Below are 72,089 nucleotides of genomic sequence, written 5' to 3'. Positions count from 1 at the left end.
AAGAGGAAAACGCAGCAATTCAGAGAAAGATGGAAACATAGAGAGGGGATGAATGAAGCCACACCAGATGAAGAAGTAACATGAGTTTAACTGTTTTGTTCTATGGAAAACAATATGTTCCATATGTTGACCCAAAGTGACTCTGAGTAATGCTTATAGAATCTGTGGAACGTTTAAGCAAATCATGAACGAACAAAAAAAATCAATAATGACAAAAGAATGGAATTATTTAAAGGAAGAAAAAATTGATTTTTTTATAGCCCCTTCTGCATAGCCTGTTCAAGCAGGAATGTTGCGCCTTTATTCCGCCTCGCGTAAAAGGTGCAAACACTGTTGTCCCGCCTATATGCTGGCAACAGCGGTAGCCACAGAGCAAAAAAAGAGCTGGCATAGCGGGACAAATGCTAACGCTGTTGAGTCACATGTCACGCCTCTGGTCCTGGAACGCCGGCATGCTATCTATCTATTTAAACTCACACACTGGGCCAGCACTTTCGGGCTTTGTTCAGTTCAGTGTAAACAAGCAAAGAATACATAATAAGGGGTCTTCTTCAATGTAGTGGGATCGTTGTGTGAAAGGGATTACTGTTGTTCAGAGAATGTATATAAAGATGGATGTAGCCTCCGTGACATCGCCCTGAAGGTTTCTGAAGAGCGGTTTTGCTTGACTCTGCCTAACTGCTGGCTAATCTAAAAACTGTTTCTGGAACTGAGGTGGGCTGAATGAAGCCTGGTAGCTTAAACATGCCCACTTAGCACAAAACTACCAAACTAGCTCAAGCTAAGAAGCTAAGCTATATGCTACTCTGCGTTGTTGGCCTACCTTACTTGAGGTAAGTTAAGATGAAACTATACAACAAAACTTGAAATAATGATTCATCTGATATTGACATTACAACACAAGCTTAAAAATGCTTAAATGATTTTTAAACATATAATTGTGGTATTTTGTCGAGCTTGCAGAAATGTTGACATGAATCTGTGTAAGATTAAATACAATTTTAGCCAGTTAATTCATTTCAATTTAGATTTTCACAGAACTTTCAGTTAGTTTATTTGCCTGTCACTTAATTATACTTTTAAAGAGTGAATGTCAATAAGCTAACTTGTATGTGATGGCAGCTATTTAGTGTTCTTACCAAAAAGGTTTTATTGATACTGGCTTGGACAGGTATAATTATTGTTTTTTAGGCTTTTAAGGAACTATACCAAACTAGAAATTTAGATTAGATTTATATTCTCATTGCAGATGCATGAGTGCATAATTCTTCACATCACTATTTCACATTGTGCGCATATTTATGGTTTTGACACTGATCAAAGTCCATGGTGGACTGACTGTTGCGAGAGAAAGGTACTGTTATATTTGTTACAAGATGTTTTGTTTCTTTCAGTACGTTTGCCTTTGTGATGCCCTCACTACACCTTCCTGCTACACACAGCATAAACTGTAAGTACCAGTATTGGCTACTTGACAGCTGATACGACATTGTCTGTCTTCAAAGGACAAAAAAAAAAAAAAAATCAAAACTCAGTGACCCTCGTCCATATTTTTAGGTATTGCTCCCTTGTTTCATTTCATCCAACTTGACATAAAAAACTAAACCACCCTTTATTTTTCATTACCATATATATTCCTTCCATATTCATATTGTGGAACGTTGGTGACACCTACGTCTGGCGCAAAGCTCCAGAGACCTGAGGAAGCAGCCTCAGCATGCTGGATGTCTGTGTCTGTTGGGTTCCCACTGCCTGTGAGGTAGAACAGCGTCAAGCTGGTCACCATGGAGGACCTACACCATCTTCACCTCCAGCACCCTCCATGTTTTTCTTCTATGACCCGAAGGTGAACTGTATCTTCTTACAGTTAGCAGTGTTACTGCTTTTGAATCAGGCCTAAACACATCTTTGTCCGTCATGGCCGTTGACTTAAAAATAATAACATCTGTAGCCATAACACTGTTGCCACCTCTGATCTTCCTCATCCCCACAATCCCACTATTTATCCTCTTCCCCCTGCCACCCCCTGCCTATGATGGGCATAGCTGTTACCACCAGTGGCACCAGCAGGATTATATTTCATAGTACACACAACAACCGCCTGTCCGCTTGCAGGCTACCTTTAGGTTTCACACACACACACACACACACACACACACACACACACACACATACATATGTCTATTCATCGAACAATTGAGTGAGCGAGAGAGAGAGAGAGATTGATTGGTGTATTTTAAGGTTAAAGTTATGACACACCATCAACTCTGATTAGCTGACTGCATGCATGTCATAACAGGCTACACTACACTGTTATATACTATATTGAATATACCAGAGAAAAACGTGCAGTGAAAGTCGACATGAAGCAACAGATTCCCTCATTCAGCATCATCATCATCATCATCATCTTTAGAACATGTTGTGTAACTAACTACTAAAGACAGTAATAACAATACACAACATGAAGACCAAGCCAAGCTGCTACAATATACGATGAAAATGAAACAGTATTCCTGCCTGTTTGAAGTTCGTACTGCATCTGAACGTTACATCAAACTCATCAATTCCAGTATCATGTTGGACGTTCACCAGTGCTCCACATCTGCAGTGTCAACACTGGGCATCAAAGCTTTATCTCCTGCTCTCCTGTTCAATCTAGACTCGTAACATTAGTGAGTGGATGCAGCCAAAAATAAGACAGGATTGCCTGTTGCCACCATTTTATTTTCAAGATAGGATGAATAGGATAGGATGATGAAAATTTACGCTTAGTGCGTACAGGATTACAGCTGCCGGTGCCACTGATTACCACTTGTACAGGCACAGTCTGTTGCTTTTATTTGACTAGATATGTTTACTTTTACATGTTATATAGTTGTGATATTGTCCACCTTTTTGTTTCTTATGTCCTTTTATTTAAAACATTCTCTCAGAGTGAATTGGTAACTTCTGGTTCACAAATCAATACATGCTGTTTATATTTGCAAAACTTTTGTCTTTAATACCGACTGAAAATGTTATATTTCACATTCAAATCGGACCATCAATTGAAAGGTCAAACAAATTATACAGTGCAGATAAAAGATAAAGCATTAATGCTCAACCCTTTCGCAGAGGAATAAAAATCTAGTTTAAGTAGAGAGTAAAAATACTCCCACACAACGTTTCAGTCTTCTGACCTTTCTCAAGACAGTGTTTGAAATGTCTTCAGAGAGGTCAGAAGACAACAAAACGTTGACGGATAATTATGCGGAGTCTATTTCTGTGAGGGCGGGAGTATTTTCACTTGATACCTGAAGATAACTAAGGAGCCGAGCACCCAACACCAGAGCCTGAGGGCGGTTTGGAGAGTGCCTTTTGTTTGCTGCTCTGATACAAGACTAGTTTAAACAGAGAAGAATATGTGCACATCCAAACCAGTGGGTCAGGTGCTGGATAAAAGGGACTTAAAATGAAAAACAAAGAATTACCTGCACACCGAACGGATCCCCAAAAAGATAATAGTCTCAACATCTCATGTGAGTAGAGAATGTGAGAATGTGTGTGTGTGTGTGTGTGTGAAATGTATTTAATCTGATCCATTTTATATAACAAAATCGATTATCACCACAGAAGCAACAGTTTAACAAATTAAGCTCAAATCTTTCATTCATGAAAACATCAATATTAAAGGTTACAAATGTATAAGTTGTTTTGTATGATTTTGGTTCCCTGGGAATAAATGAAAAGATGATAGAATAATAGAACCTGTGAATGAGAACTCTTGGAGAAAGAGAAAGTGTTGGGCACAGCGGTGTTCTACAGGCATGCCCTTCCCTAATAAAAGGAACTTAATAAATTTCACATTATTGCAGAGTAGCTGGCTGATATTCAGTGGTTTGTATGTATAAGTTCTATAGATATACCACTTTGTATTTGAATGTGGTTTTAAATTTAACAGTGTGCTAGCAAGACAACTGGAGTATAAATGTACAGTTAAAATTATTGTTGATATTAAAAGAAATGTTTAACTTTATCTCAACGTTCACTGCTGCTATCTTCAGCCGGTGCGTCAATAAGTTCACCTTAACAACGACATCAAAGAGCAAGCTGCGCCCTAATGAACTATTTTGTAATGTATTGTAATGAATGTATATGCAATGTATTGTAATGTACATTAATACATTATGATTATGATTAAACCAGTACCTGGTTTGATTATTTGTAAGGTATGAAAAAAGGTGTGTGTAGCCTGGAGTCAGTCAGTGTTGAAGTGAAGTCTTCACTGTCTTGTATTTTCATGTTGAACTGCTCCAGTGTGTCCTGATCACCTGGAGGAAAACTTTTCACAGACAAATAGATATGTAAAGTAATATATCAGTTCTTTTACTTCCAACACAGACTTTTTTAGATACAAACAATGAAAATTTAAATTTGAATTACTTTGGTGTTCAACAGGTCATAATTGAATTACTGGTAGACATCACAGTCCTCATATTCTATCTGTTGCTTTGTCTTTTCTTCTGTATTACACTTATTTTTCATGTGACAGTCAAATGCAGTTTTTTTCCAACAACTCCTCCAACCTGAGCAACCATACATCACTCTCCTGTGTCATATTCATCCATCCACCACCACCTCCTCCCGACCCAGACCTTGTCTCACTTTTCCCTCTGCTCATTTCATAATAACTGCGACTACTAGATGTTGCCTAGCAACAAAACAAAACTATGAGTTATAGTAATCTGACCAGTGGGCTTGTCTTTTGCAGGAGGACGGTTGTTTTTTTCATGCCATATTCACTTATGAAACATACAATTTACATAAATTTAGCACATTCTTTTGTTGTTCGTGTTAATAACAACAATGTAAAACAAATTCAATGCAACTTACTTCTGGAGTATAATAATCTTAAAACATTTAAATTTTTTTTTTTTTTTTTTAGCGTTAGCATCGTTAGCATAGTCAGCTTGGGTTAGCCTTCGAGCAAGACGTAATTCTCATATTTGTCAAAATTCTCAATACCTCAAAAACTGGAGGACAGACTTGTTGGACATTCTGTTAGTACAATTAACTGCACAGTCAGCTATATTATTTGTCCAATATTTGCATGAAAAAAACCTCTGAAATGCACCGACACTGCAAACAAGGCCAAGAGGTCCTATTTCATGACTCAGTTTAGCCGAGGTCACTCCTAGAATATTAGCAGCTGGCCACCAAGTGGGTAGCCAACCGTGACGGCACCCACCTGTCACTCAAAGAGGCTACACCCTCAATTATACATAACTTTAAGCCTTAATCAAATCTAATCAGGTGAGTTATATAGAAATTCACCCCCCTTACAGTTGTCATGAAGGAGGAAATTAGCTATAGAGACCAAAAGTGTTTTTGTACCAGGCTGTAAACATGTTTATTTCTGCTGTAAAGTTGGACATTTTAATATGGGATTCTATGGGGATTTTCAAAGCCTCAAGGAACTGCAGTTTTTGGCACTTGTGCGTTGGCTTCATTTTTCAGCCCTGGAGGTTGCCGCTTGCTGTTGATACTTTCGGTGCAAACTTGCCAATGACACTAAAGAGGAATCCACGGCTAAAGGCAATGTTCTTTTAATTAAAATGATTTGCTTTTATCCTGTTCATAACATTGTCATGTTTTTGTGTCATACTTCCTGACACTTTGTGATCACAGTTAACTTTATCACAAGGAAAAAATGTTTTCATTGGAATCAAGATGAGTTCAGTAACAGGAACGTGAGTAATTACCATGGGAACTCAACTATATAGTACAAAGTAGTTTAACAAACCTCTACTATGTATCGTATTATACAGTAAACGTGTGCATTGATCAACCTGATCACATTCTTCATGTTTGTACATTGAGTGATACAAACTGGTAGACTGAAAATGAATAAGCGATGTTCAGTCTGTCTGTGTTTCCATTCTTGGCTGAGTTTTGTTGTATGAGCAAAATTTATGGATTCTGATAATTTGTGCATTTTCTCATGAAATAAACACTACTGGGCAAAAGTTTTAGAAGATCCCAAATTTTCCAGTTTTTATTGAAATTTTAGCAGTTCAAGTCCATAACTAAATAACCCTCAATATTTATCATTCATAACAAAGATACACAGTAAACTGACCAAGGTAAAAATTGTGTAATTTACATAGAGAACCGGGCAGGATCCTTATTATTTATTATACCTCTGTGCCGGCGACGGACATAATGTTTTGTTGGATTTTGGTGGTGAAAGGTCGAAGGTCAAAGTCTGTGTGACCTCACAAAACACTTTTTAGCCATGACTCAAGACTTCACACAGCAATTATCACAACATTTCACACAAATGGGTCAAATTTTATTTGACTCTGGATGAACAGGGATGTAAGCTGAAAATCCAGATGCAGACAACCACGAGGAAGTGATTAGAGTTTTTCCGAGGCTTTTTATGCTTTGCGTAGTGCCCTGACACCACATTAGACATTAGACTTACATTATATTAATATCAATAACAACTAGAACAATTGAGGTGTTCTTAAACTTTTGACTGGTAGTGTTTCTTTGTTTGTTTGTCAGCAGGATTATGCAAGAAGTACTGAACAGATTTGCACCAAACCTGGTGGAGGGATGGGTCATGGGCCATTGAAGAAGCCATAACATTTTGGTGCTGATCCAGTTTGAGGGGTGTATGGAGGAATTCACTTTCCTTAACACTGTGAGACGGAGCATTTTTCAACACTTTCCTGAATTTGTCAGGATATACTATTTGAATTTTGATGTAAAAAAAATTCTTGTTATTTATGGTGTTGAAATCTGGGACTTTGTACAGTTCGGTGCAGATCCAGATAAAAATATGTAAAACAAATCCAGCAGCTTTTTTTTTATTTAAAAAAAATGGACAAACGTGTGTGTGTGTGTGTGTGTGTGTGTGTGTGTGTGTGTGTGTGTGTGCGTGCGTGCGCATGTGCGCCCGCATGCATGTGTGTAATTGAATGAAAATACATTAATAATTAGCATGTGTAACGGTTTGGTAGCTCCTAGATGACTTTGACTACATAATGATGTGTTTGGTTGGTTTGATTGTGAGAGTGAGAGAGCAGTAGTTTGTGTTTAATGACAAGAGCATAGGTGTGTGTGTGTGTGTGTGTGTGTGTGTGTGTGTGTGTGTGTTGGGGTGTGCAGTGATGGCTGAATTTACTTTTGATGTACCAGCAGAAGGACAGAGCACACACATGTCTGTACTCACACTCACCTCAGTCTTCACATTCATTTTGTTTCTGAATGTTTCGTTTTCAGGCAGATTGTGTGAAAACTGGCTTTTATTTTGAATTGAAAATTACAGGTCTTTTACTTCATTGTTCCCCAGAGAGTGGGTGAAATTGACTTGTCACAACATGTTACTTTAGTTCCAACCATCTATCACTCCGTCTTGCTCTGCTTCAGTCTGCTTGTCCCTGATGTAGTTATACCACAGTATACTGACAATTGATGAAATGTGTGATTTGGCTCTCTTCTTTTATGTATATGGGGCACCAGCATGCCAGGGCAGAAAAAGACAGGCCTTTCTTTGCAAATGCAATTGCTGTTTGGTGGTGATGACATATGTGCACAGAGATGCAAAGAGCCACAAGTCCATTTTTGGCTCTTGTACCTGGTTGCTACTTTCCTGGCTACAGCTGATTCCCTTTTTGCCAAGGTCTGTGAGGTGGCAGATCATTTTGGTATTAAATCAGTCCCAAACCATAGTAAATGAATCACAGATCCACTGCGGATACTTGGAACGGTCTATATGCTCCTCTGCTGCTCTAATTAGCTCTCAACCTTCCCGCTAGTACATCTTCATAGGCTCAAATTGCTCCGAGAGGGCCTGTCATTGGTCCCTGCGGTTTCCAGCAGGGAGGGACACAAACGCAGATATGCACCCACACAATTAACATTACACACATACAAGCAACTGTAGAACTGAGTCAGTAATGTGCAGAGTGAGTACACAGTACAGTAGCACAGATTGTACAAGCCCTCTCACATATGAGGAGGAAGATGCTTATATTTTGTATTAAATATCTTGGCTGTTAAAAATGACTGTTAGTAGATAGTTTATGTTTATGGCGTGCCACAACTGTTTCACTCGAGTTTTCTGTTGACATAAACAAATTAGTCACAGGTGCTGTCACGCCTGATTTTTAATCTGATTTTTCACCTGATTTTATTATAGTATATGGCAGAAAAAAAAAATCTGAAATTTTGAGAATAAAGCCATAATATTGCAGGAATAAAGTCATAATATTACAAGAAAAAGTCATAATATTACAGTTACAAAGTCCTAATTTTAAAAGAATAAAGTCATAATATGAGAATAATGTCCTTATTTTAGGTTCTGTGTTGATTAAAATATCAGAAGCTTTAAAATGAGGAAAGTGGAGCATCCTGTGAAGTTCTACTTTAGCAGAGGTTTCACAGATGTGGAGATACTTCATCTTTTGGCTCATCATCATCATCATCATCAGCATCAGGACACTGAAAAGCTTGTGAAGAAACTGAGTTTATTCTATTGTTAGACAGTCAAACAGCAGCTGCCAGAAGCAGCTCTGGCTGACACTGACTGTCCTTTCACCAGGTTTATTGGTTCATGTAATATTCTTTTTCTCTTTCCAAAGTTTCCTTTTTTAATTCTTGTAATATTACAACTTTTTTGTTGGAATATTATAACATTATTTTATTATTAATTATTATATTAATTAATTATTATATATAATTATTATATTCCTCATTGTGGTCCTAATACTTGTAATAGCATGATTCTCCAAACAAACAAAAGAAGTACATTGAAAGAATATCCTCTTGACTGAACTGAGGACTGCTCTGTAATTGCCTACTAAAAATATACTACTTGAGTAGAGAACGTCAGTGAATGCTGCTTATAAGGATCATGCGAAAAGAAGCTCAAGGACATCCGGCTCAAATACACTTACATATTGTAGTGACCGAAGGGAGTTGTCGCTATGACTACTGAAATTTCCAAGCACAAGGACTTATAGGAGTGTTCATGTTTATGTTTTCATGTTTGTTTTATTAATGCTGTGTTCAGGTTTGATGTTATTCATGTTTGATTGCGGATGTGTGAGGTGGTTGTTCTGTGTTTTTGTGGCTATGACTGTTTTGGGTTGTAGTTACCAGTGGGCCACCATAACTGAGGCTCCTGTGGTGATTGATGACCTCCAGCGAATGTTTGTGATCTGCACTCAGCTCTCTATATCCTGTAGTCTCGCGGTGTATTATGGCACAGGACTTGCTTAAAGAAACTAAGATCTCTGCCTCGTAGTATTCTTCCATGCAAGCTTGCCACAATACAAAATGTGTAGCTCTCATTTAAGCAAAACTGTTTTTTTATTATTTGATCCAGTTTTATGGATTAGGTTTGTCAATGATGAATTGATATTCAGATAAACACAATTCTGCCTCAAAGTGGCTCTCAATCAAAACAATAAAAGATGGCATTGACTGATGTCATGAAATAGTGTGGGATCATGGGAGTTGTCTTCACCACCATTACTGTAAGCTCCTCCTGGTTCAGATTCCTTCAGTGTCAGTGGTTCAGGAAATCAAACAGACCCGGTTTCTAACTGTTAAAAACACTGACTAAAGCAGTTTGACATTTAAAGTCAGTGTTTGAGTGACGCTGTACGGAGGACAGAGACTCAGGGAAGAGCTGGAGCTGAGATTGATGCTAACCTTTGTTCTGATTGTTTCTCTGATAACTTATGAAGCAGACGTTCAGCAGGTTTTTACCAGCAGCTGAATTATCCACAGAGGTGTCCTCCTCTCCATAACAAACACACCAGGGGATTAAAACCAGTAGAAACACCCAGAAAGCAGTTTACCTTTAAAGATCAGAGATTCACTGACGCTCTTCAGTGACACAGGACAGGACGTCTCCAGCAGCTGGGAGCTGAGCTGTCTAACATTTCCTCCACTGAAAACCACCAAGGTGTAAAAAGTCTATGTGACTTAAAACTAGATAATGTCAATGTTGAGCTTCTGTCAGACAAACACACTGACATATGACCACAGAGAATATGATGTCACTGACAAGGGACCAATGAAACGGAGCGTTACCATGATTAAAATCACAGATTTTTCTGGTTTGAGAATTGATGGAAACATTTGTGATAATGTAAGAACACAACTCAACAACATATAGAACATAGCTGTAGTTGTTTTTAGACATTTTAATGTAGAAAGGTTATAGATTATAACTTTAATTGGAATTAATAATTTAATCAATGATAAATATATTGATTGACAATGCAGAAGACGAGAGGCTGAACAAATTATAAATCAATCACACCTCATTTTCAAAGGAAGAAATAAGTCTGCAGCAGTTGTGAAAATCCCACGGAGTTGTTGTTGAGCAGCTGTCAGGTTCACCCAGTGATGTCTTCAGCAGAAGCAGTGAGCAGCTGTTCACTTAACACAGGTCAATACTTTGGACTTTGTCTGGATAATCACTGAATATCGGCAGTCAGGAGTGGAAGCTCCACAGCAAGTCATAGTTTTGTTTTGTTTAATTCATAAGTAACATAGTATCCCTCAATCTGTTCTTTAACTTCCTAATTTAGTCTGATTTTGCAGCAAACATAGGTCATGTCAGGGAAAAAAACACTGTATTTCATAAATTACTGTGGAACTGACTATTTATTGTTAACGTGGGAGACCACTGATTAAAATTGTCATCCCTAGCTTTGGGAAACAAGAATGTAAAACAGATTTCATTACGAATGAAAACATTTGGTGTCAGCCCACTGCCAACTAACCTCAGCTCATGACCAGATGTTGACTGAAGGAAGGAGCTGAGCACTGAGAGGATGACGGGACGTGGGCATTGGAGACTGTCAGCATCATGATAATGATTATTTCTCTCCAATCAAATTCAACCAAATTCATAGAAATCCCACAGATTATATTCTGCCCTCTTACTTTATCCCCTGAAAAGTGAGTAACTGCAGCAGCACAGATCATTACAGTCAAAGCTCTTAAAACTGTTTCTTAATGTACTCCCAAACATTTTTATTTTTATTTTTTTTATCATCCCATGATGATTTAACGTTTTAAACTGGAGCTTTGGACCAGATTTAATTTTAATAAAAGATCAATATCGCACCCATGTATCATCATGATGCAAAACATTACTACCATATTGCCATAAGTGAACATGTTCTACACAGAGGAACGGTTTCTCCCATGGACAGTGAGTGGTGACTACATCAAAGAGCTTATTTGTAATCCATCAGCGTCCCTTTAAGGAACACTACATCTGCATCATCACAAAGATAAGCCCATGTAATGAAATGGAAGTCAGTGAAGACATGAACAGCATCTGTCTGGATTATCAGGCTGCTGGAGGTTTGCTGATTCACTGATGCCAAATATCTGCTGCTCTTTGGTGCCCTGTATGTGTGAACATGGAAGGAAGTGTGACAGCTCTGTGTGTGTGAGTAAGACAGAGAGAGAGACTGAATCTTTAAAAGGGTGCTTCTGTCTTTGTCTTTGTTTTTCTGTTCATTGTGTGCGTGCATGTGTGTGTGTGTGTGTGTGTCTATGTGTGTGTGTACATGTGTAAAATAACTGCAGGCTGTGATCAGAGATAACCTTCTTGGTGTCCTCTCACTGACTCTATCAAACACACTTCCAATCTGTGTGTGTGTGTGTGTCTGTGTGTGTGTGTGTCCAGATGCTGAAACCAGATGCTTTCCTTCAGACTGCAGGCGCCTTAGATAGTGACAGGGAGCGAACAAACACAAGGTTATCGCACACAGACTCACCGACACACACACATCTCAGGTAGATTTCCCGCTCCCATTTTGTGCTCTATGATATATCATTGCTCTAATCAGCACTCTACTAATGGCCATGTCCTTTACTTTCAGGTATTTAAAGCTGAAATGAAACCGAAGCTGCAAAACTTATGAATGTGTTATCACAACATCCTGTTTTCATACTTGTGCAGTATAGAATGACTGTAATGGCCCAGGAACATGTTCAATACTGATGTGCTACTGCATGTTCTGGATGTCATATGTGCTGTAACGTGTATGTGCTATGACAGAACCTCCACCTCTGCTGAGCCACAACAAGTCAAAATGTTTCACCTTTTTTTTTTTTTCCAAATGAAATGAGTGTGTGTTCATTCAGATTAAGGACTTTCGTTTGGCAACCAGCACAGCAGTAAAGTCTCTATCATTATCAAACATGAACAAATACCTTGAATGACACCAAGTCCTACTTGCAAACATTGTAACACTTATTACTTATTAAGGTCCTAACTTTTCAGTATTATATTCTTACCCATAATCAACAGTTCCAATGAGGCTAGAGCTCCTGACAGCATGAAGTACAAAGATAGAAATGATGCCATTTCACTACTCACAACCTCCATACATCCCACAGTAATCTCAGCCTAGTTTCAGCTCTCTGGCTGGACCAGCACTACATCCACGAATGTCTGTGACTGAGTGAGTGAGTGATAGAGTTGAGTGACTGATCAAGTTACACTATTAGTTGTTAGAGTGTTGAACTTTTCCCATTCACCATTGCTCTTTCAAAATGATTTGGTGTGAACACTTTCTATTACATCATCAGGTTTATAGTCGTATTTATCTATGTTATGTATCTGTCTTTTGTGAGAGGGTGAAAAGGAAAGTACAGAAGACATTAATGATGTAATATAAATATAATCAGAATTAAAATGTAATAAAAATAAAATAATTTTAAAATAATACAAATGATAATAATAATTTATATGCTATACTGTCAATGTAATAATATAAAATGAATTAAATAAATAAAATAAATGAATGAATCTTGCTACGCTAATATTCATATTATAAAATGTAATAGAATATAATATTAAATAATGTAGAACGATATGATGATAGTGAGGCGGTGGTGACAGAATAGTATGTATTATTTATGTAATATAAAAATAAAATTCTAAACATGTTTTATTATAATAATATAATATACATTATTAGATTATGTAACAATTATAATTTAACAATGTGAAGTCATGTAACAAAGGGTGTTGAGGTCAGGTCAGTCTGCCATGGAGGTGAACAACCCCCCCCCCCAGTTTCAGTGGACAGAAACCCTTTATTTCATAACAGGGCTTGTATTGCTGAGCTGCAGTAAGGGTATTATCTCATTTCCTGTTGCTGGTGTTTCTGTTGTTTACAAGATATTGAGATCTGCTAGTTTCTTTAGCTTAGCAGTTACCGATGACTTCTCTCTCTCCCTCCCTCTCTCCTGCTCTCTCTGCTCGCTGTGTCCTATGTTTAGTTATTCCTTTGCCTCCTTTAGTAATAATGGTACATGTAATAAACATACAGTAGTTAAGGTAAGTTAAGATCATGGAGATGAAGAACAGTGAATTGGAAGTGTGGCTCAGTCTGAGTGACTCCCTGTAACAAGAGGCGTAGCCCTCAGTCCAACAAAGTTGTGAAAATAGTAAATCAGTAGAAATGTACATTATGCTTAACTGGCATGCTCATTATACGACAGGCACTGGGAGTTTGTCACCTCCTGTCTATATAGCCCCGACTCTGCTTAATCATATTTAGTCCTGCTGGGGACAAAATTTATCCTCCCCCTCAAAAGTGATAATGGCAGCAGCAGCTCGGGTCACATTGGTGAGGGCACACTGAATGGCCGGTAAAGACTGATGGATTTTTTGACTGGTCCACTGATGTGGCGGCCAGTGCTCCTGATGGCCAGTAGGACTATGGAACAGTCTATAGTGTAAACAACAATAAAGTCAGAAATGGACTTTCACTGTCAGCACTCGCGATCCTCTGACAATAGCTTATTTATTTTTATGCTGACAGCATAATGTGCAGTTGCATTTTCAGATTATTATCTATTAAGTAGTTAAGTTTGTAAATAAATGTTTTGGCACGCCTGGCCCAGTCATTCTTTCCATGGTACTGAAAGGGGGATTTAATTCTGGCAAGTCCAGTTAGCATTTTGTTTCGTTGTGTATGATCACATCAAGCATGAGACCTCATGAAGAAAGGGCAAGGCACATGGTCAGACTAGGAAAGAAATCCTGTCTGGGAGTTATGTGGGAGCACAGTCCAGCCTTGTACTAGGTTTATACCTTGTCTTGTTAAATGGCTGTGCAGCCTCACACATCTAACAACACAAGTACACACAAACAATCCTTGCAAATATAACCTCATACTTGCTGTCATGTGAAGAGACACTCTCTCACTCTCTCTCTCTCTTTCTCTGTCTCACACGCACACACGCACACACACACACACACACAAACACACACACACATACACACACACACACACACACACACACACACATTCAGACACACATTCAGACACACAGTGAGCCTGTAAAGTGATGGTTTCATAAATAAATTATGTTCCTCAGTAATGGAACAGTGTGGTGTTGTGGGAACAAGGTTGACGCTGCCATGACAACCTCAAGGGTCTTGTGAGGTCATCTGTAGCTGTTGGTTTGAGGCCGTCACACACTCACCTATCTCTCCAGAAAGGATGAGTATATGTGAGTCAGTGCTGGGATTTGTGGGTGCAGTATTTCTATATGCATATACGGTGGTTATTCAGACCCCTTCACTTTCTGCATTTAGTTTATTGTGTTGTAGATTTAAGTTTAAATAATGATGAAATGATAAAAACTACCGTTTTGCCCATCAAGCTAAATCCAGTAACCCACAATGAGAAGTGAAAACACATCTTCACAAATTTGTGTAAATTTATTAAAAATCAAAAATTTAAATCTTTCATTTACAACAGTATTAAGTCGATTCAATACTATCACAATATTTGGATGCAGATTGTATTGTGATTTTTAAGTATTGCGATTCCGTGTTATGACTTATTGCAATTTTTGTTACCTTTTCTAAACACGTGGAAAAACTTGAATCATACACTTTCAGAGACTATGGATATTATGAGTCATATTTCCAAAATCAATGCACGTCATGTGTCAGGCTTTTTACATTTTTATTTCAGCAGCATTATTGTTATAAACCACTTGGCTCTGTCTTAAAGCCATGCAAACAAAACAACATCAGTCAAGTAAAATAAACTACTATTACAATAAAGTTAAATAAACAACTGTTATAATAAAGTAAAGTGAATCAAAATGGAACAATTGGTGCTTTTATTCTGAAGTAGCTGAGAACCTGAAGCTTCCGGTCGACGGACAGCCGCATAGTAACAGTTAGCAGTTAGCTGTTAAACAGGTAGCAGTCAGCAGCCCCGTTAAACATGGAGGAAACTGGAAACCTCCAGCTGCTGTGTGAACAAGGATAACTGTTACCTGCTAGCTGTTATTACTTTATAGCTCAATGTAAATATCGATTCAGGAATCAGTGTGGTGATAAAAAAAAATTGTTAAAAATAAATAAATAAAGAATGGCGATACTTAATTCAAATGATTTTTTTTTCTCCCACCCTCAGTATTCAGACCCTTAATTCAGCACTTTGTACAAAACTTTGGCAGTAATTACAGTGTCCCGTCTTCTTGGGTATGTCTCTACAAGCTTTGCACAGCTGGATTTGTGCAGTTTATCTCATTTTCTTTGGCAGATCCTCTCATGCTTTGTCAAATTGGATGGGAAGTGTCTGCAAACTGCCTTCCTCAGGTCTCTGCACAGATGGCCCATGGGGTTTAAGCAGCGGTTCTCAAACTTTCAAGGACAGTCCACCAATCATGTGGCAGCAGTACAGTGCATAACATCCTGCAGATACAGGTCAGGAGCTTCAGTTAATGTTCACATCAAACATCAGAGTGGGGAAAAAATGTGATCTGACATGATCATTGGTGCCAGACAGGCTTGTTTGAGTATTTTTGAAACTGATGATTTTCATTCTCGAGAGTTTTTACTCAGAATGGAGTCAAAAACAAAGACCATCCAGTGAGCATCATGCTCTGTGGATGGAAATGCCTTGTTGAAGAGAGGCGCTAACAGAAAGGCTATGGTCACTCAGATAACCACTCTTTAGAACACATCCAGCCTTGAAGCAGATGAGCTACAACAGCCGAAGACCACTTCAGGTTCCACTTGCTGTCACAAAGACCAGAAACCTGAGGCTGCAGTGGGCACAGACTCAGCAACACTGGACAGTTGAAGACCTGGTCTGATGGATCTGGATTTATGCTGAGGCGGAAGATGGTCGGTTCAGAGTTTGTCAGAAGTCACCTCAAACTGGTTTCATCGACATGACAGGGAGTTCAGCAAACTTCAGGCTCAAATCTGGAGACATTATGTGATGTAATCAAGTTGACATGTAGCAAAGTCTCAAAGGACAGTGTCCAACAGCTGTGGTGTTCCCAATGAAGTACTTGGTGAGTGTATAGTCTCACCAGTCTAGCAAGGATTTAAGGATCTACCATTCGTTCCTTGTGTCTATTATGCTTGAATAGTACTGACTGTCCGGTTGATGCTTTAATAATAACCCTTAAATATTTTCACTAAACAGCCTGATTGTTCTTGCTGTAATTAACCAACGTCATCCAGGTACTCTGACCAGCTTCATTACATTGTTATTTCACTAGTGTTATGAATATAATTATAACTCAATTTACTGTACACACTGATGATTTTAGTAGATTTATTTTGATCATTTAAATTATTTATTAACCTTTTTAAAATGTATGGTTCATGAGACTGATATTAATGGAAATAATCTGAATACCACAATTGCAAGGGTCAGGACACAGGGAACATGGTAACCAAGGTAACAAAATAAAATGACCACAGCAAATAAAACATACATATACTCTTCTCTACTACCGAAATTAATTAATTAATTAATTAAAAAGAGACAGAATGTAAGCAACAGACAAATACTAAACTGCATGTCTGCAGACACAGTTTTAGTTTCATGACAAAATATGGCAACATACAAATACAATCAATCAATCGACAGAGATTAAACATTCACAAAGTGAATGTGGAAGATACTTACATGCTTTTATATAAAAGAAAAACAATGATACATGTTCAAACAATGTCAAAATTATAAAAAAAAATAATTAGAACATCACTTTTTATTCTAGCCCTCTGTTACGCTTTTTTTACACAACCATTTATTTTGTCTGTGTCTCATTAAAACCATTAAAGATTTTAATCTGTGAAGAGATTTGCTCAAATCTCAAACCAGTGTACTGCATCAACCTTTCATTAGTGATCTGTTAGTTTGGGTGTGGAGCACACACTGAACATCAGCCGTTCAAATCAAACAGAAAATCGTTGCTCTCTGATTACACATTTTACTGTTTTATTATTTTTAGCAGGCAAGTATCAACAAAGTAAAGTATCACTACGTACGTGGATGCACAGTACAAAGTGGATGCTATTACATTCCCCTCGTGGGCAGCAACAGAAGAAGAAGAAGAAGAAGCAGATTTTCCCTCATCAAGAATGTTTCAGTGCATTATCTCCAGAAGACGAGTGCAGAACGGTGGCTCTTAAAAGAAATCCTTGCTCCGCGATCCTAAGAGACTGACGCTAAGTGAGAAAAATATTTCGCAATTAAACTTCAAAGTAGTGCAGTGGAGATGTCAGCGTGGGCCCAGATGAGTTCAAGTGTTTTACAACCTCGATTTCTCCTTGAACATAGTTTACATTAGTCTATTTTTCTATTAGTCTTTTTGTTATGATCATATCCACTGGTAACGTGGTTTGCTGTGTTGCTTTTATTTTCCCCCTGTTATATATTTTTACTTTTATTGGTATAATCAAAATGCCTTCAGACATATCCCAGTGTATGTCTTCTTCTCACTGCAGCTGTAGTCTTAGTTTTATCTACAAAATAGACCTCTATATATCACTGCATGTACGTTGACCAGAGTAACTGTTGACAAGAACCTTGGCTGTGGTTCTTCAGTTGTGACTCTTGTAGATGGCCCACATTAAACTCTCTGTAAACCCTCATTAAGGAGTTTATGAAGCTCATGCTCCAGCTCTTCTCATTCCCAGTCTTCATGATCATCCTGGAACACTTGGTGGTTTCCCTGATTAATTAAAACTCCCCTGTGGAGTTCCTTTGCAAACAAACAAAATCTCTGTTTACATGCACCAAAATCTATTGTATGTATCCTTGAGATCTAGCAAACATGTGAATGTGTTTCCTTCTTCATAAAGCATGTGCAAAGCTGGTTTTTGAGTTCTGCACTGTTTGTATACATGTTTATTAGCTTGCAGTCTTTTTCTTCTTCACCGGCTTTCTTGGTGCATTAGTGTGTTTCTTGTCACCTGTTGATCACTGGAATTAATTCACAGCTCACTGAGCATGTTGTCAATACCACTAGATTCTCCTGGTGTTAATTATAGTCTCCAGAGATGCACTCAGTCTGGAGCCTGTGCTCAGCTGTAGCTATCAGCTATTAGTTGCTGGTCCCTAGTTTTATTTTTATTTTTACTCTCACTCTGACCTTCTCACCTCAGACATGACTTCAGAGACACAGACTTAAAGGCCATCACTTTAAACTTCGCTACACCCATGACCTTCCTCCTCCCAAAACCAATCTTACTGTAAACATGGCTGTTTTTGTGAGTACGCCCCTCCCTTACCTGATTTTTTTCATCATTTTTGATCTTTGCACTTAAATCAGAAATTTTACTAACTTTTCACTTTTTTCCACTTATTCAACAATTACCTTACATAACATCTCTCTCTCTCTCTCTCTCTCTCTCTCTCTCTCTCTCTTTCTCTTTTTTTTTTCTTTTTACTTGCTCACATTATGGGCATATTTTCTCACATGAAATATTGTAGCTGCCGGGTGCAGCAGGTGCAGTCTCGCTCTCTAACAGACCTGTTGCATTATTTAAAAGATTTTTGGAGCTGTTAAAATCTCAAATACCATGTGAGTCCGAATGCAGCAGAAGCTACAGCCAGTTGATTTCTCATACGAAGGGACGATAGTCATCAAAGGGTTAAACGGCATCATTGTGATTCTCTGTTGTATTTGATTAAGAGTGTGTTTGGTCTGAACCTCCTATTATGTAAACAGTGTTTTGCTTTTTCATAACCATCACTATCTTTGATTTTGTGTAGGGTGTGTTCTTGTTTGTTTTCCCTCTCCTTTGATTGATCATTAACCCTCAAGCCAATCAGGAGAGAAAATCAGACTTTTTTAACCACCATGTGTATATGCATATGAAGTATCCCACATCACTAAGTGTTCTCTAGAATCAAGCTGAACTCAAAACAGGATGTTCACATATCTCGGTGATACACTGAGTTAGATGACTGAGTAAAAAATAAACAAAAGATCTTTGAAGAAACTCAGCAAAATGATGAGAAAAAGTAAAAGTAATATAAAGCCAAACCTTAAGAACAGATAAAGCAATTAAAATAAATTAATCCAAAGTCATTTGCTTATACAGTAGATTTTCATTTCCCTATGACATTTAAGCCACAATATGTCAGTATTTTATCAGGCAGAAAAACAGAGAAATGTTTCAACATTACAATCCCATCAGGTAAACATATCACTTTTAAAACACTTTTTTTTTTAAATATTACACACTGTAAAAGTACTCAGTTAGATACAGCTAGTTAGATCGTTATCACCCAGATTGAGTTATGGCCTTTATTTTCTCAGCCCCACCCTTAGAAAAATTATTTTGGTTTATGGTGTCAATCTTTTTTTGACCGATTGCTCATTTATAAGAGAAATGTTTATCTCTGTCCGCTGGGGTAGTAGACCAAACTCGGTGCTGATAAAAACAAAATTCAAAAAGTTAAATAGGACTCAAAATTTGAGAGGGTGGACCCACCAAAACGTATCACCTTGTTGAGTGTTAATTATTGGGCTGATTGCCATCATATTTTGTGTGAAGCATTCGCACATCATTTCTAGTTATGGTTCCAAGTTCCATATCTCCAGTCTGTTCCAGCTCACGCAGATTGAGCAACAGTATAAGATGGCAGAGAGGCTACGCTCACGTTCAAAAATCAATATGACACTTCATTTTTTTGGTCCCAGAGCACGTGTACCAAATTTGGTGAAATTCTGACCACCCAGTTTTGAGGTACACATTTCAGGTATTTGTGGTGCCCCCTATGGGAAGGGCTCAAAACTGTTTGATAGGCCTATTCCCAAACCTGGCCTGAAGATATCTATCAAGACAAATGGTTAATGAGTTATGGCAATAATCACAAAGCCCCGCCTATTGTGAGGTTAATTTAGTCAGTGGTTTCCATGTGTTTTGACCGATCTTTCTCATTCAGAGCAGAAATGTGTATCTCAGTCCCTCAAGGCTTTATACTTAGTTTGGTGTTGATAAAATAAATATCCAAAAAGTTTCCAAAATTTTACAAATTAGCAAAAAAAAAATCCATTATGATGGTTTTTTAAGGTCCAAGGTCACTGTCTTTGTAGAACACATTGAGCTGGACGTGTGTGTGTCAAATTTCAAGTCGATCAGATCTATGGTGTGATCGACATGGAGCTTTTCAAGATTGATCTTTTGACCGTTTATGACAGCGCCACCATCTGGCTGATTCATGTCTCAGTGCATATTATTTTCAGTTTCATGTTGCTGGCTCTGTCCAGCTGCAATTTGTGCTGCTGCAGAAGACAAATGATAATAATATTAGTACTACTAGTACTACTAGTACTACCGATAATGATAATAATGATACTAATGAAACAGATCAAACACCATAAGGTTGTGCCCCTTCAGGGTTAGATCCCTGATGATATAACGCCAACAGTCAGCACTTTCCAACAACTCCTGTTTGTCCATGTGACTCACTTTAATCCATAAACTAACCTGTAAAGTTAGAAAAGCTGTATCGATTTATCCATCGATTCTCATTAGCATTTTTATGCTAGTGGTGTGTAGAGCCAATCAGAGTGTCTGATTCAGAGGCTTGGCCCGCCTTGGCTGTATACCCAGACTAAATGGGAGCAGTGCTGTTTTAGGAACTCAAAGTGATGGGAAGTCGTTCTGAGTTTATTGTCGTGACAGAAAACAGACAGAAGGATGTGACCAGTCACGTATTTAGTGCAGCGGAGACTCTGGAGCTGATTTATAAAGCAGAAGAAAAAAGAAAATGTTCATGAATACTGCAACTTTCTGTGCTGAAGTTTTGTTTTGTTTTTATGGTTTTCAGCTTTTATCCATAAAATAAGGAAATAGTGAAGGTCCGATTTTTGTTATTTCCTGTTTTATGGGCTGCTTTCCTCTATTACAGTTTACAGAAGTCTTTATTTAGTGACATATGTAATTAGCTGTGGTTGTGCTGATTCTGAATGTGTGTAGCACGTGGGGAAATTAAAAAAAAAATACAACTTTATAATGCAAAAGTCAAAGGTATGAAAAAACTGAGAAATCAACAGAAGAGAAGACTTCACCGTACGGACTGCTACTAAATCGTAGGCAAAAACCAGGTCGGGTTATGAAAGACGTGGAAGAACAAGGTGGGCTGCCGTTTGAAACTGAAACAACTCATTATTCCAAATATACTTTCAGCATTGTGGAAAAACCCACTGATCAGCAAGCAGGTACTATGGCAGGATGACCAGATGGATAGATAGATAGTTGGAAGACGAAGAGGAGATGAAGTAGGAGGGGGTGTGGAAGCAATTCCTTGCACACCTCTCAGTCATAAATATGGAAAAGGAACAGCGCGGCTCAGCCAGCCCTCCTACGAGCAGAATGTTATCCTGCTTCCTTGGCAGTGTGAAAAAACCTCTAGTTAAAAGAGATGCAAAACACTGAAAAAGGAATGAATGGATGTACTTACAGAGAGAAATAAGCATTTAACAATTAAGATGGATACACTGACACACTGACTGACCTCTTTGCTGGTAAGTTGCGCTGCTTGAATTTTGGTAAGCTGTGTTTGAAATTTTCCCAAAACGAAGTATTCGGCAGTCGATGCTGAAGAGACATGATGATAGACTGAACCTTCACACAAATGAGCACAATGAGAGAGAGGGATGTAATCTAAATGTTTGACTCACGCAGCACCCGAACTCACCAGTGACGTTCTTCCTACGATGATGGAAATCAAATATTGTTTAGAGGCTTCGTCCCAACACTGTTGCAGAAGTTCCCACAAATGTTGACAGAAACCTGCAGGTTTTCTTTGCATTCACTCTCTGCCCAGTTCATCCCAGAGGAGCTCCATGGGCTTTAATGTGCTGCAGTGACAGCCTCCTCTCCCCTGCTTTCAGGCTGTCCACCAGATGTCAGAACCTGGCTGCGGGGATTTGCTCCCATTCAGCCACAAGAGCATTAGTGAGGTCAGCCACTAATGTCTGGCAACGCGGGCTGACTCACAGTCCGTGTTCCAGTTCGTGCCACATGTGTTGATGGGGGTTAAGGTCACGGCTCCGTGCAGAGCAAGTGAAGTTCTGCCACACCGAACTGGGAAAATACTTGATTTATGAACCTGGCTTTGTGCACGGGGGCACCGTGATGTTGAAACAAACACTTTCATTTGAAATGTGTGAGCATTCATTTACCCTAATTCAAATTCATTGTTGGAACTACTTCTATATATTATGTACAGACTGGGAAGTTTGACATGGAGCAGGTTAGGTTGTTGAGTAATGATGCATGATGAAATGGCAGCTAATAGACAGATGGACTTACATTTGGGCGGCAGTGTAGGCGAAGTGGAAGGTTTCATATGTTAAAGAGGTGGAGAGGTGACATGGTGACATGTGTCTCATTATCACTGCAACACTGCCAAACAAGACTCTTTGGATCTGCCCCCCCCCCCCTCTCCTTTTCCTCCCCTCCTGTCCTCCTCCTCCCCTCATCCTCCCCTCCTTCCTCTCCTTTTCCTCCTCTCATTCTCTTCCTCTCTTCCTCCTCTCTGTCATTTTCACTATGAGCGTCCATTGTTTTTTGTGATAATCGTCACCTTTGTGAAAAATAAAAGTCTGAACAGCATTTCAGAATCTAAAGATACTCAATTTACAATGTCATAAGAAAAAAAATATCGTAAAATTTTATGATTAATCAATTTTCAAAATTGTTGTTGGGATTGTTCTGTGAATAAATTAGATTAGTAGAAGTGTTATAATCAAATATCTCTACCTTCATCTTGATAACTGACTGATGATTATTCACTGCTTTAGTTTTGCAGACTTACATGAACGCCTGTGATTAGATTCAACATTAGTTGCATAAGAGGCCAGAGACGGTCGGATCACGGTGAACTGGAAACTCTTAGGTGCGAATGTGAGTGCGAGCGTGAGTGTGAATGTGAGTGTGTTTGCATGTGTGTGTCGTGTGAGTCGTGAGACAGACTTGAAGTCTATCTGGATTGAGTTTCTGCCCTTTTTAACCACAGTGGATGTTGGGACAGTCTCTGAAACTACAAATGGAAATATGTTGTAAAATGCGAGAATCTGTAGAACAAAAAAACCTGAACTCATGTGTTTAAATCCTCACTTGTGTAACATATTCACACACGTCAGCTCAACACAAAAACAAAAATTTGAACTTTTTCACTCTCATGAAATTATCAACACGCCTGTTCAGAATGCTAAGTCTCACACGTTTACATAAATACAATGAGAGCTGCGTAATTCAGTATTTACTCATATTTATCTCATATTTTACTTGAGTCCATTTTCCAGCTCAACTACAACTCTCATATTAGTTGTGCACAGATTTGTGGCTCTGTGATGTGGGGGAGCACATGTGCGAACTCACGGTGAGACGTTGTGATTGTTGTGGAAAATGAACAGGAAAATAAATAAATAGGAGTAAAATGTTGGATTACAAGTTCGCAGCCTTTAATTGTATTTATGTAAATATCAATCTCACATTCAGAACAGGGATGCGAATATTTTCTGTGGGTGAAGATTTCAACATACAAGTTTAAAAGCTGTCATGTTTTTTTTTTCTTACATGTGTGAATAGTTTATACAAGTGAAAACTTAAACATGCGACTTCAGCTTTTGGTCCAACATATGTACCTTCATACAGACGACCCCTCAGACAGGGAATCAGTATCTTTAGAGCCTTCATCTATTTGTCCCTGCGTGTTGCCGTACAGGTCTATAATGACCCTGTCCAGTCTGCAGGTCTGATAAGGATACATGTATTTCTATAAGGGGCTCAAACGCCCTTTTGTAAGCAAAATAATGATACAAAACGCATCAGCTTACTCTGCAGATGAATGACTGTTTATCCTCAGAGCTGATTTGCTCACATGCAGTATAAAGGTTTTTTTTTTTTTTTACCGGATTTTCGTCTCGTAAAAAGTCGGCATGAATCAAAGTTGAAAACTCGGATAATGACTGTGAATTTCTGAGGGTTTCTTTGCCTCCCACTGGCAGGGGGAGAAATATGCAGTGTAAATACACTTTTAAAAATAGGCCAATCTGATGTGAGGAACACCTCCTCTGCAGGTTAAAATAGTCTAGTTTACAATATTTCATTATGTATTTCAGCATCATTTCTTTGCACATAAGAAATGTTATTTATCGCAGGACACAGTCTCTGTCTATAACACTAACTCTACCTTTCTGTCCTTGTGGTCTAGTCTGCTGGCCATTGTAACTTTAGGTCTGTCTCAAACATGACCATCATGATCAGAGGTGTGGTGCTGCTTGTAGTTCTATAGTGCAGCTATGACACTGACTCTGTCATGTTTCTGTGTAAATGCATCACAGAGGAGTGAATGATGGTGAAAGGATGTTTTCTGTCTTTTCATCTTTACTATAGTTAACCATTTCATTCAGCTGAGCAGCTCAGAGACTGTCGGCAGCCATCTTTTAAGGTGGAATGTTTTCTTGCTTGTTATTCAATGCATGATTGACGTTTGGAAATCAATCTATACACCTTAAATGTCAATATGACAACCTTGACCATTTCATTAGTTTTTATTAGCTCTCTAGGACATATGCCTACCTGCAGTTGTATGTTATTGTATAAAGTATTTTTATAATATATCTTATTTTATTCAGTATTATATTTCCCCCCTTGTGCTGCTATTCTTTTGTGCTGCTGTGTCCATTTGAATTTCCTCTGCTGGGATCAATAAAGGTACATCTTTTCTTATCCTTAATGCTTTAGTAAAAATGTGGATATACTGTATTTCCACCTGATTATCTGAACTGCTGATCATTTATTTCATCACTTGAAGAATAAAAGTAGTGGAGCGTCGTCTCGGTGCGCTCCGGCAGCACTACACCTATAATCATGATCAGACATTAGGAGTTGATCGATTATTGGCCTGGTTGATTACTGATTACTTTCGGCCTCTTCTTGCTGGAGCAATGTTTAATTCAAATTGTTGTAGAGAGTTGCTCATACACCAGGGGTTGGCAGATAAGTTTGGCTTTGATTTTCCTAATCAAATAGATGGTGCGCCAGAACATAATCAATAGCTAATTTAATAAATTGATTGATAAAAGTGCAGCTGGAGTTTACGTTGTTACTGTTCACATACGGCGCTTTGGTCCACACTGACATGTTAAATGTTTGACTGATTTACTGATGAACTGGCCGTATTTTCGTATGTCTATCAAAAAAGCAACAGAGCCTTTGGAACTTCCTGTCATAACTTTTCAGAATAAAAGCTCATAATCACTTGAAATAAAGCATTGTTGTAAGAAAAAAAGAACTTCCTTGCACTTTTATTTTTGCAAAAGAGGAAGTGATTCGGTGTGTAACGGTGTGTAGAGATCTATTCAACATGAATGGATAATAATAATAATAATAAGCTTCTTCAGGTGGGGGGAGATTGTCTATTTGGACATTACAGCTAAATGTGGGACTGTCAGTCCGATATTGTAGTATTTAAAAAAAACTTTTTGTAGCAGTATGTTGTGTTGATATATCGGCTCCAAATATCTGTTGTCAGTCTCCTTGATTACTAATAATTGATATTGGAAAAAACCATATTGGTCAACCCCTATGGAACATGAGCTGGTTTTATTGACTGTGGTTTAGCCGCTGGTTTTATTGGAGTCTCAGATTCCCGTGGTTCTGTAATCTTTAAAGTAGAAATATGTTTCATTTCAAATGACTCAGATTTGAGCCCCACTCACTTGCATGGGCTCTCACATGCACATTAACTGTATTTAGAATTTATTTCACTATCCCTTTCGTTGGGATGCAACAACGCTTTGTGGCTTGTGTGAAGGAGGCAGCTTTTCCCTGCGAAGAGTGGTTATTGGGTAAATAGTTGTTTATTCATCGTCATGGAGTAGATTTGGTTGTTGACATGCATTAGTGAGTAAATACGAATCCTTCTCTGCACTCTAAAAGCTCTTCTACTGATTAGTGAGAAAGTAGGGGAGAGCTATAGAAGAGAAGGGGGGGTGAGGGGGAGCGATTTGTTTATCAAACACTTTCCTCCCTCAAATCTGATTAGCTCAATGTCACATTGAAGAGTTGGACCTCTCTAGTCTCTGCTGTGTGTGTGTGTGTGTGCGTGTGCGTGCGTGCATGTGTGTGTGTGTGTGTCTTCTTACATGCAAGCGTTTTGACTTTGCTTGTGAGTTTTTATTTGATCACTATAAAAACATTAGTTGCTGTATCTCTCTCAATCTGATTTTCTGTTTTGTGTTCAGTGTCTCTCCCTGTTCGCCGGTATACTCCATCCAAAGTGCCTGTCAGATGGTTGGATAACTTTTACCCTTTTCACACCAAAGTTAGCAGGTATAACCTGGTTTTTCAAATGCTGGTAAACCCAGCGGGGGGGTGGGGGTCGGTCTGTGTCCGACAACTTCTGTAACTTTCACAAACCATCACCTGACATTCATACTCCCTTCATGCCGTGATTTGCCATCTGTGTGGAGGTGAGAAAGGACTGACCTTCTCTCTCCAGCTCTCTTTTCATTAGTTTCACTTTTTAAGTCCAACACTGTGAAGGTTTTTAATTGATATCACATCTCCTTCGTCTCTATGACGACTGCAGATCTGTCATAGACACTTATGATGTCCGCCGTGGTCGGACGGAGATACATGGTGAGTCTTAGGGCTCGTCACAGTTCAGAGGTGGACACGATCTCCATCTACTCGTATGTATTTAACCTTGACACGGACAAGTGCTCTCAGACTCAAACACCATAGAAATTCATGAAAAAATCAAATATTCATACACGTTTATTTGAGACCTTACAAACAGGTAACAGGACGCAGGCCACTTCTGAAGACAGGAAAAACGGACAGATTTTTTTTTTTTTATCTCAGGACACATTTCAACCTCCTTACCTCCTTTCACAGTTCCTGTCCTCCACCTATTTTGGGAATGGGAGAAAGAAAATTCAAGATTCAAAGATTTGTCACAACACACAGGCCATGTTTTATTGAATTTGCCTTGGCCAAGAAAATTCCTCGCAACTGACAGGGTTAGGTTTTGTTGCTAGGCGACATCTAGTGGTCGTAGTAATGATGACGGGAGCAAAGGGGAAAGTGCGGTGACGTAGTATAAAGAGAGACAAAGTCCACGTCAGGAGGAGGTTGAGGTGGATGGATGAATATGACACAGGAGAGCGGTGTTTGATTCCCATGTGAAAGTATCTGTTTACATTGTAACCATGACAACAAAGACCGTGTAATCTTGAGGAAGTACTTATTTTAACACAAATCACGATCTTTTCCGAAACCTAACCAAGCCATGAGAGGGTTGATGGTTGTTCAGGTTGGAGGAGTGAAAGGAGCTGAAATAATTATGTAAATTTGTTTTTTTTTTTTATATTATTTTTGTTTACTGACCTTCTACTTTCAAACGTCACTGCCAAAATGCGACTGCATGGCACCTTGTTGTCCTCTGTTACGATTACAAAGTGGTGTCCTTCTGATATGTCTTTGAATCAAACACCTGTGGAGGCTTAAGAGGTGGCTGTTAAAAGTTGGCAGGTCAGTCTGAACTCATGCCATTTGAACATGTGAGCTGTGATTCACATCTCACATGAATAGTGAACCAGTTTCCCTGCGAAGAAGAATAATAGAGGCAGCAAAAGACCATAGAAAAGCTGTCAGCACAAATGCTTATAATGACCTATAGTTAACATTTCCTGCCTAGAGATTTCCTGCAGTTGTGCAAATACTGCAAGCTGTCGACTAAAGACAACATACTGTACTGTGTACTGTGTACTCTGGGCAGAAGCCATATCATGTTGTTACATCTCAATGAAAATTTTGACTGCAGTATGAATTGTGTGTTCTACCAATAGTCCACGTCGGTTTCTTTTAACCATGCAGGTGACCTTTCATGGTTGGTCTTTGTTCAACCAATAGGGCGCCTTGCCAAGCCAAGAGACTCATGATAAAGCCCGAAGAGCCCTAAGATTATTATGTCCCACCTGTGCTAGTAACATTACCTTAAAGAAAGAAGAAAAGAAATTCACATTTTTCAAGACCAAAAAACCAAAAAGGATCAGCTGTAGCTGAGCGAGAACCTCTTTCATACAGTGTCTGGACCAGATCTGATTTTTACTGTCGACACCGTGCAGCATGTTTCCTGAAAAAGCCTCGCCTGCTCACACTTACAGGAAATCGGTTAATGCGATTTTTTTTTTTTTTTTTTTTTACAGTTGATGCTCGTATCCGGGCCTGGTCAGTTACTGTTTCTGATTTTTCTACACTTCCTTGTTTTTCTGTCCTTAGCTCTGGATGCACAGACGGGAATGACACGAGTCGTCAGCAGACCGGTGCCATTCAACTGCTAGACCACACTCGACGAGTCGGTAGGTTCAACCCAGACCCTCCGGTTGTCTGTCCATCTGGCGTCTCCTGTGTTTGTCTATGTGCCTCTAGTTATTCCCAGTGAAGTCGAGCTGTCTATCCTCTTCGTTTTTGTTGAACTTGTTCTCTCTGCTTCTCTCTTTAAATCTCTCATTAAAGAGTGAGAAGATTAGCACCAATTTGCCTTGATTAGGCCATTCTTCTCACAGTTGGAAAAAAAAAAACTCAGACAAAAAAAAAAAAAACCACGCTCTGCAATTTGAACACGTGCAGCAGGCAAGTGATTGCGATCAATAAAAAAAAAAAAAAAAAAACTAGATGGAAAAAAAATGGGAAAAACTGAACAAGTGAAGGAATGAATTGCCAATTTCTGTTCCTGTCAAGTGCTTTTGGAAGGCAGCTCTTGAGGAAAAGTTGTTTCCGCTGAAGGACTCTTGACGGCATTGTGTGTGTGTGTGTGTGTGTGTGTGTGTGTGTGAGATAGAGAGAGAAAGAGAGAGAGAGAGAGAGAAGGGATGCATTCAACAGAGCCTGATTATCAGACATTTTTCTTTTGTTTCCACAATGGGAAGTGTAGGATTACACATAGTACTATTTTGTACGACGCATGATGCTGTTTGTTTTGTTTCTGCCAAAAAAAACCCCAAAAAAACAACTGTGAAGTGCCAAGGTCATTGTGGTTCCAGGTGCTGTTACATGTCTGTCAGAAATCTTTTGAATGTAAAATGATTTGTATAAGTGACATTCAGGGCAACAATGACTATTCACTGATTTGTGTCATGTGATAGTGCTGTCACATTTTTCTTCAAGAGATTAAACACAGCAGCTCTTTGCCTCAGTGCTGAAAGTTCAGGGAAACAAACTCCTTTTTACATATATAACAAGCTATATCAAGTCGAATCGAGTTCAGAGTGTTAGTATATGTAATAAAATAATGGTTACTACATTACAGTGCTAAGTCTCCATTTTAATTTGAGTAGGTTTATGTAAATATAGAATTAACTGTGTGGGAGCTAACCGCCCTTTAAATACACACTGGACAAATTGCAAGGGTTCAACTGTAATTGGACACTTAACTGCTGAACGTGTTTTGGGCAGCTGTGTTGTTTCAATGTTAGTTCATGTAGAAAAGATTGAGGGGAAGTTGTCAATACAAGGACTAAAGAAGAGACCATGTAAGTGAATAAAGAGGCTCAGAAAAGTGAGAGAGATCAAGAAAAGTTGGTTTTCCCAAAATCAGTGGCCGAGCGCAATCTGCCGGCACATCGAGTCAGGGATGCTCTCCGGGATCCAGGGGAACATGTTTCCCGTGACCATGACCTCAGAGCATTCACCACAGACGCAAACCTCTAATAAACCTGAAAAACAGAAAGTCCATGACAGTGGCATCATCCACAGCTGTGGTCAGTGCCACTGAGACTGTTCTCTTATAGCAAAGTGTCTCATCAGTAATCACTGTCAACCCAACTTTAATCCCAGTTCTAACCTGAATCATAAACACAATTCCAAAGTCTAAATTATACAAACACATAAAGACTGTGAGCTAAAAGTCAGATAGATTTGCTCTAAGAGCGGGAAGACGCTGACACAGTCACACACTATTGGCAGAGAGGGGCCAGTGTGGGTTATGACAGAACTTACAAAAGTCAGGCCTTTAAAGAGAATCAGCAAAATGTATGTCTCTGTATAAATGAATATATATAAAAATGTTTTACAAATTTTCACAGAGAGAAAGAAGCATATCAATTTAGATTATGTTTTTTTTTTGCCATTAATATATTATCTCTCTCAGTGTGGGTATCCAGATGTTTAATAGTACTCTGTGACTCGTGAACAAAACCCGTCATGAAATCTTCGCTGTCTCTCTTGTCAAATGTCGACGACCTGCTCACGGTGGAAACGAGTTCAGATACTTCAGTGGATGGCGAGTCCTCAAGTGAGTTTTTAAACCCTGAAATGTCAGCACCTTTTAAAGTAATGGATGAGTCATCAGTGATAATCAACAACAAATCAACTGCCCCACATATTTAATAGTTTTGTGCCTTTTAAACTTTAATTTAATGAAATGTCTGCTACCCCCCCACCACCACCACCACCACCGCCACCATGATGTGGTTTGCTGCTAATACGTATGTTCAGTATGAGCTCAAAGAAGCTCTGTGTCCATGCTAACTCAGTCCACGACCCTAATCCTTAAGTACAGATCATCACTCCTTCTTTTTATGAGAGCTGTAATGAAATACCACTACAAATACTACAACCTTCAGTAGCTGTTGTTAAAAGTCAGTCATGTTCTCTGGAGGTATTTTGAATCACAGATTAGCTTGGTCTTCCACCCAGGTCTCTGGGGATTCTGCCACATATGCGAACGGTCCATTTTAGCCTGGAAGGGATATGTTTTATGGTAATAATAGAATATTCAAAGATACATGCACACAGTGATCTACAGGAAAGTAATGAGAGTTTCAAACAGATGAGCAGGTGAAATTATTCAAGTTTATTTCTGGCCTGAAACCAAAGAAAATATAGAACAGCCATGAAGTTTCTCTTTGTTATTTATTCATTTATTTATTTTTGTTCCTTTTTCTCCTTTTTTTTTAAAAAACAAAACAAAACGAAACAAAGCAGTTTGTCTTTTAATATGAACAACAGCCACAAAGTGCAAGCATCCTCCTTTTATCAGTTAAGATGGGCAACACTGCCACTGTATCAAATAAGAGCTGAACTACATCCATGTCAGCTAATCACAGGTCCGAGGAGATGAGCAACAATTTATACTTCACCCACACCTGTCAAAGGTAGACAAAGCCAGTAATCTGTGCATGCGTGTGTGTGTGTGTGTGTGTGTGTGTGTGTGTGTGTGTGTCTGTGTGTGTGTTTTAGCCCAGTATCCCATAGCTCACTATTCCTGTCCAGTGCCATCATTTCTTGTTCATTTCCCTTCATGTAGTAAGGTAGAGAGTAAGGGTGTGGAGGTGTGATGGATATGTGTGTCAGAAATTCAACCTTAATACATCTGTGTCCTCTCACAGGTCTGCAATTAACATTTCTCTTACCCATAATCCCGAGGCAAGAGTTAAACATAAATTTCTTAAACATTCCTCACCAATCGCTCATCTTTCCCCAAACTCAACCGTAGAAACTTTCCTCTCGTAACGAATGAGCCCGTAGGTCGTCTGTGCAGCGGGTTACTATGACCCATAGTTACTAGGCGACATCTAGTGACCTAGAGCGACGAAGTCCACGTCAGGAGGAGGTTGTGGTGGACGGATGAATGTGCCACAGGAGAGCCGTGTTCGATTCCCATGTGAGAGTAGCAGTTTATATTGTTTTTATTATCCATGAGCGTTTAACAAAGTTAACTCTGTTGTTATTATCGTAACCATGACAACAAAGCTTGTCTAATGTTGCGGAACTATTTATTTTAACCCAAATCACGATTTTTTTCCTGAACCTAACCAAGTAGTTTTATCCTTACAGAAAAGCCACATTAACACCACACGTACAAAAATCACATGTTGCCTCCATGTGATTTAAAACATGTTAACTTATACAACAGCCGTGTTAATATTCAGTACAACAACCTCGAGTGGGATATTGCTTAAATGTGAAATGTGTGGAACACATGTCCTGGCACGTGGGAAACATTTTCGGGGTGTAACGTGTGAAGCCCATACTTAACATCAAACTTAAATTTACATGTGAAATCACAACATAACATGGGACTTTTCACTTCACTTGTGACTGGTCTTTTTCACACATAAGATTGGCATTCCCATGTAGACATGTAGTCAATTTTATGAAGGTTCATGTGAGCCTAAGTGAAACTTATGATAAGACACATATGAAATAGAAATGTGAAATTCATGTACAGGGCAGTATGGTGGTGCGGTGGTTAGCACTGTCGCCTCACAGCAAGAAGGGTCTGGGTATAACCATGGCGATGAACGTAAGTACGTCGATCTTGATAGTGTATGTGTGTTTATCATTGTAACCATGACAACCTAGGTCCGGTACGCCTGCTGCTGTAGGGGAGCTATAGGTTGTAACAGAGGGTTGAAAAAAGTGACCAGTTTGGTTGTTCAGGTTGGAGGACTGGTTGTATTCTAATCCTGGCTGGTTAGGCTGGAGAAGTCTGCTGCTAGCTGGCATCAAAGACCCACTTCACATTAAGGATATCATTTCTCGGTGTATGTGTTGCATTGTACAAATCCATAAAGGTTTTAGAAATAAAGCTGATAGAATTCCCACATTCTTCTCACATCCCTTGCATTATTCATCAAACTTCTCCAACTAAATGACAAAATAGGGAAAGATGTGGAGTGCTCTATTTGGTTTTGGTTGTGCTTTGACACTATTACTATTATTAACATTACTATTAATACCCCCGGCACGAAACCACTGTCAGAATCCATCGCATGTCCTCTTTCACCACTGAAAATCCTCAGAAAGATCTCCACACTCCTCCCCTGACTGAGGAATTCTTACCTACTTCATATCTTGAGTTCTTTCAAATGTTTTCTAATGTTTTTCATGTGTTGCACTGCACAAAATTTCAATTCCCAATATTGTATTTATTTATTTTGCTCTCTCTTGGCCTTAGACAGCTCAGTTGTGTAATACGGTACTTTTGGCCCATTTTGTCCATTGTGTGCGCTGCTCTCCATTTACTGCCTCAGTATGAGGGTAATGCTGTTTACAGGATTGTGTAATCTCCTCACAATAATCCCATTCACGAATCAGGTGCTTGTTGCAGTGCTGTGGTGAGAGCTGCAGGAATCAAAGGTTATTTTGATTTGATTTGATGTAGTCTTTTCCAACAGGTGAAATCTTGTTAGGTATCTTGTTTGTTCACTGTTCTGCCATGAACTATTATCCATACGCATCTTAAGTGGCATCTATAGTAGACAGTATGATTGTATTGCTCCCCATGTGCTTAAACATAGGTTATGTGTGTGTTTTTTTTCACAGAAGGATTAAATGTTTCATTTTTTTTTATTTGACAATAGATAAGATATACAGCTTCAGCCGTCTCCTCATCCTCCACTTCACTCCTTTTGTCCGTCCCTCCTCTCTTGAGCATGTTATCTACTTGTTTTTTTTTCCCTTATCTTTTGACGCAGTGAGACACACTTACACAGAAAGACACACATACACGCAATGTACAATCAGTCTTTTGTCTTGCCACATGAAAGCTGCTACCTGAACAGGAAGGAGGAGGTACGGTGACAACAGGCAAAAGACAGGGAGGAAAATAGGAAGCTGAGCTAAGGAGTGAAACTGATGAAGAAATTTTACCTTTATAAAAAAAAACAAAAAAACCTTAAGATCTACTATCATCTAATGTGTCTGGGAAGTAAAACATTAAAGATATTAAAAGGAGAGGGAGAAGAAAGTGAGAGATGGAAGGCAGGGGGAGAAAGAGGAGAATGAAGGACTGAGAAGAGGCTGGGAACTTGAAATCAATGGACTCATTGTTAACAAGAGTCGACCCCCCAAACACCCCCTACACACACACACACACACACACACAATCACACACACCTACGCTAGACCTTCAACCGCCCTCCATACGTCACTCCAACTGCTACGAGTATCTGTTTCTGTGTTGGGTTCTGAATCTATCAACCACCTTGGATTTCAGTTAGAAACGCCAAACAGATGCTTGTGGGAAGTTCTGCCCAGGGCACACTGAGTTCACTTCTCCAAAGCTCTTCATAAAAAGCTCATTACTGAAATGTAGGGGTGAAGTCAGGTCATTTGGGACATTGGGTTAAATGGGACATTTAAGGTTTTGCATCTTGGGCTCTTTAGATATAAAAGCCGATAAGGGTATAAAACCAAAAATGCTTGTATGTTGCATCTTATTAGCTGTTTGACTTTTAATCAAAACATTTTGACGTTAAACTATGATTTTTATGGGAAAGGGTTTTGAGCATAGATTTTACATAGCGCTGGACGAAGCCTCCGTGACGTCAACCACAGGTTTCTGAAGAGCGGTTTTGGAGCTCAGAGTGAGCTGCTCCACCGTCGCCATCTTGCAGGCACCTGACTCGGCTGAACGGGGCGGGTGTGGAGCTGAGACTTTGGAGCACGCCAGTGAAACCAGTGAGTTATTTTAACATGGTAGTCTATGGGGATTGACTCACTTTTGGAGCCAGACTTTAGTCGTCATTTGAAAAACTTTCCGTGTTGGCTTTATCATTCAGCCTCGGAGGAAGAAGCAGAAATCCATAACAAGTTATAAAAGTAATACTGAAAGTAGGCTTCTGCTTTTTAGGTGGTTTCCTCGGTAATTTATAAAGAAGTGCCCCAAATTACTATTTCACCCTCGTTGAATCATATTGGCTCTTCATTAGTATATTGAGAGTTATCTGTGTTTAAAAGAGATTTTTTAATACACCCAATATTTGAAATACAAATTTGAAAAGTTTTTCTACTCACAATGCAAATTTCCATCCTATACTGTTGAGTGAAGTCTGGCCGTTGGTCACATCACTTCTCCAGTCTCTACCATTAAAGCATTGCAGTGGAAGTGGCTACAATTAGATAATGTAATTAAAGAGTGTCAGTCAAACCTCAAATGATCCAAAACCATGAGGAAAACACAATGGAATTAAGGCATTTCTCTTTCATGTATTTCATTTAAATTTCTGAATGGGTCCAGACAGATGGGATTTTGTCTCTTCAGTGGAGTCGAAGTCATTTAAGTCACATGCATCATTAATGTCAAGATTCAGTTACTAAGCTTTTTCCCATTGCACTTGGTTAGATTTTGCTTTTATCTGTGCACAGAATTTTCCACCTCAGACAGATGTAAAAAAACGGTTTTGTGCTATTTCTAACATTCAAATTGCATAAAAACTGATTGTGCTTATATCACAATTTCAAACATAAAAACAGTCCAGTGATTTATTTTGTGTGATTTACATATGTTAAAGAAAATAAATGAATAGAATAAAATTACCTGCTAAATATTTGCACTTTGCTCTTAATTTGAGTAAAAAAAATTTAAGTAAGCAGAAATTACAATGATCATGTTCATTTCACATATCCTCTTACATTGATGATACTTTCCTCGTTGTTAATGCACCACAACTAAATGAATATACAAGAAACAGTGTTATTAAAAGAGACGGGCTTGTTATTCTCTCCTCTCTCCATTTAAAACCTATAATGTGTAGGATTTAAACATTTTTGTCTCTGGCGACTCCTAGTGGTGGTATCAAAAAAAAAAAAAAGCCTAAGAATGTGAGGTCACTGTAATGAACGGGGTAGTGATTGACTGTTAGAGATCGCGCTGACGCACCTATCGGCACACACCTGCACCTGGAGACGGTGTTTCGCTCTCGTGTCAAGAGCCGCTGTCGCTGTTCGCGCTGAGGTTTATCGGATTGTTATTTTCTGTTATTGTTTATTATCAACAGCCAGAGGTGTTTTTTTTTTACAGTCGTTCCACCTGGATCTGACTTAGCCTACAAGCTCTCACAGAGACCAGTGTGGTGTTTGACTGGACTGGACGGTTGAGATTTATTAGGCTGCATTATAATTCTTAATTCGTTATAAATGAGGGTGATTTTAGATGTCGCTTACTGTTTACAGCCTATAGGTGACTATTTACAAAATCAAGGTCTAGTTTCTACTCTCCAAATAAAGTTTGTGAAGTGGCTGCGTCATGAGTGGACATGCTGACAGATGTGCCATATACCATCAGACCCCCCCCTCGCTCACGTCCTGAGAAAGTCAAAAACCCCTTGAACATTAAATATTCTTCTGCTCAGATATCTTGTTTTTTTATTCTAATACCTTCTAGGCTTTAGAAAACATCAGAAACATATTTAGGAAAAGTCATGGAGTGAGAGATCTGTAGTTTTCATTTAAACAAAGTTATTTACATAATAAAAACTCAAACAGTCTGTAAGACTGTCTTGGCTGTGCTAGAGTTTACTATCAGGCTTTTAATTTGAAAACAGTAAGCACCATTAATTGTGTTGATAAAAGATGTGAATGGGACCTTTAATGGTATTTTGTGACAGAGAATTGTAGTCTACGATAATAATTTTTGTATTTTTTGTTTTGAAATTGCTCTGAAATGTAATCTAAGGTACAGCAGCAGTACAAAAGTCACTCACATGTGAACTTCAGAAGTCTGCAGATGACCTGTGTCTGACCTGGACACACCAGCCAACACTGATCAATATATGTGAAAACCCTGCGATGTGTCCATCTGTGTTGGTTTGTCCTTGAACTTGACACCGCACCCCCCAACCTCTTCCCAGGGTGTTGCTTCTGGCTGGCCGTGTTCTCACCCTGACCCCCCACTCACAAGTACATACATGGATCAGTGGTGTTTCTGTTGCAAAAAAAAAAAAGAAAAGAGGATGATGAAATTATATCTGCCTCGCCAAGGCACCCCACCCCCCCCCTTACATGTCCTCTCACCATTGTCTTTTCTTTTCTTTCCTTTTACATCTCACGTTTCCTCTCTGTCTCTTTTATTTTGTTATTTTCTGGTGGTTTACGCTTCCCTACCTCACTTCTCCATCTGCAGATCCTCGTGTCAGTGTGTTGCTCCCTCACGGACAAGGCCATCCCTGCAACCCTTTTTTTTCTTTCTTTTTTGTTATCCCTCTCTCTTTTTTAATCTGAGAGGAGAGAGGGGGATTAGGTGGGAGAAGGGGAAAGGTAGGAAACAGAGAGAGCGAGAGAGAGAGATTATCCCAGCAGATTTGCACTTGTGAACTCACTGAAACTCAGGTCAGATAATGTGGGAGTTATATGAACAGAACGAGAGAAAGAATGAGGAAGAGCAGTAAGACAAACAGCAGTGGGAGAGGGAGAGGGGGTGGGGGGGTATTAACAAAGAAAGAAATGGATGGATTATTTCAGATGAGCACTGTAAGTTTGACTTGATTATTCCGCTGAAACGAGAACAGCTGGGACAGATGGACAGAGAAACTAAGGTAGGCCACAGACTGAAAGCTAATACAGTATACAAGTTACTTCCTTTCAACAATCCATACTTCCTGAAGGAATCTAGAGATCAAAGCATTAGCGTTTACATATGATGTCTCATCTACTAAATCTGATTAAAAAGTCAGCACAAGCTGCTCTGGAGCTGAGTTACAGTTGTCAATTCATGTAATGTGGAAATCTGCGACTTCTTTACTTCCGACTTAGAGAACTTTTTAATGCAGGCAGATCTGGGCCTTAAGGTGCTAGATGTGAGTCTGAGTACGATTCTCTCAGAAACAACATGTCAAGACCAACCAGTCCTCCATCCTGAACATCCATCAGCCCTCTTCTACCACCCAGAGGCGTGCCTCCTGAAATACCGCCCCCCACCGCGGCAGGTGTACCCGACCTCGATTGTCATGGTTACAATAAAAAACATGATGTCTGTACCGACAGCAGCGTACCTACCTTTGTCGCCAAGGTTACTGTAATAACGATCATGGCTTGGTTGGGTTTAGGAAAAGATTGTCCTCCTGTACAAAACGAGCCCACAGTTCGTCTATACAGCTGGTTGCTAACCCATAGTTAGGTTTTGTTGCTAGGCGACATCTAGTGGTCGTAGTAATGATGACAGGAGCAAAGGGGAAAGTGCGGTGACGTAGTATAAAGAGAGACAAAGTCCACGTCAGGAGGAGGCTGTGGTGGATGGATGAATATGACACAGGAGAGAGGTGTTTGATTCCAGTGTGAAACCATTAGATATTTTTGTAACCATGACAACAAAGATCCTGTAATGTTGTATTTAGTACTTATTTTAACCCAAATCACCATCTTATCCTGAACCTAACCAAGCCATGAATATTATTATAGTAACCATGGTGACGAAGGTAGGTACAGTCTGCGTGTTTATTATTGTAACCATGATAACAGAGGCCCGGTACACCTGCCGCCGTAAGGGCGCTATTTCAGGAGACACTGCTACGAGTCGTATGAGAGGGTTGAAAGGAAATGTGGTTGGTTAGGTTGGAGGAGCTGTTGGTACCGGCTCCTCTATAGGCTCTTCAATAGGAGAACAATAAAGCTGTGCTGTGTGTGTGTGTGTGTGTGTGTGTGTGTGTGTGTGTGTGTGTATGAGTGGTGAATTACTTTGAAAAACCACAGTAAAGGTATTAGAGACTCAAATGTTTTTCTCTTTGTGTAACTAAAGCCGCATTTCGACGTACCTTTTAGTTCCAGGTACTTTTCTTTAGAACTAAAAGGTTCCTGTGGCCCATTGTTGTCTACGTTTCCACCGTGACCTAAAGTCCTCGGAAGATTATGCAAAATTATTACTTGACATTACATTATTCACAGCACCTTGAGTCCATAACATGAATGAAAATTGCGTCCGCATCATTTTATTTTCAAATACAGGACGATCCCGTATTATACGGCACGAGTGGCAACCCTAGCCACTCTGGTTGTTGTGGTCCTTTATTTTTTGGAGAATCACTCAACCCCTCCATGCCCTGATCTCTATCTCTCTCTCTCTCTCTCTCTCTCTCTCTCTCACTCACACACTCACACAAACATACATGCATATTGACAATGAACCAGTCTTTTGGATTGGCTAAACACATCAGCACGTACCTGTTTTTTGCACGTACATATTAAATCCAGCTGTGAACTGACCACTTGCGATCAGATAACTGAAGATGAATGCAAACGCAGGTGTGAACAGGGCCAACATTACAGAAGTCCTGATGGCTCATTTTAAGCTTTCTTAGTACGGGCTGTGTGCAGAAGTAATCAAGTTTGTTATAAGTTTCAGATCATGTACTGTAACATTCACTGATGACATTGATTGGCAAATATTTATCTAAGGAATGTGAAGAATTTTGTCTTTATGTTCCTCTTATTCTTGTTTGAAAATTACAGGTGTCACATTAAAGTCATTTCTGTCATGTCATGTTAGAAATAATATATTTGTTGAATTTCAGCAACAGTCAAAACTTTAAAAAAATAAATATAAAGAGAACCTTTTAATTTGCAAAATATAAATGTAAAGAACTTGGAAAACCTGCAGTAGATTTGGATGGGCTTATTCCCAGTTGTTCAGAGGTGGACACGGGCTCTGGCACAGAAGCTGAGCGATGTGCTGCAGCAGGAAAAAAAGTGTTTCAGCCACTTATCAGTGTCAGTGTATCAAGTGTATGGTTCATTATAAATATTTTCTCAACTGTTCAGCTCCTGTATTGTTACACACAAACACATTTCTGTTGGATATTGGCCATATTTTGTAGTTGACTTTTGGGGCTGAAAATGGTCAAAGACATTGAATATTAGCAGCTGGTAGCTTTTGCTATTGGCAGCTTCAGCCTGAAACATCACGTCAGACTGTAGTGTATCTGTTATAGTGTGTGTGTGTGTGTGTATGTGAGTGTGTGTGCAGATGTTCCCAACAAGGAATAAGGGACAAGCATCGCCCAAAGGCCCCTGAGATGGATAGTGCGAGTGTGTGTGCGAGTGTGTGTGCGAGTGCACATGTGCGTATATTCCCTTCAGCTGTTTTAAGGGTGACCTCGATGAGACAGCTCTGCCTGTTACAGACATACACACACACACACACACACACACACACACACACAGACATGCACACCCTCCAGGCTGTTGCAAGTGACAGTATCATTGTGAGAGAGCTGACAAAAATTAAATGATTATCAGTCATCTGGTGACAACGCTGTGGAGGATCTACTTAAAATGATTGTGCCGATGGAGCATTCCGACAGCGCAGGGGCAGAGTCCTTGCCCACCTCTGCAGGTTCCACCTGGGGATCAGTTCCTGGTAGAGGCGCTTCTGGCTCCGTTGTGTGTTCCGATCTGCACACTTGGCCGTGGTTGTGGTTCCTGCACAGGGGGAGTTGGGATCTCGGGCCACAGTGTAAACCGACCGTGCACTTAATTGTTCTGACGGAGCTTGTTGCTGGCAGGTGAAAAAGTGGCACCATGTGTTGGAGGGGTAACACAGCTGTCTGCTGCTGCCCCAGGCCTACAGAAGAGTTTACACTTAGAAAATGCCGCAGTGTAGGAAAATTGGTCTAAATTGGTAATTGGTAAATTTAATTTATTAATTTTCACTTTTTAACATTATCATCACATAGATCCAAAGATTAAGATATTCATTTTCAGCAGTTTTCCCTCCTTTACCTCCAAATGTTTTTTGTTTTTTTTATCTTTTGATGCCACAAAAGATACCTACCAATACCACAGACATTTTTACTGGTGTAAGGTCAAGAGATTTAGCAGACATACTGTCTGCCTTGCAGTGACGATTCTAGAGTCCGTTGGGCCCAAAGGTAAAACATCCACCTCTATGTGATAAATAATCTGGCACCAGTGAAAAATCTGTGAAATCTTCACATTTTTGAAATTCCAAATTTTCACCTTAGTAGAATTTTTTTAATATAAATATAAAAAACTTGGAAAACCTTTTTGATTTTCAAAAATATAAATATAAAGAACATGGGAAACCCTGGAATTTTCTTAATATATAATATATAGATATAAATGGCATGAAACCATGCAATTTTCCAACTATGAGTATAAAGTGAAAGACCCTCAGCTCCCTACTGATCAGTGAGCTGGTAACAGCTTCTGAGATGTCGTTGCAAATGTCTTGCCTGTTCACAAGCTGCAGCTTTACACGGGTAAATGGGTGGAAATAAATGTTTTTGGGTCATTTGTGTAAACTGACCACTTAGAGTTGAATACATATGCAAAGTAATGAAAGAATCAAAGCAGTTTTTCTTTTTTTAAGTATATTTTTGGTGTCTCATTCCAAGAAAAAATGTTTCTTTCATTTGTGTGTATGATTTTTACAATAATTCACAGTTTCCTGGGTTTGCAGGGAGGTGGAGCACATTTGCTGAGCAGCAGCATGAGTTCTCTCAGCTGAGAGAGACTGAAGACAAGTCAGAGCTAATGTTGAATTTGGAGGAAACTATACAACTGTTGAATGTTGACAAATGACAACCACAGATTTAAACAAATTCTTCCGATTAGTCTTACATTTAATAACCTTTATTCAACACCCTGTAGAAAAGAGTCAGGCCTGTCTCTCACATTTTCTGATTTGCAGCATAGTCGATGGCAACGCTGTTGATTTTTCATATTTCACTCATCATATAATACATACAGTACCATACTTTTAACGTGAATGACTTGCACCACAGTGTTTACCTACACGAATGTGTAGAAAACCAAAAATGATATGAGCGAGGCTCTGGATGGAGTCGATGCACAGCTATTCTCATCACCTTTTAATCTTAAATGTATTAAGTAGAAATAAATCTACTTGCAGTGTTCCCCCGAAACCTCTCTCTCCCCACATGAATCTGTATTTTACTTTTACCTGAAGGGACACAATGAATTAAAGGCATAATACTGAGAGTTTACTTGCATTAGTCTTATATACTACTCACCAAGTGAATAGCTCAGGGACACAGTTCAGTCAGATTTGTAAGATCTTCTTTGTGGCTACTTTACTGTCAACGATGGAGCGAGTAAGAGAAAAATAACATGTACAGGGAGCTGGTGTGTGTCAGACTCAAACCCATTGAATCTTAAATACGTGACTCTGACCTGATGGTAGACTCTCCCAGGCCGACCTCACCTTTACGTTTCTTTATTTCCTGCTTAAATGCTTTTTCTTTTTTTGTGGAATGATTTTTATTGGAATTGCAAACCATTCATTCTGCCACAGTGCATGATCTGTCTTATTGATTAAGGGAATGACTTTAATAGCACCTTCTCATATAATATGGTGTCAGGTTAACATAAAACATGAAAGCACACACACATACACACACACACACACACACACACACACACACACACACACACACAGTCATAAGATATAAAGGCATCTGTGCCCTGTATTAACCACCAGATCCCCCTTTACAGGGCTTCATTTATTATCAATATTCTTACACACACCATTGAATCACTATGTTTTTGTCTTCAAACTTTGTCCTTTCAATAGCTAGAATGAATATTTCATACTTGTAGTAAGGCTTGCTGTTTCTCTTTCTGTTAGAATTAGTTTTCTAAAAACTAAGTGAGAGAAAGGAGAAAAAATGGTCATGGACATTTTCTTTTTTGTTTGTTTTATAAATAGGAGATATCCATTTTTGGACTTCTGCACATATCAGAGCCACCTGTCACACACCAAAGTCTGTTTTAAATATATTTTTGTCATCAAATTGTATTGTATATAATAAGATAGTCCTCCTCTGTTTAATGTTAGTCTCTGTCAAATTAAGATCTTAAATCCAAAGATAACATAATCAGAAAATAATCTTCTTTTGTACATTCATACAGTGTGAAAGAAATTCATAGATACATACATAAAAAAAGAAAAAAGAAAGAAAAAAGAAAACCCTCCTTACCTCAGACAAAGGTATGTCTCTCTGAGCAGTTTAGACTGAGTACAATACCAGGGGTGGAAAGTAACAAAGTACATTTACTTGAGTACTGTACTTCAGTATATTTTCCAGTATCTGTTCTTTACTTGAGTATTTCTTTTAGAAACTTCTGACTTTTACTCCACTTCACTTAAAAGACAAATATTGTACTTTTGACTCCACTACATTTCTATGAAGTACTCTTACTTTGAAGCAGAGCTTTTAATCAGTGGGATGAATTATTTTATTTTGAAAATATGATAAACTTTACACTGTGTTCATCACAGGAGAAAAACCAATCACTGTCAGTCATGTGTGAACCTGTCAGTGTCCTAACGATGGTGACGTTATAAAGATGAGGCAGAAGATTCTTCAACAGAGACCTGATCTGATCTGAGGTCTGTGTTTGAAGGTTTACAAATCAAGAGAGATTCATTTACTTATCTTTGCTGTGTTTACCACGACCAGACTTTATCACGGTATAAAAAAAGAAATAGGAAAACAACAATGGCTCCTTTTGCTGATTCAGTTGTGTTTTTAGTCTTTGTATCATATTCTACAGTCTTTTTATTCTACAGGTTCTATAGTCAGTCAGTCAGTCAGTCAGTCAGTCAGTCAGTCAGTCAGTCAGTCAGTCAGTCAGCAGGTTGTTTCAGAGTCATTATGTTCTGTAAATGTGGATCAACACAACAATGATGTTGATCAATTTTTAAGATTAAGCAGTCCAGTACTTTAACTCCAGTAAAATCTGACTGAACAACGTTCACTTGTATCGGAGTGATAATTGACCTGTGACTCCCGTCATGGAGCTGTGGACTTTGTCCTCGAGACAATACAAGCATTTAACCTCTCATGAGAATGCAATCAAACACTACAGCAGGGAGTAGTCGTAGTAATAGTACCATGACTGTGATGAATGCAGTAGTATTGACAGCAGTAGGGATAGGAGACAACTGTCACTGTGAACATTATTGTGTCTTGTGTCTAATTATGCAGGAGCATATGGATGTGTACTGCGGTTTTGAGGCTAATTAAATATTATTTGCTGCTAAAAGGCTCCAAATAAAAAATGACGAGTAAATCAAAAGCGACAAGGTTTCCGACTGGCGGCAGTTAGAGGTTAATTGATACTAAAATAAAAAGCAGCGCTGAACTGTCTCTTTAATCCCTATTAGCTTTTCTTCACTGTTCATTGAAGCACAGTTTTCCTAATTAACAATTTAATTATTGATGAAGCACCTGATCAAGCTCTGTTAATTCACTTATTAACGGGAAAACAACAGCAAACTGATCGTTGCTTTCACTCATCATTCTGTCCTGCGTATTTCTGTTTTCCCTCTCATCCTACTCTCTCTCTTTTCATCTCTGTGAAGTGAAAATACCAGACACTCGTTCAACTCAGTGCTTTGTGTTGAATTATTGTTTCTCTAATTTTGATTTAAAAAAACACGTGGGCTGTTTATCTTTCTTGTATTAAATTTATAATGATGTACATTACATATACTGAAAAGAACATAATCCTCACAATGCCCCCCCTTCTCTGCTTTTCCCTTTCCTGTTTTCATTTTCTTGCTCTTAATCAATCCCTCTCTTTCTCGGTCTGTTTACTCTCTTTGTCCTCTCTGTCCTCAGTGTCTCATCACTTTGCTTGGCTTTGTCTCCTCTCCATCCCACTTCATGCATCTTGTCTTTCGTTTTGAGCCTCAGTCCTGTTTCACCTTTTTCTCTGCTTTCCCTCTTTCTATGTTTCTCCTCTCGTCTGTCTTCATTATTCCTCTGCTCCCAGCATCTCACACATTTCCCTTTTCCTTCATGCAGACTTCATTCAATCAGACTACCCTCATAAAGGATTTATCAGTGGTTTATAACTAGTTTATTAATTAGCTTGTTAACACTTTATAAATCATTTATAAGTTATAATAACACTAGATAAAAAAGGGCAACAGCGACCTGTTGGAGCCTTATTGTGAAGTGTGACACACATCATCCTTTATTAATGAGTTACTAAGTCTCCCTATTACCAGTTATAAATGGTAGCGACTCATTAGTAAGATTAATGAGTACTAAGCATTAACTTGATCTTGCCAAATAGTGAGATTGCATCAATGTATGAAAACTTGTTTATAATTGTTTAACAACCGAATTAATGAACTAATTACAAACCATTTATAAATCCTTCCCAAGGGTAGACTGATGGTAAAGTGGTACCAGACCTTAGCTTTCCTCACTTTTATATTTCATATCATCAGATGTAAGAAAGCAGTTGGTCTGTGGTCAGTTACAACGTGTATTTCTCAATCTGAAGTGCCACTGTCACCCATCCCCTGAGTATGATTCTGTGATCGTAGCGATGGCCGAGCGACCGCGGATATGCAAATGTTGTTACTTGCCTGACTCACATATCCCACATCGGCTGTCGATCAGATTCCCGCATCAAAGAACTGTCAGCAAACTTTCCTGCTCAGCAGTCTCTCTTTTCTCTCCCATCTCTGTGCGCTGTGGTCTGTTTGTTGCGAGCTCACACTTTTTGGAAAAACTGTGGAGTCAAACAGTGCAAATTTCAGGAGGAGTTTCCAAGTATATATCATTACTTCGCTTACTTCCTGCCCGTATTGTCTGCTGACATGTAGGGCAGCCACTTCTGTTTGTTCCGGGCCACTGTCTTTCTAGTTTTTTTTTTTCTTTACTTACAAATATTGAGCTAAACCCAAATACATTTAATAAGTGATTTCAAAGAATCCTGTTGCTCTCCTATGGGGCCTTAGCTCATGTAAAGTGGAGCTCCCTAAGCTAGTACCAGCACATTACTCTGAAGAAGAACATGTGGTAAATGAATGATTAGGGTCACTAGTACTCGTCACTAGTACTCCAGAATAGCTTTACTCCTCATCCTGCTGTTATTAAAAATAAGATTATACATAATGGGATTAAAGACAATCTCAGTCCAGACTGTTCTGGTCTGAGGTTCCCCAAACTACTGAACGCTATCAGAGAAGGGGCGTGCTGTTCTGTCTTCCAGAATCTCTTGAAGACTCATCTGCTCCAAGAGCACCCCCTCTCTTAACACCCCTAACACCCTACATGCCTAACAAGCACTTACTATGCACTTCTTTACCTGATCACTTCGCACTTATTGAATAGATGTAGTACTTAGTACTTAAACCAAGGTCCCCTACTGCACGGAAGCTTCAGTGATGTTTCTCAGTTGTAAGGCTTTGGATAAAAGCGTCTGATAAACGAGTAAATTTAAAAATATGAATGCAATTCTCAGCGGTACAAGATCTAGTTAAAAACTGTAGAAGGGATGCAAAAACTGAATACTGTGGACCAACCAAACAAACAAACACACACATTAATAATGCAGATACACAAACACACACACACACACACACACACACACACACACACACGCATGTATGTCCAGAAGGTAGGGGATTTAAGGCTCAGTGTCTCAGATTAAGTTGATGGCTTATAAGGCTGTCTGACCACTGCCCCCCCCCCCCAGCCTTGTTCAGCCTCTCTGTATGTTTTACACTCTCTTCACACACTTACTTCACTTTTCTTATCTGTGACTGAGCTCAGGACTCAATATTGAATGATGTATATATTAATTGTTGCCAAGAAAGTCAAAAATCATATTGTGTGACACCTGTGTTTTTCTTAGACCAAGGTACGTTTTAATGATTTTATTTTATTACCTGGAGCCAAATTTTCTCTTCATTTTAATAGGGACATCATCTAGATAACAAATGGGCTTGTAAATAAAGCCTTGCTTTTTTTATTTGCACCTCCTACATGTGTCAGAGAAAAGCATGATAGAAACTGAGACTGGTGATGCATGTCTCAATTTTCAGTGAAACTGGGAAAAAAAACAGTTTTGGCACATTTTCTCATCAGGAGGAAAAATTAAGTGTGGCAGGTGGTTACCCCTCAAGCTTGGTCACATATTGTATAAAACTGTGAAATGCCTGTATCATTACAGCCCCGGTCTTTTTGATCTGTGCATCACATTGTACAGACAGCATCACTTGCACTTGCTTTTCATTTGTGCAAATAAGATATGAAGAAATATAAATGCTTTCCAGGATAGAGCAATTCCATTTCTATTCCCCTTTCACCAACAGCTCCTCCAACCTGAACAACCACACAGGTCACTTTTTTTAACCCTCCGATGCGACCGATAGAAGTGTCTCCGGAAATAGCGCCCCTACGGCATCAGGCGTACCGGATCTTGGTTGTCAAGGTTACAGTAATAAACATGCAGACTGTACCGACAACAGCGCACCTACCTTTGTTGACATGGTTACTATAATAACGGTCATGGCTTGGTTAGGTTTAGGAAAAGATGGTGATTTGGGTTAAAAATAGGTACTTCATCAACATTACATGGTCTTTGTTGTCATGGTTACAATATAAACAACTAATTTCACATGGGAATCGAACACTGCTCTACTGTGTCATATTCATCCATCCACCACAACCTCCTCCTGACGTGGACTTTGTCTCTCTCTATACTACGTCACCGCACTTCTCCCTTTGCTCCTGTCATAATTACTACAACCACTAGATGTAGCCTAGCAACAAAACCTAACTATGGGTCATAATAACCTGCTGCACAGACGACTTATTGGTTGTGTCGTGCCTTTATTCCGTCTCACCACCAAGGTACAAACATGGAATTGCGGGGGGCCATCGATGTTGGTCTTTTCCGGAGCCGGATCAACATCTGTGTTGTGTTGTACGTCACGCCTCTGATTCTGGAATGTTATCTACAATCACACTCTGGGGCGATATTAGTCTGGTTTTGTTTTTGTTCAGTGTGAAGAAGCAAAGGCAGCATAACGATGGGTATTCTTACCGACAAAATGATTCCGTGCGATCTCTGTATCAAAGTGGCAAGTGTTCCCCAGGTCAGCTGCTTCGGGGGAGTCGGGGAGGAAGGGGAAACCGGGTATGAGGGTTCATTTTAGAAACTACATTTAGTCTCGGAACAGCGCTGGCGACATCTTAAAGACTAAAGGTTAAAGTGAGGGATAAAACAGGAAACTGTCAAGTTTAACAATGAGCTGACGGTTCATTTGCATTCATAAGACACACGTTACATGATTCATTGAGAGTATTTAAAAGTTCTTCTAAAAGTTCACATGCCTCCATGAAAACCTTTATTCAGTCGGCTTGGTAACTACATTAAATATATGAATTAAGAATCTATTTATTTTAAGCTTCAATGAACCAAATGAATAGAAGCACAACGTGATATTAAAGCCTCGTTGTTAATTAAATAAACCTGCAAATCAATATTTCTTTCTAACCTGATATGAATGTCCCTCTTTGTCCCTCTGTGTGATCATCTTTATAAAGACACTGGACGTGAAAGACTCACAGTGTCTCTTTTAACCTGTCCTCACCAAACCCAGACTGTCTATTTTATATATTTTTCTAAACGCAGGTAAACCCACTAAAATACTGTAGGGGATTGACTCCTTTCCCATTGTCTGCAGATGTGTTTGTCTTGTTTTTTGTTTCTTCATTTTTATTTTTTTTCAGGTGTGTCACGATTGACATAACTAACGCCCCATTTGACTCATAGCATTGCACTGGAAAAGGGGCGTGTCCTGCCAGGTGTCATGTTTCCGCTCCTGCCGCTCGTGGCCGGTGCCGATAAATACCTGACCAGACAATGGAATGGATTTTTGTCAACCCAGCCCTGCTGTTGTTGTTGATTAACATACACTGATGTCACTGTAGGATGAGGTCTAGTTGTTGCAACTCTCAGTCTTTGTCTTTGTCCTCTTCTGTCTCTGTGTGTTTGCAGGTGGAGTCCAACAACCCTTCACTCTCTCCGACTCTCTCTCTCTGCCTTCACCCTCTGTCTGTGTGTGTGTGTGTGTCTTTCTTTCTGTGTGAGCAGCTGTGCAGCAGCATGCCTGTATGTTTGCCACCAGCACAAGCAGAAGCATTATGGAAGTGAAAGAGCGACGTCCATACTGCTCACTCACCAAGGGCCGTAAGGACAAGGAGGGGCCGTATACTGGTGAGACAGCTCCGATACTGCAGCTCACTCATTCCTATAGTCACTCATTTATTTGCTCCCGTCTTTGTTTCTCCATTAATTCAGTCAGTCAGTAAATCATCCCATTGCCATTCAGAGATCATTAGTTGGCCTTAAAATTTTATATTAATGATATTTTATATTACAGTGCAATATCTTTTGATTACTGCTGCTGTGATTACGATAAGAGCCTCCCATTGATTAGAGACGTTTACAAACCACTTGTGTTTCTAAATTCATCCAGCAGACATCCCACCCTTGTGCATGCACAAAGTTTGTGTGCAATGAGGGATTGTTGCCAACGTTTTTTAAAGTTTTGAGAGAACTCATTCTTTGCTTTTACCTTGAAACAAAGTGATTAGATTAGGGGTTAGAGAAAAGTTCCTCGAGCATTGGTCCAGGACATCATGATGTCATAATGACTAACTTACATTATGATTACCAGTAGTTGTATCAGTGTCTGTATGTAGTCAACAACTGACTGTCAAATCGCAAAACAACCCCTGTGTACAGTCTGAGAACACACAGTGCTTATCAGAATGCACAGATTTGATTGGCTGAGTAGAGTCATGTGAGATGATTTACAACACAATTGGCCCCTGAGTTCTCTTCATGCAGAAAAGGTTCTGGATGTGTTTTCTGTGCCTGAGGCTGTTCTGCACAGCTCCCCTCGCCGTGCATCAGCAGCTTCTTGTCGGATGTTCTGACGGTGTGGTTGTGAGAGGCACAAGGCCGCACAGCTTTTTGGAGACACACATGGCTTCCACATCTGGAGGTGATCAGAATCCGCAGGCTCTAACTGAGAGTTACTGAGAGACGATTCTTTTTTAAAGACCCCCGTTAAGACGGAACTCAGGGCCATGAGTCCAACGTCATCGAAAACCTTTGGGGCATGTTGTTCTTTTAAAGTCGTCCAGGAGGAGAGAGCGAGAAGATCTTTCCGCATCTGATTTATAGACCGCTGAGTCCAGCCCACTGAGGTTTCTCACTCTGCATTCTTCTCCGTTCTTTGTGCTTTCCATTCAGCTAGTTTGTGCTTCCTCCCAATCCTTGCTCCTCCAGGAACCTGGAAATTGATCGAGGTCTGTGTCTCAGAGGAGACGAGGAGTGAGGAGGGAGGAGGCTCATAGAGGAGCTCAGAGCGAGGACTCACAAGTGTTTCCTGCATGAGTCTGGTTATTGATTGGTCACCTGATGGAATGAGACAGGGCTGGAAAGCAGCTTTACTATAATGTTAATTACATTGCATTTGTAATACTGTAAGCAAAACACCTCTCCAAACTGTAATGGCAGTCCCAGCAGTGACTTTGCTGTCATTACTGTTTATTCATAAAATGAAAAAAATATTACATGTGTAGAATCTGAATAATGAAAAGACTTTTTCTTCATCTTTTCTTCATCTTGACTCATTCACAAAAAACATACAGAGCACCAGACTAATGCAGCCACGTAGTCACGATCATTATTAGTCCTCTAATGTCATCCTCGTCCCGATAAGGGTGTCACACTCTGCCAGTGGTCTTTCATAAACTTTTCAAGCAATGATTTTATTCAGAATATTTACTGTGGTTTTTACTTCACTCCATCTTCTCTGTTTTGTTCTTTCAATCATGAACAAAGTTTAATTTGTGTTACTTCTCTCAGTCACATTCTATGACACCCTGCACCCTGCATATATCTCCATTAAGTATTACAGCAGCAGTCGAACAAAATGTGGCAGTTTGTTTTATTGTGCGTGCGTGCGTGCGTGCGTGCGTGCGTGCGTGCGTGCGTGCGTGCGTGCCTGCGTGCGTGCGTGCGTGCCTGCGTGCGTGCGTGCCTGCGTGCCTGCGTGCGTGCATGCGTGTGTGGGTGTGTCTACCTCTCTTTAAAAAGCATTTTTAAAACCCATTTCTACAGGCTGGTTGTATTTGTTGTTTTAATGAGACTTATTCCTGTTATTTATCTTTTAATTTTCAATAGACTGATTTTTATAATTTTATGCATTTTTATGGTTGAAAAGTATTATATAGATAAAGTTTATTATAATAATAAATATTATTATTATTATTATTATTATTATTATTATTATTATTATTATGCTAGGTTCATCAGGGGACAGTGAAGACTGTGCTATTGGCTCTCAAGGACTCCGGGTCCCCACTCAGAAGTCCTACTCCTCCAGTGAAACACTGAAGGCCTTTGACCAGCACCAAGACCAGACCAGGTTAGAACTAGGATTACATACATTTTAATGTTCCATTTTGTCTAACCCAATGGATAATATTAAACTTGTGTTATAGATATGTAATGCACCACAACATGTCATCAAACGATCGTCATGATTTAAGCTGGAGCAGGTTTGGGTCCAGTCATATCTCTGCTGATCATTCCACAGAGGAACTGGTAGCTACAGTTTCTGTTCTCTTGTGAGGATTGAAATAATGACTTACTATTTTAAATTCCCATGTTCTCCCTTACTATAGTGAACACACCCCTGTAGACAGCAGACATGCATTTCTGTAGACAAGATACCTTTAGAAGGAGAAACGTCATAAGAGAGTTTGAACCCGAGCACTTTGATGTCATCACAACATGTCATCTTGATTGACAGTTTTAGAGTATTCAGTAGTTTGTTGCTGGAGCTACAGTAGCAATTAAAACGTATTGTATATGTATGACTGAGGCACCTCATGTCTGCTTTCATCTCAGTGAATAAACATCAATTTTAGCAGAATGCTACATTTTCTAACAGAAACCCTTGATCATCCAATGAAAATCAGTGGCTGTCCTTCCTTGTAGTAACACAGCTGATCACTTTTGTCCTGGGTTGTCGACAGGTTACTGTACGGAACGACCAAGGGACACAAGGACATGGTTCACCGTGAACAGGATGATTACAGCAGACAAGGTGAGAGTCTACACACACACATGCAGTTCACAGGCACATACGCTGCCCTCACACACTCAAAACAACAAGACTCAAATCTATTTATGTTGAACTAAACTGGTATTCTGTTCATAGAGCATACAATCATATATGTATCAAACATGATCCAATTACAGTTACTGTGTTACATATATGGTCTTTATTTCCTTTTGGAGTTTCTTTAATGTATGATTATTATTATAGCTACATTACTATCATACTACTTAGTAATCATTATTATAAAGACACGACTGCTAGAACTCACGCACGCACACACACACACACTCACAAACCACACCACACTAATCTCCACACCCTGGCTCTTCTCATACAACACCACATACATCAGCACAACAGCTTCAAAATATCATATGTACGTTTGCCCATTATTGATATTACATTTATACACTTGTCTTCTGTGTGGATGTTTGGTTTTTTTGGGGTTTTTTTTGGCTTGTCACAGTATTTCACCAATGAGCTATGTGTTAAAACCTGTCTACTACTCCTAATTTTTTGTTGTTTGTTGTCACATTATTTATTAATTGATAAATTTAAAAAAAGACATACATTTAGTTTAGTTTAGTTTATTTAGTTTATCTCGAACATGTGCGAGTAACACAACAAAGTAAACTGAAAAACAAACAAATCCAATAACAATAATCAAAACAAAAATAATAATGTGAACCCAACATGTCCGAAAAGGAGTAGGATGAAGCATATGCTTATTTAAACCTACCCCTTCTCCACTACTCAGTTATCAATCTTTCTCCCCAAACATATATATAACATTTGAACAGAATGTAAATCCTGATTTGCTATATATAAATATATCTAGCTAAAGTTTTAGTACTTTGTTATTTGGTGCTTGGGCATGTATTCGTTCCCAACTTTGTGGATTTATATTTGGATGAAACGTGTTTAACACATGAATGGTCCTGGATGAGACAGACAGAGATGGTGAAGGTGTGTTAAATGTGAAGGTGTGTTAAATGTGAAGGTGTGTTAAATGTGAAGGTGTGTTAGGCTTTGATGAACCGCTGACACAGTGACCGTCAAAAACGTCTTGTGAAAGAAATAGAGAGGTGGGTAAAAATAGCACATTAAAAGAAAAAAATGCTTTCACCACAGATTGCTTCCATTGTTCTCCAACTCCAATTAACACGGCATCAATATTTGAGAAATGAAAAATTCATAATTACTCAATCATCTTATCACCTTGGTTTTCACTGCTGGCCTAATTGGAGCTAATTTAAAATTAATATAACTTTTAATTGAACGGCAGCACTCGTTATCTCTTGTTGTGCCATTAATTACAGAAAGCTTTTATAATATCCCTTTTCATTTGCTGATTAAAGATGAAGAGGCACATACTCAGATTTTACCGATAATTTGTTTGTCTTCTTTTCATTTATATTTTAAAGGATTATTACACATTATTTGAACCTGATTTCAGCCCATTTCCATTCGACGTGAAAGAGTTACTCCTGATGATTTATTCAATTTAATGAGAAAAGTGTTCAGAATGTGTAATCCACTCATGAAACACTTTCCAAATGTTACAGGAAAATGGAAATGAAGATACAGAAGCCACTTTTAAACACGCACGCATGCTCTTTTTGGTTCTGACTTTTTTTTATTCTTACAAAAAAACATTCCATCACATGTAATTACCAAAAGGCCTGCAGCCCTGCAGCCATTAAGCATCTCTCATTATATTGTGAGTATATGATGCTAACAAGTGACAAATAAAACTACTGGCACTTTAAAGCAAATCTTTTTTTTTTTCCAGGCAGATATTTAACACATATTTCTTGCCGCATTGCATCTTCTTTCTGTTGTGAGTTCACACTTTGCATTTGCATCAGTTATTTTTACGTATTCAAAATAATCACAGCATTCTTACACTCAATTACACTACATTCTCCTATTTCTCAATAGGAACCACACTATGGTAATTACTGCCATGAACAATATACTGGAGTTACAAAAGAAAAAAAGGGTTTAAAAACTGTGTTTATTTATTATTTTCATCTTCCAGCTTTGTTCATATAGACCACTTCATTTCATTCATGAATGCATGTGTTTTATAGAATTTAATTAAAATCTCTGTTTAGATTAACATCTCTCCATTCATAACCAATGTTGTAAAAATTCATTCTGTGTCATTAAGCAGCCAGAGTCTCATCCCATACGCAAATATATGATATGTACATATATTGAATTTCCATACATGACATATATGTACATATTAAATAAAAGTACATAATGTAACAATTCTATATCAAACCTGTTAGAAATTGGAACAGTTTCACACATTGACATACATGTCTAGCCAAGACAAATATGCATATTTAATAATGTATGCTTATATTGTCCAGTAGTGTCCATAAGTCTGAGACCACTTCCCCAGAATGTGAAAATATACATGTTTAAATCAATTTGCAAATATAAATTAAATATATATTGTTAACATTTATGGTTGCAACATGTTACAGCATATAAAGATTCACATGTACATATACAAATTGCTGTGGTTATGTCATATATGTCCTAAACTTATATGTTCATTTATCCAGAGGATGTATATATGTAATAATGATATAGGTGACATATATGGCAGGGACATACTGTATGTATGTATATATATTACATTTCTGTTTGATGACATCAGTGTTTCAATAGGTGGACAGCTGAGCGTTTAACAAAGATCTGACAGTTATTACTGGTTGAGAAACCTTACAATATATATATATATATATATATATATATAAAGTCTGAGATATCTGTGTATCTGTTCATTATGAAAATGCTCAACTTTTGAGGAAAAAAAACATATTATTTTTTCAGAAGTAAATTCCCTCATTTACTTGTGTTTTTTTTCTAATTAATGATTCTTATATGAGTATGTCAATATGTTTTTTATTTAATTTCGATCTGGACAAATGATTCAATTCATGATATTATAGATGTACATCCAAACATGAGCTGCAAGACATTTTCAGTTTATTCTTTAACAGCCTCCAGGCTTGAGGTTCTTGTTCTCTGTCTCTTCTCCTGTAACGATTACATGGGATTTAAGAGACCTTGTCAATAAGTGTTCACCTTCTCTGTCTGGTTTCCTGGGTTTCTGTCGCTAGAATATTACAACGAAATAATATTTGTAGGTTTTTCAGTCAGGCTCTCTGTTCAGGACACGGCCACTTTCTTTCCTAACTGAGAATCTTCTTTGTTACATACTTACCCACACACACTCTGGAATACACGACTAAGTGTGTCTGTGGTGGTAATGTCTTTATATAAGTATGACATTTAGTCAGTTAATTAAGAAAATAAAGGGAGCTTTTTTGATTAAGTCTAATTCTAATCTAATTTATCATGCAGAAATGCCAAATATTCTGTGGTTCCAGCTTCACAAACGTGAGGATTTGTTGTGTATAATTTTGTGTCTGTATGACTTTTTTATGTATAAATCAGTTATTTCAACATCGTAGAATCAGTTGAGTCGTTTTTCATTCTACTAGGAGATTTCACTTATGCTTCTATATTGTATGTTTATTTGTGAAAAACATGAATCCACAACATGCGATTCTTAGTATCCACAGTAATTAACATGAATGTGAAGTGAAACATGTACCTGTGAATAGGTTTGTATAATATATACACCTGTTTCTGTCTCAGGTCAGCATTTCAGTCTCCGTCAGCTGGGGATCTGCGAGCCACCTTCACGTCGCGGCCTGGCCTTCTGCTCTGAGATGGGCCTCCCCCACCGCGGCTTCTCGGTTGGAACAGCCCCGGACCTGGATACCGACAGTCAGGCCGTGATGTCACCAGAGCGCGCCATGCGGCTATGGGGCCGCGGCGGTCTGAGCAAATCGTCCGGGAGGAGTTCCTGTCTGTCCAGCCGCTCCAACTCAGTGCTGACTCTCACTGACACCGAGCACGACAACAAGTCAGACAGCGACAACGGTAGGACATCGTCTTCACTTTTCACCTCTTGTTGCTTTTCTTTCCCTCTCTGTGCTCAAAATCAAGGTGTTAATTTAACTTTAAATTTAGAGGAGTGGATTATGATACAATTTTAGTCTAGTAATTGTTAAAACTGGACATTCTCTTGCACATTTACTCATTCTTTTTTTATTTTATTTCTACTTTTCAGTTTTGATTCTGGTCTTTCAAAATTATGCAAGATTGTGTATTATTCTCATTTTAACAGGATAGGTACGCACTAACTTTAACGTCCGGTTGCATACTCTCTATTTATGCTTCAGGCCCGTCTTGACACTGATAAGAAGGAATATTTGTGATAAGTCTGGAACACATTTTTAATGATTCAAAGGTTCAAAGATTCAACTCTTAATCAAATTTAAAAAGAAAATAAAATGACGAAAATAAAGTTGCAGGTTTTGACCTTTTTTACTCTGGTGGTTTCACGGTCTCAACAGAGACAAGAGTCTTCCCGTCCTCTCCTTTCTTTAATTTAACATTTTCTCTGGTGAAATCACAATTAAATCTTGATATCCATTTTTTTTTTTCTCCAAAAAACCAAAAAGGAAAATCAGCTACATGAGGCGACTCTCATGTCCTGCTGTGACTCTGCTGGTTGTGGTATTTGTGTGTGTGAGGGAAAGGATGAGGCGTTCTCACTTTTTTGTTCGGCTGCTGCCGAATTTTTCTCATCTCATAATCTTAAGACATTAACTGCAGTGATGGTGGTTAATGTCAGTGTGTTTTGTTAGCGAGGGAACATTTTAACTATGACTTTTTTTCTATTTGGTCTGTATAAAAAAGAATAATTATCAGTGTTCAATTATAGAATGTTTTCCTCTCTATTCATTAGAGACTGGTGTGTCTAAATTATTCTGATTTGTGAAGCCTTTTTAATGGATAATACATGAATAAAAAAGTAACAGATGTAATATATTTCAGCAGTCAGTGAATAGACTAAATAACATTTTTGCAATTACAAAAAACAGACATTTTTTTGGTTTTTATTTAAATCACCGAAATAAATGAAACAGAAAAAAAACAAAAAAAACACTGACACTTGGAATAAGGTGAAACAGTAGCTCTGTCACATTGATATTTACTGTAATTGTACACCTCAGCTTAGTGTCCTTTCTGGTGGTTGGTGGGGTATGAGGCTGGGGCAGTAGATGAGAATATATATATATATAAATATATATATATATATGTGATAATAATAATAATAATAATAATAATAATTCAATATAAAATAGTTCATTTGTGTGTGTGTGTGTGTGTGTGTGTGTGTTGTTCTTGTGCACGTATATGTGAAGCCTATTAATTATCCATGAGTTAGTTTTCTCGAACAGGTGTAAATTTTATTCTTAATGAAGGACTTGTTTATTACACACACACACACACACACAAATACACAATATTTTTCAATAAGCTAGATGATTTTCATTAGAAGATGTGATGCTGTAATTAACAGAGAGATAAAGTGCTGAGTCATTGTATTTCCTATATTAAGTTTGATAATGTTTTTATTAAATAGCATTATGCTGTGGATGTTAGTGCTCTGGAGGATACACTTCCCATCTCTAAAAGTGAGTAGTCGTCAAGTTTTCAAAGGCTAATTGACTCTTTAAAATGCAGCTGTGTGTGTGTGTGTGTGTGTGTGTGTGTGTGTGTGTGTGTGTGTGTGTGTGTGTGTGTGTGTGTGTGGCTCATTTTGAAAAGTCTTGCAAGAAGTCAGCATCCATGCTTGCTCTCAGTCAGTTGTGTGTGTTTTGGAGGTGAAGTGGCTCAGATGCTAACACACACTTTCTCAAGATGCGTGGAATCCATTCTCTGATTTTTAAGTTGGACCTGCCGACTCTTTCTAAGAACCACAATTAACAGCTTCACTACGTTTTTGATCTTTTCTTTAACTGACAAGTCGATCGTGTGTTCATAATAAAACACTGACTATTAACTTTTAAATAACTAGGTGAAGGGCGCGCCCTCTCTCTCTCTCTCTCTCTCTCTCTCTCTCTCTCTCCCTCTATAATTATTGATGGCCGTTATCCAAAGGCACAGCAGTCACGCTGGCGGTGTGTACACATGCGGCAGTTCAGCAGGTAGCCGTCCTGCACAGGTGAGGTCATCGCCGTGGCGTTAGTTTATCCTCTTTGCCTTTGCTAACTTCTTGAAGTTGGACATGATCAGCAGGGTGACGGTGTTTCAAGTGTCTGATGAAGTTTGCTGTCCTGAATGTTTCCGTGGTCCTTCCTTTGTGACCTTACAGGTTTTACAGATTGTGAGCTTTGAGTTATCTTCACTCATGGTGTGTGTTTGTGTGTGTGTGTGTGTGTGTGTGTGTGTGTGTGTAGCTGTGGCTGTGGTTGTGCTGTTGTTGTCTGTGCGATATGAATCACTGTGTAGCACATGAGTGTAAATTTGACCAGCATAGAATCAGATATGTGAGAGTAATCAGTTCAGCTTTGGTCCCTGGGATGTCTCCAAAAAATATCCTGTTCTCCAGGCAGAGCTCTGTGATGCCCCAGGAACTATTGGGGTAAAGTTTATAGGACGAACACAAGTCCTGAAACTCCAGCACATGTAGAATCTTCCTTCAGAGTCTTGTCAGAATGAGCGTTAGAACTTCAGATGGAAATTTTGATACATTATTCACTTTCTTTTATGTGGGAACAGAAATGTAGCCCTGCATTTACAGACCGTCAGTAACACACGTCAGCAGTAAATGAACACCGTGGCCAAAAAGCCTTCTTTTAGCAACATCCTTTTTCCTCTTTTTTTTTTAAACAAAATGTATTCAATAGAATTTCCCAGAACTATTTTACAATGTGAAAGAGGGATATATTTTAAGCCATGTGTGCATGAATGTGCTGGGAGACAGTTCAGGAAGTTATCTAAATATCAAGACAGAAAAAAAAGACAAGAAATGTGTATATACACATACCTGCGTACAAGAATAATCGTCCAGCCTAACAGACAAAGAACCAAGGGTCATCGTATATAGGAAACCCATTTTGACCATGACTGGCTTTCTGCTTTGAGGTAATAAATCTATCCAAATCTAATTAGACACTTCCATCCAAATTCTCTGCATGTGTGTGAGTTAGTGCGTTTCCATTGAAAGTTACAGCAGCTGTACCGTTCTTCCTCTCGGATCTCAAAGTTACCTTCAAGTTCCCATTTATTTTGAACGTGCTCTGTGGTAACTTTTAGTAACTCGGTCAAAATAAAAGTCTTGCTTTTTCAGAGCATTTCTTTCAAGGATTGAAAATCATTCAGTTGTCACTTATCTGTTATAGCGTAAAATGTTGTTATTCCTTTGGTAATTCAACTTTTAAATCTAGTGTCCAATTGATTAGGTTTAAGATCACAAGGCACAGCATAATATCTCTTGTGATTCATGTTCTTCTCTACCCGAGTTCTAGACATTAAGTTTTTATTCATGGGTTTTGCACATTGTTATTCACTTTCTGAATGGCAACCCCGTCTCCTAGAAGTGTTTATACACAACTAAACTTTGGAGGAAATGTATTCACTACCTCCCATGCGTTCAGAGGCAGCCTTTTGTATAATGAACGAAGCCGCACAGTTTTTTTTGTAAAGACAGCGGAGTCACCAGGAGTGTGTAGGCGTGGATGGAAGGCGTACAAAGTGCTCGGCTGTCACACCAGAGACCAGGGTTTGGAGTTCTGTCTGTGGTTCTGTTCTGGCAACAAAAGCACAGAAGTTAAGATAAGACTTAAGAATATGTTGTGTCTCAAGTCAGTGTCACTTATTTTGTATTAAAGCAGACCAGGATCTTTCCTCATCTTAACCAGGACCCATGAGAGTCTAAACATAACCACAATAAAAGTCCAGAAAATCTGTAGTCACTACAAGCGGGTATTGTAATACATGAAAAGATATTCTGGAAAAAAAAAAAACACATTGTCTGTGAACATTTTAATTATACGTTCAGTATCAGCATATTTACAACTTGCCAAATACATAAATTTCCTCATTACATCGCTAGAAAAATGAATCCGGAAATATGTTACCTACCAAATTCATTGGCTGTTGGAGTTCAGTTGAATATAAATGACATTTCTAGGAGACATGATTGTGAATGAGCCTCTGTTGAGACACCTGTTGTTGCGCTGTCCCTTGACACTGACCCTGGTATTGCAGCATGCAGTGTGTGTGTGTGTGTGTGTGTGTGTGTATGGGTGCGTGAATGTGTTTTTTGTGTGTACAGTAACAACAAACTATATTCTGTCGCCAGTTCCACTGCGAGAGGAAGTGAGAGAAAGAATAGATAAGCAGGAGGTAGAGTAAAATGGGAGAGGAGAAGAAAGGATGGGAGAGGAGGAAAAGATAACACAAAGCAATTCTAAAGAGAACCAAGGACAGTGGAGAATAAAGGCCGAACAAGGAGAGGGAGAAACCTCTCTGCATTGTTTGTTCTCCTGAGAGGAAATATTAGACCAGAGACGTCTGGCCGGCTCCCCAGTGGACACACACACACACACACACAAACATGCGCACACACACCGGCAAACATAAACTCTTTTGTGGCGTCTCGACCCCTGGGTGCCCAGCTGCTGCTCGCCTGGTTACTTGATATTGGTGATCTCAACCTCAGGGACAGAAAAACAAAGATACATTAACATTTTCTGTTGTCAACACACTGATACAGGTGTGTCTTTCATTGAGGAAGTCCTCAGACGCACATTTTTTAATCCTTTTAAATAAGAACAGAGGAACTGGAGAGTTAATTATCAAAAATGCTAAATGCCAGTCGTTGGAGGAAACATGTCCATGTAGTGTCCAGCATGTGTGAACTACACTACAGATACTATTATGTTGCCTGGCTTTAGATGGCTACAGACGTCTGGCTTTGTCTTATAGCAATGAACTTAAACTATATTAGCTGTCTAATCTCTTTAATTCTAAATGTGTCCCCTTTGTGCGTGTGTGATTGTGTGTTTATGGCGTGTGTACGTGTGTAGAGAGCAAGGTACACGAGATAAACTGGAAGCGTGAGAAAGACGTGATGTAATGGTAAATGGAAGCATAGAATACAAGGGATGGAAGCAGACAGGCAGACAGAGAGGAAGAGGTGTGTATCTTGTCTTTGCTAACCAGATTACCTTACTATGTGTCAACAAAACACTTAATCCATTTGCTATTGCTAAGCTGCTTAACACTATAACCTTAGCTATTATATAGATACACACACACACACACACACCATAATGCTCAAAGAGGATCATAGACCTCTCAGGCAACCAGAATAACTTCAAAATAAATAATAATTCATGTAAATGTCAAGAAAAAGTCCTTGATTTATTACATAATTCAAATCACTTCAGTGGTTCTTTATTGGCATGGCAGTTTAAGAAAAACTATTTTACCGAAGCATAAAAACTATTTCCAAAACCGCTAAATACAAAATGCAACATACATGTACTGTAAACATTAATTATATTTTATTATATACATAATCCTATACTTCAGACTACCTTCATTTTCCCACCGTTTCTGAGGAAAGTAGAGGAAATGCAAAAAGTAGAGTTTATTAAATCTGACATAGTTGTTTAAAGCTGGACAGGGACCCTGGGACAGTGCAGGGTTTATAGATATTTCATTTACCAAGGCCCCAGAAAAATGTTTATATTGTAACCATGACAACAAAGACCATGTAATATTGAGGAAGTACTTATTTTAACCCAAATCCCCATCTTTTCCTAAACATAACCAAGCCATGACCGCTATTATGGTAACCGTGACGACAAAGTTAGGCACGCCGCTGTTGGTACAGTTCGCGTGTTTATTATTGTAATCATGACAACCGAGATTTAGCACACCTGCCACCGTAGGGTTGCTATTTCAGGAGACACTGTCCTCCTATCAGAGGGGTGAACAAACGACCTGTGTGGTTGTTCAGGTTGGAGGAACTGTTGGAAGTTTTGGTCATTTAGGTTATTTTTGAGATGAGACTGTCCTGTCTTGCAACCCTTAGCAAGTTTTGGGGATTTAATTGACAGATGAGTGGAGCCACGTGCACACTAATAAGACACGACTCCTGTCCACATACTCCCCCCACATCAGGGTTGGACCTCACTAATGTGCTTGTGAGTCAGTGGGGGAAAATTCTCACAGATAGATTTCAAAACTGTTGTGGAAAGCCTTGCCATAATATAACTGCATATTAATGCTCATAATGTTGAGATGTGTAACAATCACACATAGTTGTAATGTTTGGGTGTCCACATACTTTTGGCAGTATAGTGCAGTACAAGCAGTTGTAGGGGCACATGCACGACTTGGTTAAAGTGTGAGGTGAGCTGCTAACATGGTAAACGCTAATGTATAAGGCAAATGGAAAATGGCATCCGCTGCCACCTGTCAGCTGCAGAGCATCCAGAGGGTGGGAGGTGTCAGCTCAAAGGGTCTCTCTGACAGAGCCACAAACAGGAGGGCAGACAGATGGAGACAGACAGGGACATAAAACAGATAATGATGGATGGATCTGTTCATACCCTGTGTGCTCTCACTCTTTCAATGAAATTCAGTTTGGTTCAATTCAGTTCAGTGGCTGCTTTATTTTGAAAGGTGCAGGGATGTGATCCATTGCCAAAGCAGAATTCCATTCATACATAACAATGCCAAACTAGAGCAGATTATTTGGCCTGTAATTATTTTGCATTCAGGATTGTTGTCAGTTTCTCTGATAGAGCAACACTCACATTTTCCTACTGAATTACACACTCACAGTCAAACAACATAGATAAAGAGCTTTGTGGAGACAGGAGAGATTGTGGGTTGGATTTTTTTTTAGAGAAAATAATCAGTCCTAACATGGCTCACTCTGTGTGTGTGTGTGTGTGTGTGTGTGTGTGTGTGTGTGTGTGTGTGTAGAGACGAGCTGTGTGCAATCTTTCTTTTTTTTTTTAGCCTCATCTTTTCTCCCTGTCTGTCTCTCCATTCCTTTTTACTCAGTATCTCTGTATTTGTCTCAATTTTTTTTGATTCCACTACTTTCCTTTTATCTTTTCTAACTGCGGCCTCTGGATAGTTAGAGAAAGGAAATTAGTGATTCTCACTTTTCTAAGTAATGTTATTGTTCAGCCATCACTGGACACAAGTTGGCAGGATCTTTAGAAATCATTGCAGCTCTTAAAAGGAATGAACAATGGCCACAGCTGATGTGCTCAGTGAGGGTTTATAAGTGGGATGATCTGAACTACAACATGGCGATGGAATATTCTGGTCCTATATTGTATATTTTAGTCAGAATGGTGTTTCAGGCATGATCTGGACTTGGTTCAAATTCTCCTCCATCATCATTCACTCGCTTAGCATAATGCTAATACCATACAGTAAAATATAAAAATGCTAACATTTATATCCATTGGTAACATATTGTTTGTAGTATTTAGAGAATTGCTGTTGCTTGTGTTCATACATTAGTGAAATTATGGCTACAAATTGAGGTGCACAGTTGTGCTAATACGAGTTGTTGCTGCCATATAAAACCAAATAAACTGGTTATTTCTAATGCTTATTGAAAAAATTATCCCCCAAAACATCCTGATATATTTGCATCTGATTGCATTTTCTGATATTTTGCTGACTGACAAATTCTTATTATAAGGTCTACCCCTCTTTCTGTCATTCTCTCATTTTGTGTCATTAACACACACACACACACACACACACATCAAGTTGAAGTAAAATAGCCTGAGTTGTTCTACTTTTATTGTGAAGAACTCATAGCAAATGCAGTGAGTTAATCAAGTTAGTAGAACTTCATTAGAAATTCAGGTAAACACCTTATTGTTGCTGCTCACAGCTGCTTGGTGTGACTACAACCCCCATAATGGAAAAGCCCTCACAGGTAATGGTTAACTGTTTAATAAAAGAGAACATCATTGTCTATACATATATTTTATTTATATTTACCATATAATCTTGACTATAGGACAGCCTGTTTTTTCTCTCTTACTCAGACTTTAATGCTAATTGCTTCACACTTTCCTCTGGCCAGTTTCTGCCTTATTGCTCGCACAGTTTGAAGTGTGAATGGATCTAATCAATAACTAATTGATCTAATTAAAAAGTAGATACATATCCTCTCAACAGTACCACACAAAAGTAGCAAGAATTCCTGTTAATTTAAGGAAAACTATGGAGTAGATACAGTTTGTACTCTATGTACATTGGACCTGGAATTAAAAATTCAAAATACTTTAATCTTTTTTTTTTCCAAAATTACAGTTTATATTTTCCGCCATGTCTTGAAGCCACACCTGGCCTCAGCTGATCCACCTCCAGGAACTTAACCACTCATCCATCGATGCATGAGACAGAGATGATGCATTTCTATTGTTCCATTATTTTAATACTTGGAGACAGAATGATGAAAGAAGATGTTGATTGTAACATTGACTATCAAGACTTAATTTTTTTTTTATTTATTATTATTAATATTATTATTATTATTATTCATTTCCTTGTTGTTGTTGTTAGTAGTAGTAGTAGTAGTAGTTGCACCGGCACTGTTGGTAGATTACCCATGTGTTTGTGTGTGTGTGTGTGTGTGTGTGTGTGTGTGTGTGTGTGTGTGTGTGTGTGCGCGTGCTCATGCCTGCAAATTCTATGTGCTGTTTAGAATACTAAGTAGACCTTAAAATATTTATATTGCGGGTTTATTAAACTATACATCAGGTAGCCCAAACACAGTGTTCATATGCTCACAACTTATTTACTCATGCTTTTTCATAAGGACTCCATATATCAGAGAGTTATCCAGTACAGCACACACACACACACACACACACACACACACACACACACACACACACACACATCTTGGTTGAGAAGAGACAACAGATGTGACTGCTCGAGAAGACGGATCACTGCAATAACGAAGGTGCATATGTAAGAACAGAGAGATTATACATTCACATTCAGCAGATGCGTTTGAGATACATTTTTCTGTCATCTACGCTTCAGCTTTGATACATAGATATTACTGCTGGTTATGTTTTGCTCAGATGGAGCTGTATGTTTCATACAAAACAGCCTTCAGGAATAAATAATGTATCATATCTCTTCTTCTCTCACAGCGAGAGTGTAGCAGTGAGTATGTTTGTTACAAATACTGCAGTTACTAACTGCAGATGTATTTCAGGCTCATCTTTCACAGTCTTCCAAGAACTAGTTGATATCGTGTGTGTGTGTGTGTGTGTGTGTGTGTATGCGTGCGCGCGCGTGTATGCACATGTACACAAACAAATTCTCTCGTGTGCCAGTGGAGAGGTCACGTGTATACAGAAAAATAAGTTTTCCAGTAGCTGAAATGGACTTGAATGCACGCTCCTCACACACACACCCACACCCACACACACACACTCACACTCACACACACTCACACTCACACAAAGCCCTGGTGCCAGTCATATTCAATAGCAATCTAGTGCTGACCAGAGAAATCAATGAATAACAGACTAACTGACTAGAGGGTTTAACTTTGGCGCCACTAATGAAGACACTTCATTCCATCAAGTGCCTAACATTAAATCATTAACCATACAGCATCGCTCTCTCTTCCTCTTCCCCTCATTTTCTCTCTTTTCACCCCCCCTTCTCTTCTGACCTTCTCATCCTTTTTATTTATTTATTTTATCATCATTGCTGCTTCCTGTTAAGATACAGTTAATATCCAGTAACAAAGTCTAACGTATGATCAGTTTAGACAACTGTGATAACAGCAATGTAGCAATTAATATTGTATGAATTTGTCCAATGTCATAAAATAAAAACAGACTGTGATCATTTGACAATTTTACAACTATGGAAATCAACTCACTGTTCTAATAATGATTAACATTTTCAGCAAAAATTGCAAACAACCAATCAATCCAAACTAATCTTGAGAGTTTTGTTAATTGTAAAAGTTATTATTCATTAGCTTGTAACTGAGTTCATAGTTATAAATCTATCAGATGAATCTACATCACGCACATAAGCAACAAGTCGTCTCTTCTTCTTTCCTCACATTGCCTCCTCTCTTCTTTCTCTCTTCACTTGTTTCTCAGAACCCATTTAGGCAGAATCCATTACCAGAAGTGCAGTGGGAGAAGGAGCGAGCGAGGTAGATAGACGGAGAGGAATGGAGAGAGGGAGATAGAGGGAGTGTTCAGCCTACTAAATTCTACAACAATGAGTCTTGGGACCTGATAGATGATGGCCTTTTTAGTTGTGGTGACAGGCGAGCTTTCACTGCAGCTCTGCAGAAACCTCACGCAGTGACTCTGTTTAGCTCTTCTTCTCTGTGTTTTGCCCAAACTATAGTACTGTATCTTATATGCTGAGAAGATGCTAAACTCCAAATATTTGGAATTGTTATGTTGCCTGGCTTTTCGACAACGGTTCAAATGTGCCAAAATGTTCATTAAAAATGATAAGACGGCGTCCCCTCACACTGGGAAACTGTCACTGTGTTCTCTCACGTTAAAATATAGACATTCTCCCCACACCGACGAAATGAAAAGTTGAAACTTAAGAGTAAAATCAAGAAGTGTCCCATAACAAGGATTGACTGAGTCCAGTTGGATCTACACTCACACCCAGCCAATCACGTGGCAGCAGTACAATGCATTAAGTCATGCAGATACAGCACAGGAGTTTCAGTTAATGTTCACATTAAACTCTCTCCACACTAGAAATGAGAATTGTCAGTGACCTTGAACCTAGCATGACTGTAGGTGTCAGATGCTGGTTTGACTGTTTCTCAAACTGCTGATCTCCTGGATTTTCACTCACAACAGTCTCTGGAGATTTTACTCAGAATGGAGCAACAACAAAAGCATCCAGTGAGCAGCAGCTCTGTGGAGGGAAAACCTTGTTGATGAGAGAGGTCAGAGGAGAAAAGGCTATGGTCACTCAGATAACCACTCGTTACAACCGTGGTGAGCAGAGAATTATCTCAGAATGCTCAACACGTCCAACCTGTGGGCGGATGAGCTACAACAGCACAAGACGATGCCGAACAGAAACCTGAGGCTGCAGTGGACACAGACTCAGCAACACTGGACAGTTGAAGACCTGGTCTGATGGATCTGGATTGGTGCTGAGACAGCAGAGTTTGAATCCACGGAGCTAACCTACATTGTGTCAACAGTCCAGGCTGGTGGTGGTGGTGTGATAGTGTTTCACACTGCTTCCCTGTCAGGAGTAGGCATTTCAGGGCTCCAGCCACTGAGTTCAGCCTTTCAAGTCGCCTCAAACTTGGCGCACTCCAGAAAACAGGTAGGTGAAGTTTCGGTAAGGCAGGACCTGTGGAAGTTTTTGGTGGCAAGCCTGCATGTGAAATCTGTTGCGTGTGCGTTCAGACATCAGCCTTATCAAGTTGGGCTAAGTGGTGGCTGTGGTCTCAGCTTTTGTGTTGGTTGTTGCATTAGCATCACTAGCCCAGCGTTTGCGTTGGATGAGTTTGTGGCGGCAACGTCCTCAGGCTGGTGGCGGCTGGTGTAGCAAATGGTGAGGCAGACGAGAGACTCGTCACTCTGGCACAGTTTGTCCCGTTCTCTGCGGAGTCATCTCCTGGCTCTAGCTTAGATGCCTGGTTGAAAGTGCATTCAGCTTGCCTTCAAATGGAGAAGGAAGAGAGGGAGCATGAGTTATGAGTGTCATACCTGCACATCTCCACCATGTCCATCTTCAATCACCGCTGTGTTCTGGTTTCTTCTCGGTGGCCGTCCGCCCTGGTTTTCCCATTGATGTGTGAGGTGTTGATTTTGTTATGGGGAATGACATTGCGGGCAGGAAAGTATACCCTGTTTCTGAGGTTGTGGATGTTTCCATTTGTGGTGGTGGAGCTCTGACCAGAGTTCAGACTCTCTGACAGAAAGCTCATGATGGTGACCTGTGTAATTCTTTGCTTGTTCCAGCCTTGTCGGAGGATACGTTGCCCTCTGTTGGGGAGCCAGTGAACTTTCTGGCTAAAACAGCTGAAGTTGTAATGGAAAGTGTGGATGTTTGAGATGGGATATTGCCGCTGTGTTGAGGCGCACTTGATCAGGCTCTGGTTTTTCTGGTTTCTGGTTTTTGGTTATGGTTATTTGGTTTAGCTATAGTGTTATTGTTGGTTTAGTTAGTTTAATTTAGTGGTTAAGTAGTGGTTTAAGTTACCCAGAGAGTGTTCCACTGTCGGTTTTCCGTTGTAGTTTGTTTATTGTGAATAAAAAACCTTATTATTGGCTGATCTGTTTTCCTGCTTCTTCTCTATTTGGCCTGGTTTATTATTTCATTTATTGTTATGTCCCTCAACTGTTAGGGATGTTTTCTTGATTGGTGTCCCTAACCCCGCACCAATCCAAGTAGATGGAACAAACCTACCCATAACCAAAGAGTTCACCTACCTAGGCAGCATTGTCAGACATGATGGAGGAGCCAGCAGTGACATCATGAGCCGACTCAGTAAGCATCTTCCAAAAACGCAACAACGTCTGGAAGTTGGCCCAATACAACACCAACACCAAGCTAAGACTGTACCAGAGCTGTGTCCTGTCCACCCTGCTGTATTGCTCTGAATGTTGGAGAATGACAGAAAGTGATCTCCATAAGCTGTCAACGTTCCACACTCACAGCAAGAAAATACTGCATTTCCTGCTGTCCCTATACCATCTCCAACCAACATCTACTCGCCTAGTGAAGGCAAGACAACATGGCCACCATCACCATGAGAAGGCGATGGTCATGGATCGGACATGTCATCTGAAGAGAGCAGGACAACGTCACCTTGACTTCCCTTCAGTGGATGGAAATCGAAGAAGAGGCAGACCCAAGTGAACACCTGGTGTCGGACAGTGGGGGGGGGGGGTTAAGAGCCTGCAACACACCTGGGGTACTATGTAGACACTGGCCCCGAACAGACAGGAGTGGCAATCCTTTGTTGTTGCCCTACATGCCAGCAGGAAGAACGTGCAGTAAGTAAGAATGTTTTCTTGGCTCCGTTTGGACCCTTAATACTAATCAATCATGGTTTGACTGCCACAGCCTATCTGAGTGGTCATGAGTGACTGTGTAGAATCTTGATTATTCATGAATGCTGTAACTACTAGATGGCCACATAATTTGTCTTAGGAGACAAATATTCTTTTTTCAACATGGGTCATATGTTGAAGGGTTTTGTTTGTTCAGGATAACACGACAACAAGGTCTTTGAATCAGAGATCACTGATTCCGAGTTTCGAGTGTGGTGAAAGGGAAAGGGTGTCAGGCTTTCCTCCTATGAATATGCATTACAGCTTGATGATTTCTGAGAAGTAAAAAGATATTTTGTGCTGGGTGTTTGCTACATGTGTGCAGATGGTTAATATGTGTGTGTGAGGGGGAGGGAGGTATTGAAAGTAGCCAAGGTGAGAAGTGAGATCGGCTATCAAGCAGATTAGGTTCATATTGGGTTTCATATCTGTCACACTGTAATGGGAGAATTGATGAAGTGTCATGTCAGAACACACGCATTCACACACACACACACACACACACACACACACACACACACACACACACAAATGCAGACAGGCACACACAAACTCATAAGCCTACACACCTACATACATATTTGCTCTTTCTCCCTTTTTTTTATCAACACAGTCAACTACCTGTTTTTGTTCCACATTTTTCAACGTATCGCTGTCTCTCTCTCTCTCTCTCTCTCTCTCTCTCTCTCTCTCTCTTGCTCTCTCTCTCTCGCACACACACACACACACACACACACACACACACACACAAAATCATTATTATGTTGAGCTGTGTAATAGCTGGATCAATAGCTGTGCTGGTCTTACAGGATCATTTGCCCTCTGAAGCAAATGCTCTGACAGCCACTACATCATTAGGACATCACCACTCTCTCTTACTCTCCCTCCTTCTCTCTCAGTCCGACACTGTCCTCCTTTAAGAAACAAGCTCATAGGCCGGCTGTACAAACAGCTTATTACGACCCATAGTTACGTTTCATGTTAGGCGACCTCTAGTGGTCCTTAGAGATGAAACAGTATAAACATTTAATATCATCATTATAGTGACCAAAATTACCATGGTTATTAGTAATATCACAGGGTTGTTAAAATACACTGAAAGTGTTCAAAAAGAAATAACTGAAATCATTCTACCAAGTTTTTTATGGAAACCACAAATAAATGATTAGTAACACTTTTTGTCGTATTTAAACGTTAAACATTTCCAACACATCTGTGTCATAGAGAAGGACAAGGGACTAGTAACAGTATTGGGTTTACCTGCTGCATGCCCACTCTGTGAATAACAACAACAACTCTGTAAATGTAAATATCCAACATAAAAATATTATTATTTTCTTACTGTGACCTCTTTCAGAGCACACTGAAACCTGTCACGTGTCCAGCACAGTGCTGTTAAACCAGAAACACCACAGCTACACTGTGCTCTGGAATGAAAGAGTGAGCTACAGCCCTCAAATAAGTTTAAAAACACACAATCACTGACTGAAGCATCTCACACAGAGACTCTGACACTGACAGGAGCACCAAGCTGGGGATGATACTTGACAGATCCATTTTTTTATCCAGTTTGCACGGCTAGCAGCTCACTGTCTCTCCCCTGTGTCTGTGTGTCTGGCAGTGTAAAGGGAGTCAATCACCTTTAAACGGGTTTACCTGTGTTAAATAAACTCGCTTTTAACCACACAACTTTCATAAAAAGGTTTAAAAAAAGAATCTCAATAGGAGCACGACTGCCTTCTGCCATGTTTTGAGACTGGGAGACTGTTGCTGGTTGATGCCTTACAGGACCTAACGTGAGTTAAATTAACCACAGTAATTAACTACTGTAATTAACCACGGTTATAGTGATTATTAATATTTAAACTGTAATACTAACCGTCTGGCATTTTTACTGTGATTTAGGGTGAAACCAGTAACCATTTCATCTAGCTGTTTCTTATGTAATATTGTAATATTGTTTCTTTTATCCATAATTGTTGCTCAACCGTAACTATGTGTTTATCATTGTAACCATGACAGAGGTCCTCCAACCTTAAAGAAGTACTTATTTTAACTCAAACCACAATCTAATCCTAATCAAACTGTGACCAAACCATTCCACAACCTGAACCACAATTAACAAAAAAAAAATTAACAATGAAGGTCAGGTTCTCCTGCCACTGCTACACTCCTATAGGTCGTAATATTATTACCATGACTACAAACTATGGCTGTGCCCACACTACTACATTTTAGTTTTAAAACACATCTCTTTTCCTACGTTTCCTCCTGCTGTGCACACCACTTTTCAAGCCCCGAAAACAGAGAGTTTTGGAAACGCTGCTGGCCCTGTTTTATTTTGAAAACTCATGTTTGTGGTCTGGATGGACAGACACGGGGAACTTTGGAAACGAAGACATCAGTCAGACACGGTCACTCCCTGATTGGCTCTTATCCGCCTTGACTACCAGTGGTGAATACAACATGATAATGAATTGCAGTGTTACTGACCGTGTTGTCTTTGCTAGCAGCTGTTGTTCAGTTAAATTGTGCATTTTACTGCTACAACTGTCTTTGCTTTTCCTCCTTCGTAGTATTTTGTGTGACTAACCAACTGCAGAGTAGACAGCCTGCTTCCTGTTTACACCAGCTCGCACATGCTCAGTGTATGTGAATACTCATGTATGTGTGTGTTTTCAGGTGTGTTAGAGATCGTTTCTGAGCTGAAACACTTGTCTGGAGAGAGTAGTGTGGACATAACCTATACCATCTGTATATATATGGGTTTTTAGGTTGGAGGACTGTCCTGCTCTGTCTCCGTCCACTCAGTCCTTCCTACTCTCTGTCCTCTGCTCTTCACATCATTATGTCTGAGAATGAAAAACGGTTTAAGATTATGTTTTTGTGCTGATATGGCCTTATAGTAAGTGCATTCCTGATGACCACTAAGATTCAATCCCTCACCGTCACAATGAAGGAACTCATCATTTGGAGCGATGTGATTCGTCAGCAATTTTGGTGGTGCATCAATTGTACCTCTGCAAACAGAGAT

General features: G+C 39.2%; 1 protein-coding gene across 1 annotated transcript; it reads left to right on the top strand.

The window, feature by feature from the left end:
• Nucleotides 1–28,613: 28,613 nt before the first annotated feature.
• Nucleotides 28,614–67,428, top strand: LOC147817190 (teneurin-3-like). The gene is made up of 7 exons (XM_087171481.1): nt 28,614–28,689; nt 48,899–49,117; nt 51,221–51,341; nt 51,955–52,025; nt 55,722–56,019; nt 67,243–67,319; nt 67,403–67,428. The coding sequence occupies exons 2-7, from the start codon at nt 49,015–49,017 to the stop codon at nt 67,426–67,428; spliced, it is 696 nt and encodes a 231-aa protein (XP_087027607.1). The 5' UTR covers nt 28,614–28,689; nt 48,899–49,014.
• Nucleotides 67,429–72,089: the final 4,661 nt, after the last annotated feature.

The sequence above is a fragment of the Seriola lalandi genome, unplaced genomic scaffold, assembly GCF_002814215.2.
Source record: "Seriola lalandi dorsalis isolate HSWRI2012SDOR001 ecotype SW California unplaced genomic scaffold, Sedor1 jcf7180002055006, whole genome shotgun sequence".
In the NCBI taxonomy this organism is placed as follows: domain Eukaryota; kingdom Metazoa; phylum Chordata; class Actinopteri; order Carangiformes; family Carangidae; genus Seriola; species Seriola lalandi.
The sequence above is the reverse complement of the archived record's forward strand: the minus strand, read 5'-3'. Positions and strand labels throughout refer to the sequence as shown.

Coding starts and splice junctions, on each gene's coding strand:
- LOC147817190 (XM_087171481.1), top strand. CDS start 49,015: ATGTTTGCCACCAGCACAAGCAGAAGCATTATGGAAGTGAAAGAGCGA. Junction 51,342..51,954: donor CAGCACCAAGACCAGACCAG/GTTAGAACTAGG, acceptor GGTTGTCGACAG/GTTACTGTACGGAACGACCA. Junction 52,026..55,721: donor GGATGATTACAGCAGACAAG/GTGAGAGTCTAC, acceptor TTTCTGTCTCAG/GTCAGCATTTCAGTCTCCGT.